This window comes from Taudactylus pleione, unplaced genomic scaffold (assembly GCF_031769625.1).
Source record: "Taudactylus pleione unplaced genomic scaffold, aTauple2 ptg000205l, whole genome shotgun sequence".
Lineage (NCBI taxonomy): Eukaryota > Metazoa > Chordata > Amphibia > Anura > Myobatrachidae > Taudactylus > Taudactylus pleione.
This window is the reverse complement of record NW_028284607.1, coordinates 1,514,765-1,575,712: the sequence shown is the minus strand read 5'-3', so window position 1 is coordinate 1,575,712 and position 60,948 is coordinate 1,514,765. Positions and strand designations below refer to the sequence as shown.

General features: G+C 40.5%; 1 protein-coding gene across 2 annotated transcripts; it reads right to left on the bottom strand.

Moving 5' to 3' along the window:
* Positions 1 to 14,479: 14,479 nt before the first annotated feature.
* On the bottom strand, positions 14,480 to 50,578 carry HIC2 (HIC ZBTB transcriptional repressor 2). 2 transcript variants are annotated; one of them, XM_088477945.1, is made up of 2 exons: positions 50,508 to 50,578; positions 14,480 to 17,489 (listed from the first exon to the last, which is right to left on the bottom strand). In XM_088477945.1, the coding sequence occupies exons 1-2, from the start codon at positions 50,510 to 50,512 to the stop codon at positions 15,833 to 15,835; spliced, it is 1,662 nt and encodes a 553-aa protein (XP_088334071.1). In that variant the 5' UTR covers positions 50,513 to 50,578; the 3' UTR covers positions 14,480 to 15,832. The 2 variants fall into 2 exon arrangements, with proteins under 2 accessions (XP_088334071.1, XP_088334072.1); XM_088477946.1 differs by having other exon boundaries at positions 50,503 to 50,570.
* Between the last annotated feature and the right edge of the window lie 10,370 nt (positions 50,579 to 60,948).

The following is a 60,948-nucleotide window of genomic DNA, read 5'->3' as shown; positions in this document are numbered from 1 at the left end:
GCAGTGTTTGCTAGGGGGGTTGGGTAGAGGGTAGAACTTTGGTGCCTTTTTTTTGTTTTTTTGGTAGGTTGATATTTATCAATCTTTGGCAGTTTTTCTGGTGGTTGATATTTTTTCGATTAATGGCAGACTTCCGATGTTTCTCCACCATTGACGGCCGAGTTCTGATGGAGTAGAGATGTCACACATTCCTGCCCTCCTGTCAGCAGCCCTTATCCCCACTTTCTGCTGATGGTTCAAACAACTGATGGCTTTTCTGTCATCTATGGAAGGTACTAATGGCACTATTTATGGTGAACCATTCAATATCTATTCCTAATGTCTCCACTGATTTCATACTGCACACGTGCAACCATTTAATCTCATGCATGGTTTGGTTGAAAAACAGCGACTGTATTTACTGGGCATGTGAAGTTTTGTGAAAAGAAAATGTCATATTTGCACACTAATGAATTCAGGATTTTGCAGGAGTGTTACGCTGCGGCAGATGTACTTATTGTGCTGCTGTAGCTCTTCCTCCTTCACCTCTTATCAAGGTGAAGCAATAACACAGATGTCAAACTGCCCCCTCTGGTGATCTGTGCATCAGCCTAGTGGTGATGTGGTATGCTTTACCTCCTGGCAAGCTCCACTATGTATGTGTGAGATCTTGCAAACATCATAGCCTGTGACCCACACAGAAGCCATACTCATGGAATGGGTATGAAATACCGACAGCTGTTTAGCCTAACCCTCCTTTAGTGGTGCCTAACCATAAGACTCCCGGGGGGGTTCCCTAAACCTAACCCCACCCTAAACCAAACCCTCCAGTGGGGGGTGCCTAACCCGAACCCCCCTAGCCTAACCCTAAGTCCACTGGGGAGTCCCAAACCTAACCCCCCCCCGCGCGCGCAGCAAAGTACTAAGACGCCGAGACTTACCTCGATCGGTCCGGCAGCCTTCTGTATTCCAGCGTCGGGATTAAGATAGGCGTCGGTATTTCGACGTCTATCTTAAGTCCCCCTCAGGCTTTGTCGGGATATAGACCGGCAGCATGTAATCCGCCGGTCTATTAACTACATCCCATAAATTAAGTATTAAAACAGTTTTTCAAGTTTTCTCACAAAATTATGCAATTTTTATTATATTTAGCGAGTCAGTGGGGCTGATAGTCTACACACCACATGGCTCTGGTCACACAGTACATTCCAGATTCCTGTCACAGGCTCCATTATTGTAGCTGAAAAAGTTTTTGGGTTTTGTTTTTGCTTAGCTTGTTACACTAACATTAAGATATTTTGTTTCTTGGTATTTTTAAACAAATGTATCTCACTGTACAAACGTTAAAGTTCTAACAACACATTGATTTCAGAATCTTAGGTCTGACCCCCACTCCATCAGTGTTACAGGGCTGCAAGGCTCTGGGAGTAATTAAACACGTGGTGGGTTTGTCCTGTTGTATAGTGTTCCTAGAAGGGTTTACAATCCCTATTTCTGTTCATTGTAGATAATACTTAATGAACTTGTTACTGTACCCTTTCCTTTGCTGTACTGAAGAGTTCTAAAATAGTGATACAAATAAAACTATAAAGTTTATTAAGTATATTCTTGATCTATAGATTGTAAGCTTGCCGGCAAGGCCTTCATCTCTTTGGCTGTTATTATGTAGTCTTGTCTTTGTTTCCATCTATAAAGCACAATGGAATATGCTTATTTTAGAGAAATAACTTAATAAATATGTCCACTTAAGAATGTGATCACTCTTCATAGGGCTACCGAGAAGGTGGATTTTTTATCACTATAGAAATCCAAATATTATAGAGCCACATCCATGAGTTCTGCAGATGGAGTGTTTGAAGGCATCTTTGCAGCTGTTTGTAATCAATGTCTACAGCTACCATCAGTACAGCAGATGAGGACAGCATATGTGATAGACAGCTTTCTGTACACACTGTTGTATATCTCAGTTAAAGGGTCGGGAAGGTTACAGATCACAATAAATTCTAAGTCATGCCAGCCTTAGCAGAGGGCAGCTGACGCCTACTTCCCTCCCTTATTGCTGCTTCTGCTCCATGTTGCTTTGGTGACTCAGATCCTCGATATTGCTGACATCATCTTACAGAAGGTCAAGAGTTCAACAAAGACATTGGTAGGGGTGGAGGAGACTGCACAGGGGGCGGTAATGGTGTGCTCACAAATCCTCTCTCCAGTGTTACATTTGTGTTTTAGATTGCATGAAAAAAGAAAAACTGATTACCAGACGTATTACTTAAATACTGATCAATTAAATCAAAGTATACTCATGACAGTGTTGTAGTTCCTTATTTTCAGTTATTCTGCGTGCCTTTAAAAGAAAGCGTTTACTGCAGGGTGTGAATATCACCAGCCCATGACTGGTCGTTCTTAAGGACTCCTTAAAATGGTTAATGGAAACCAGGTGAACAAGTCCAACTAGATAATGAAGGAGGGTGGGAAAATATAAGTACAATGAACTTTTGTTATTACCCTACCCAAAATTCAGATCACCCCAACTCTCTAACTGGGCACACCCTGCAAACCAGATCATTGCAGATTACATTTTAGTCATGTCTTGCACATACTGAGAAAGATTTCAAAAGGTGGAACTGAAGGAATATTTAAAACGTTGAGAATTCAGATACGCCACTGATCCAGATGCCTGTATACTTCTGCCTTTCATACAAGTGCCAGTGCAACACAGAAAACCTGTGCATGCATTTTTTGGCACTGTACTCTGGCCTGCAGTGTATACTGCTGCCTGTATTAACAGCAGATGCACACAGGGACCAGTCTCAATTATTCCATTGCCTGTCATAGCAACAAACATTTAAAAAATATTTTAGAAGGGAAACTAATTCTGAACCAGTGTTTCCAATCATCAAAATCATTATACTGTATTTTATAATGATGTTGCAGATTTCATTTTAAATATATCTAATGCTGGGCATTCACTGTCAGATAAAATGCCCATCAGACCAAGACATTTTATGTGAAAGCCTGTAACCATGCTTGCCGACATTCTGGCTGCCCCTTCCGGGAGGGAGCAGCCAAATTGGCATAGCTGGGGGGCATGGCCAGACATATTAGTGGGCAGAGCAGGGGCATGACCACGCAATCGCATCAATTTGAATGCACCCCGCTACACAATGCCAAGATTACAAACATTGTGAAGGTGGCGGGGTCAAAAAGACGCTAGTCATGCTGAATCTTGTCATCGGCCATCCCCACTGCGGGAGTTCCTCTTGCAACCTCGGAGGGGGTCGTCGGCCGCTGGGAGCGGCGCACGATTTTTGGAAGGCTCTCAGCCGAATCGAGAGGGGAGGCAAGCATGCCTGTAACCCAGCAGTTATCATTGCCATACATGGTGAGATATCAAGCAGTGTATAGCCACACAATATCTGGGTTCCTCCCCTGTGAAGGAACAAGGGAAATGTTAATTGGTCAGCTGCGGCAGTGCATTACCTGATGTGGCCGATTTGCATCTCCAAAAATATCGTATCGGCCGGACATGGTGGACAATATGACCATTCGATATTTTTCAGTTTGGTTGCGCACATACACAGTACACTTATCTGGGAGATCCGCCGATAGCCCAGATAATTGTATAATATATGCCTAGCATAACATGCAGAATAGGTGGAACTTTATTGTGCCGCTGATCAATACTGGGAAATATTTAACCAAGTCTTCATATCATGGGACTGTACCAAGAAATGGTGGCATATGTACTGTAGTACGGAATGGCTGGTTGGTACCCACTGCATTGTGGCTAGAAATATACTGTATGGAGTAAGCGCTTTTGAAGGAATCGGCATGAATGACCGCCGGCCACATGGTTCAAATCCCGACGTCGGAAGACCAGAAGGAGTGAAGATCCCGACTGGTGATTTAGGCAAGTACAACCAACCCTATTCCCCTAACCTCCCCCCCTCTTCACCTAGCCTAACCCCCCCCCCCCCCCTGTAGCATAAGCTGGGTACACACTGGAGCGATGTCAGGTCAATTTGTAACAACAAATCGCCTACATATCACTGTATGTAGCCACGATTGCGCTTCCCCGCTATCGCTAGATTTGATGTGCAGCACATCAAACCTAGCGATATCGCTAACGACCTGTAGTAAGTTAATGAAGGACAGAACAGTGATTGAACAGTCATCTATTAACTCGCTTAAGTATGGACGGGCAATCCCTGTTCAAAGGCATTTGTTCCGACACGGGAACATATGCCCAACACTCCAGTGTGTACCCAGCTTTACTTTTATGGTAACCAACCATTCTATTTGATAATTAAATTAACTGAGTGTAACTGTAGGATGGACTTTAACTGAAATATGGCAATCACTGTGAATTATGGCTGTCAAAGAAAAACACTGCAGTTCAATCTCCTCTTCTACTAAAAGCACTAGCTAGCAGAACACAACCTTGTGATTATGGGGACTCAACTGCTTCTGCTTTGTGTAGGTGACATTTTGTGGATTAAGGGCCTGATTCAGAGTTGGGAATAGAGTGAGATCTCTCTCTCAACTGATCATCTGGGTGAAACCATGCTGCACTGCAGGTGGGGCAGATTTAAAATGTGCAGAGATTTAGATTTGGGAGGAGTGTTTCCAAACTGACATCTAAATTGTAGAGTAATAATAAAGCTGGGCAGTATTTGTGGGCTACATGCAAAAGCAGCCAGTATTTACACTACATGTACATTTTTTTTAATGTATTTACACCCCTTGCATTGCAATATGGTTTGCTCAGGTTCACAGTTGCGAGAGATATCTCACTCTATTCCCAACTCTGAATCAGGCCCATAGTCCACTTCAACTCCCCTTATATCAGATCTGTGCAGCACCCCTTAGAGCAGTGTTGGCTAACCTTGACACTCCAGCTGTTGTGGAACTATATATCCCAGCATGCCCTGCCACAGTTTTAGCATGCCCTAATAGCAAAACTGTAGCAGTGCATGCTGGGTTATGTAGTTCCATAACAGCTGGAGTGTCAAGGTTAGCCAACACTGACTTAGAGCAACAGTAGCTGTTGTAGAACTACTTAAAATCCAGTTAAATTATTTAACCCTGCTACATTATTATGTGTGTGTATAGATAGAGATATATATATATATATATATATATATATATAAATGTTAGCAAAAAAAACACCTCCCCCCTATATATGCTGGATGAGAAGTGCAGTAAGATGTTAAAAGATTGGTTTAGGGCAAATGTGATTCAAAACATCACCTACTTTATGTAGTCTAATGACAGCACTTAGAACTACCGCCCAGGAGGGGAGTTAAATTTTGCTTTACATTGCTTTCCACAATTTAAAATAAATTAAACCTTACAGATTTACTTCTATAGTGTCACCTTCCTCCATGTTTGCCTTTGTGACAGAACTGCTGACCAAATACATTAGTAACATTACATACAAATATATTGGGCCCTACACAGTGAACTGCTATATGCTGTGCACATAACCTTGGAAAGGAGTAGGACAGTTGCTCTTCCTCTTGCAGTCTCCCTTGATTACTTGGGCATTAGAAGGGATATTTGTCACTATGGTTGTCATCCGTGTAGAGGAGCAGCTTCCCACGTCACCTCTGCCCATTACCTGCCAGCTTCAGGTCATCACAATGGGCACAAATCTATTATCAGCTATAGTGTGCTCCCATAATTATCCATGATGTACACTGCCACACATTTTGTTTAACTGAAATGCCCCCAAAGTGTGCCAATATACCCTTCAAGATTTGTTATTGTCACATAGGGACCAATTCCATGACTATTGACACTGGCAATGTGCTGATGGAATGCTCCAAACAGCCGCACATTTTATCTGTAACATTGCTAATTTTAGCTTGCACCCACCAAGGGGGTCCCATAATTATCCATGATGCACATGACATGACCCTACAGCAGTGTTGGCTAACCTTGACACTCCAGCTGTTATGGAACTACATAACCCAGCATGCACTGCTACAGTTTTGCTATTAGGGCATGCTAAAACTGTGGCAGGGCATGCTGGGATATATAGTTCCACAACAGCTGGCGTGTCATGGTTAGCCAACACTGCCCTACAGCATGGATGATTGAATTGCCCTATTAAAGTGATCTAACATCTCCTCCTTGGAGAATAGGTTGTTTCAAATTAGACTAAACATACCAAACCCCAGGCAGGTTTTCCCTCATCCTGCCCTAAAAAATGTACAAAGGATGACAACTGGAGAAATGATAGTTAGGCTGAGCATTTGTTTTGTGGTTTTACTTAGTCACTTGTTTGTACAGTGCAGTTTAGGTTCTCTATTTGAGGAGCCAATACTAAACTGCATCAGAAAAGGAATAGTGTAATGTCACAGCATTTGAAGTAAGAACACAGTCAATTATTTCATACACTGACATCAGAAGGGAAAAAAAAAATAAATGTTCTGTAAAACCATCACCTAGTAAATTTTAAATTCTGAATGGAAGTAGACTACTGCTGCTTTGTCCTAACGTTGTACATACAGATATAATCATCAAGTACCTTCTTGTACAGTTACTATAAATGAGCACTACAAAACAAGTTATGAAAGGGGTAATTTACATGTAATTTAGTAGATTTTAACTAAGATTTTCCTATGTAATATGGTGAATCATATAAAATAATAGATCCAATATTTGTCTATCTATACATACACTGGACAGATCATTAGATTTCTATAAAGGTAAAACTAATCCCCATTGAAGTCAGTCACTAAACAAATCCTTGCTTTTTGTTTTCATTCTCAGGTCTCATTTAAGCTGGGTACACACAGATAGATATTACATATGAATGGGCGATATATCTATAGTGCATTGCCAGGTGTGTACAGCTGATAGGACTGTGAACTACATCGTTCAGACTTATCCGATCTACTGTGCAGCACAGCAGATGGCTGATATATCTGAAAGAGATCGAATAGATGGAGAATAAAAGTACCAACCAATCGGCTCCTGTGACTTTACAGGCTGTTTAAAAATGACAATTAGGAGCTGATTGGTTGGTACTTTAGCTCTCAATCCACAAGCTTTGATGCATCTCCCCCCTATATGGAGTCCTTTTCGACAAAGATCTCTTAACTTATTAGGGGAGGTATAAATTATCTGATATGTATCAGAGTGCATAGGGATCAGTAGAAAGACGCCACCTCACCAACACTGCCAATTTTCCCTCGCACCCCATAGGGCTGTGCAGGAAGAGGAGTGATGTTGGGCTACTGTAATTCTCTGGGATATGCACATCACAGAGAATTAAATTCCCCATTTACTTTACTTGCATTCACCTTATTTTGCTTAGCAATAGGCTGTAAAGGGGAGTCAGGTCACATAATTGTGAGTGTCGTAAACATATATCCCAAATGAGTAATGACTAAGCTTGAATTTTCTCTCTAAACCAAAGTAGTACTTTGAAATTGCACAGAGATAGAAAGATACTAGTTTGGTAGGGTGCTAATATATCCCCCTCTTGTAGGGTTACCATACGATGTAGTTAACCTTAAAAAAAAAAAAAAAAATTAAATCAAACTCATAAGTTATTATAATTTGAAACGGAATTAATTACTAGTCCCCAACATTCACGGTCTAGAAAATGTCTGTAACTGAAACTGGGATCCAACCCCTTAAGACAGACATAAAAGTACATGTTATGGTGTGTACACACGGTACAATTTTAATGAACAATAAAGGGTTAACTTTTATGCAGCAAACGAACGACTAACAATGCACCTTCCCGCACGGACAACAACGATACCCATGGCTGACTGTACATGCAGGCCAACTTGGACGATTTCAACACGATTTGTATGTTAAGCGATGACTTCACTGAAATATCTATCATAGATGGTGTGTACGGAATCAGCATGAAATACCGCCGGCCACATGGTTCGATTTCTGGCAGTGGCAGCCCAACAGCTGAACAGATCCCGGCAGCGGCAGCCAGGCGTCTGTCTCCCAGCGTCGGGAAAATGACAGGCGTCTAGATATAGACGCCTGTCATTTAACCCACGCCGGGATAAAGCAGTCGGGAAGCCGGCCGTCGGGATCATGTCAGCCGGTTTCCCGATTGCATGCCGGTGTGTACACCCAAAATAGTTTGCCCTGCACTACAGAAAGTTGAAGGGAAATCGATCAGCGATATCATTGTTTGTGCAGGTTATACCGTATGTATGCACCATTAAAATACACCTTTGCTTTCCTTCAGATGTGGATTCTTCATTACATGTGGATTCTTCATTACATAATCCCAAAGTAAATATAGAAGCATTAACAATGCCAGATTCAAATATAAATTAACTTCGGTTTTCAATCAAGCTTTTAATGAAAAGATCATAAAATAACAGTTTTTCATCACTGTACATTAAGACTGAAAGTTTCTCGAATGTTCAGATCACCAGAATCTTCTGTATCTTCTGTTTTTTCTATATGACACTAGTGTACGAGCTCCTCGGCAGAGTGCTCTGACCTGAATAGAAAGTCCATGAGGAGAACATTACAGCCCCAGGCGGCAAGAGGTAGAACTGAGGGACAAGAAGGGCAGAGGCCAGATTTGCAACACTTTTTCCGGTTCTGTACAGGACAGAGATTCCCCACCACTTAAGGATAACACCTCCTCTAGGGCTGGAAAGGGCCAGAAATCAGAAGCACATTTTATAGGCGTGCTACAGACAGACAGACCGACCAGAGACTCAGACTCTGTACTGCATTAGAAAAAACACACAGCGAGGAGTGGCTTTAGAATTTAACCTGTTAAACAAGCACCATATGCCCAACCCTGAGACACAAATGTGTGATCATTTTATTTAAGAGCAATTAGATATTTAATTACTCATAACAATTAGCTTATTTTTTTTTTTTTAAATCTGAAACGAGTGATTCACGATGTATAAACAAGGTAAGCTCTTACACAATAAAGGGTGCCTCCCTGGCAAAATTCCTAGAAGTCAGACAGGTGGAACCAGCTTTTCTTTCCAGGAATCACATACACAACACACTAGTGCCCAGACCGTGTTGATACCTTTCCCCTAATCAAATGCAGTCTGTTTAGAGTTACAAATTTAAAAGGACCAGTAATTCTCCTAAGGACAGGAAAGCTACAGCCAACATTCACAACTGCTGTACTGTACATAAATAAATAGATCAGGTGGTGATAAGAAATGAAGAAAGTTAAACTTGCTAGTGTAGGGGGAAGGATTTTTTTCCTATGCAAACCATGGTGCCTTTAAGCCATCTGATGGACAGACCATGGTGTTTCAAGATATAACAGGTAACTTGCACTCAGTAACACAGCAAATGAAGATAGAATGGGAAACATCTCAAGCTGTCACTATAATGAGAATTCACATACATTCGTAAATGTTAAATGACCTCTCATATCAGATCAACATGTACTATGAGTTTTGAGGTCCTTTCACAACTATTACCTACTTTAAATGAATGTTCTAAACTAATCAACTAAAATGTTGGGGCAGAGTAACAAAGCTGCATCTGCTATAAATCGGCAGTAAATTCATATCAAACAGAAAGCGGAGGGCGATGCCAGTAATTTGGCAAATTTACAGACTAGGAAGTAACTGGGCTGGGCAATGTCAGCTGGTATTAACAGAAACAGATCTCCATAAAACAAGCCTGAAGGCAAAAACTGAGATGCAACCAAACCATGGCATAAGTATTTTCTGACCCATTACAATAAAAAGGTGTCACTCTGAAATAACCACTGTCTTACAGGCTGCATGTCGATACTAATGAGAAAAGCCAATGAGACATATTTTACAAAAATAGTCTATTGTTTTGCTAATCTGTATATTTGGCATAATATTTACATCTTCTGTATCAGTAAAACAACAACAACCTAAAGCAACACATAAACAAGCCACTGTCATTATAAACATCTACATGAACAGCCAAAAATGTGATCCGCGCTCAACCAAGCAACAATACTAGTCCAATCCATCAGACTATTATAGTTGGAAGATAAAGAATGTTGTCCAATAGCTTTGTATTTGGATTTTGTGATAAGTCCCTTCTTGGTCTCATCCCACCTCTTGTACCTGAAGGACTGAAGGAATTAGTACATTGTCAAAATAGAACAGGGAAGGAGAGAAAAGGTCTTAAAAGAAAAAAAAAAAATATACACATATATATATATTTATACCAAATGAAGCAAGTGACATTGTAACAATAAGAATAAAGAATTACAGAAGATATCCAGTATGAAACAGAAGAGCTACAGAAAGTCCTGCTTGGTGATTTATGGCTATTTGTTGAGTCTCTGAGGATATTTAGGTTTGTTTGCTTTTTATTTTCTTTTTCTGAAATCCTTTAGTCTTTAAACTATTACCCTGCCACAGGCACCTTACAGTGTTTGCAGGCCTATGGCAGTAAAAAGGATCTTAACCCTACATGGCAGCCTCTCCTTAGCCCTTCCAGAAGGGCTTCTACTGAACTGAAGAGAACATTATTAGCAAGACGGAATGGATGGGGAACCACCCTGCCTCTTTGCTGCTGCCAGTAGGGGATGTGAAATAAATACATTCAGAAATGCACATACATAGTGAAACAAAACGAACACTGCAAAAGTCTGCACCATTTTTGATTAGTTATTGAAGACCAGACAAAATTAATAGTGTATTACCCATAGGCCAAAAAAAAACAAAACACCATCTGATTTTAGCCACTATAGACCAATGAAGTCATTTTAGTTTGATTTGATTTCTTTTTTCATTGTTTTTTAACAAATACCAATTTCCTGGGTTTTAATCCAATAAACTGGAGTCTTAAAAATTCAGTATTCAATTTTAGTGGCAACCAAGGCAAGCCAATATGCCGCTAGGTGGGCAACTTGTTCATAACAAAAAGAACAGACACAAGGCATGCTGTTTCGCTAAGACTTTAAACATCACAAGTCGGTACCATGAATAGCAAAATGCTTTAACACTGCCGATTAAATAAAGAAAATCATGATATGTTTATCCAAGCATTATTCAATACACTGCACTCTTTTGGGCGTTCCAAATTCGCCTTTTTCAGACAGTAAGAATTTGGCAGTCTGTACATTGGTCATTCCAACATTCATTTACACAGCCCATAATCAGGGTATCCCGCACCCTAAAAGGGAATGTAAATCCCACCACCGGCACGGTAATGGTAACATTTTTCACGCTATTAAGAAAATTAAACCCATAGAAGTTTTATTAGTCTACAAATAAGACAGTCATGTAATACTTATAAACCAGGATTCTCAAACATTAAAGCAATTAGGCCACTTAAAACCCATGGAGAATGTGGAATTAATTTTGACTGGTCTATTGCTGAGGTCTGAAACTGTAAAGATTTATGTAAACAATGAGATAAATATAAATAGTCCATTTCTTGTTTGCTTTTTGTTTTTTCTTTTGTGGTTTTTTTTTTTTTCTGAGCCCAGTTGGTTTCTTCAAAATGTGCTTTGGTTTAAAAAATAGTTTATGGATTTGGGTACAAGCTATTTTTTTGTGTTTTCTTTTACCGGTATTATAATACATCCTTGTTTTATGGTTTACACATCTTAAAAATGGTTTCCTGTTACTCCGACAAAAACAAAAAAAATAGTAATAATTCAGGAATTAAACAAGCATTTTCCCATGCCTGACATTTACATTGTGAAATTGCTGCATTTTTTTATTTTACCATTTACAGCACAATTTTAATATGCAGAATATAACTCCCTCTACCTCCCACCCCTCCACCCAGGTCCCAAAACTCTTAAAATTTGCTTTAATATGAAACTAGTGTTTTGCTTTTATCATAAAATACAGAAAAATGTTTGATACAATACTATGTCATAGAAATGTGGCTGATAGTTTGGTGCCCGGAGGTAGCCAATCCCTGAAGTTTCAGAAATATTGTTATTAATGTTGTCACAGTTTGGAAATGCATTTTCCTTTTAAACTCATTCTTTAGAACACAAACTTACACAGCTAGCTTAAAAAAAAAATAAAAATAATAATTTGTACAATGCTCAACTATACACAGACTTTGTGTCGATAAGTGCTGAGAAAAAAAAAATATACATAAAGAAAATTGCTTGTATAAAGATAAATATTCTGAGCAAGATCTTTCAGATACACAAATGAAGGTGCAGTCTGAAATGTCGTTTGCTTTGCTTTAAGGGGTTGAAATGAGCAAATTGATCATTATGAATTTACTGCAAGCAATAATTGCAGTACCAATTTTTGGTATGGATAGACCATAAAAAGTATAAACAATCACCCAAACATTGCTAGTACAGTTCTATATTTAACACTACTGTTTCCAAAAAGCTGAAAGACTTGTGCAGCTGTCCTAGGAGCTAACTGTTAGTTGTTAAATCATGAGGTCATTGCAGGAAGTTACAGGAGGGAGATCAATTATGGGTATTAAGGAAGGATTTTTTTTTTTTTCTTGTTCGTCAGAGGTTACTTGGAGGATATGGACTTAAAATCCATTTAAACCCATAATTAGGTAATGACCCCTTTCCGGGGAAACAAACACTAATATAATTTCAGTAAATTGTGACCCGCCCCCCCAAAAAAACTACATTCATTATAAAAGAAAAAACAAGGACCATCATATGCTCTTTTTCAATAAGGCAGTAAATGCATTAAGTCTTCTACAGCGCCATATCTCCCCATAACTCTATACTAGAATGTGTGCGTCATGGTCTATAGAAAACAAACACTTTAAAAAGTTCAGTCCCATCATCAATGGCCAATGATTGTTCTACTACAGGTCAATGGGCTTCCTTTTTATTCTGCTCATTAGTTATTGCTCTTTCAACAAATTTCACAGCTGCCCCCGCACACAATACATATTATGTATATGGCACATGCAGTCATTCTGTTATGCAGAACAGGCCAGCATTGCCTACAGGCTTCGCCCGCATCTTCTGTGTGTGTCCAATAAACTACGAACATCTCAAAGACTGCACCAGACCTGTATATAAGATCATTTGCTGGTTGCTCATCTCACACAGTACTATGTGGCTAGGAACATGGATTAAAAGATATAAGGGATATTCAGAGAGATGCTGTAAATAAAATGATTGGATATAGAAAAGTTATTCTGCCTCAGGCCTTAAAAAGTTCTGTAATACAGAAAGCTTCGGGAAGGCTTCCAACTGAATGGAAGCAAGCCAAACTACTAATCTTGTGGAATGAAAGTGTCATAGGCATGCGATACATCCCTGATTACTAGTTTGTCATTTGCCAAAAGGGTGAGACAAACTACCCCATGATTGTATACAAAGCCTCTGCTACAGATCTAGGAATCACCTAATGCAAATCAGAAAACAAAAAGGAAGATAGGAGTAAAAGTACATTTTACCTTTTTGGCAGATGTGGGGGGCAGTTCTTTTTATTTAATTAAAATCCTCTTATTACATCATTAGATGTTTGGATTTGGTTAAGCCACAAGACTGAACACAAAGAAAAAAACATATATATCTCCCACCAAATTAATATTGGACAGAAGATATATGTTTGCAGCTGAAATCAGATTCATTTCTGTAGTTCTAGATTTTTGGTCTTAAGAGACAAATGTAAACTTGGTAGGTTCTGCAATTACTGTGAGGTTAAGGGTACGTTTGTTTGGGAAGTCCTAGATTCTGATTTGCCTCAGACAGCAGCTGGGAAAGATGACTTGCACGGATACTGGGAGATTATGTAACACTTTGGTTAATTAAATAATTCATTTGGTTAATTAAATGATTACATTTTTTCCCTCCAAGAATTTTTCACATGGATTGGAAAAGTTCCATCCTGATAGGAACAGTGTGACTTGGCTAGAAGCTCATACTAATGATGGTCTATACTGCACCAGATCCAGCTGCAGTGCACATTAAAAGAACAGTTGGGAAAACTGGGCTTTCTAACTAGTAGCCCCTAATAATGCAGAAGACAAAATACCTCTGCATGACCCTGTTATAAAGGGAAAACTGAACCAGAGATTCAGAGGGGAATATAGCAACAATAGCAACTATTCATTGACATATTACAGACTACTTGTCAATAAACACATTATCGACCATGTGCCATTTGCAACTCCCTCACTAGAGTAGATGTCCTGCAATCCATATAAGTAGTCCCAGCAGTAGAACGATAGGCGCTGGTTTTGTGTTGAAGAAAGGGGTTGGTAATTATTTTGGTTTCATTCAGAATGGATTTCTTTGGGTTGTTATTTTTTTTTGGGATCACAATTTGTAACCATAACGTAGAGGAGAGGGTGGCAAATCCCTGACAGTCTTATGTTTTTAATGTTTCTCATTTAATTTAAATGTTCTAACTTTATACATTTACTTACATCAAAAAAAAAAAAAAAAAAAAAAAAAAACTATGCAAAAGCTTCTTACTTATCAAGAGTTCAAGAGGTAGCAAAAGTGACCAGTTCATCACATCCTTCCATCTTACGTTACTACATACGCAGCCAAAACAGGCTGACAGACACACAAGCACACGCACGCACGCACAGGAGTACCGAGTCGGTGACAAGTCACCATGAACAGCAATATGGTTAGAACCCTCTTTTCTTACAGATAGGCTAGAGCTAGGAGCCAGTCTGTCATCAAAGTAGATTTTCTTATCCTATTTTTTGGAGGTGTGTGGGTTGAAGATATTGATAACCTCCTACCATTCCTAACACTTTTTGAGTCATGTAAGCAGGACATTGTGCACTGTAACAAAGAACTGGGAGCCCTCTGAAGAAGAGAATGAGTTACCATGTTTTAGGTCCTGAGCTCATCTTTACACAGAAAGCTCAATAATGTAAAATTGAGTAGTGAAAGCAAGAATCCTAACCCACCACCCCAAATATTAATCTTAAACTTCCAGTTCAAAAATTCACAGATTCAAAATGTAATTCAAACAAGTCTCCCACAGCCCAGTACTGAGACACGTACCTATTATGGACAGGAACAACAAACAAAAAAAGATAAAAAGAAAAGAGGGAGGCAAAAAAAAAATAAAAAAAATACATGAGAGAGGAGCTCCCTCCCACTGGCTCACTTGGGTGCAACTGTTGGGCAAAAGTTAGTTTCCAGTCTGTGGAGAAAAGAGCCTTCAGAAGGAAGTAAGATACCAAGAAGGAACATGCAAAGAATTCACAGCCATGGGTTACCAAGTGCCCCAGAAAAGTGCCAGCGCGCCTTCAGCCATCTATACATTGGTGTAAGAAAGGGGCAACTTGGCATGATGCTATTCAGATGCCCACAGTGGTAACCAGGAGAGGGAGTTGTGAGGTTTCCTTGGTTTTCATTCATGGATACAACTAGGAGGCCAGCACCTCTTAAGGCTGGACAGATGTAGACAGGTTCAGGATGTAGAAAGGTGTGGACGCAGCAGGGTACTTAATATCATACTTTTAGCAACCCTACACCAAAAAGCCCCCTACCCAACACACTTTCAAACCCAAATGTAAGCATGGCTGTATGTACCAGGGTGCCTCCTCGAACAAAACATAGTAATTTCCAAAAGCTTCATGCCAGAACATTACAGCCAATTCTAAGCAAGAGGGCCCTTGAAGTCTTTGTGTTGGTCCTGAGGGCAAAGAGGTGAAGAATGATGGAGATCTAATTTTCTCTTCATTCATTGGAGGTGACACGTAATAGGCTTCCACTGTACCATAACTTGAAATGTTGTTGCAGTTCGTTACTCGTTAAAGCTCAGGGGAGAGTTTATGTCCCCTTTCTACCATCTTTGATGCAACATAACTGGAAAACAGGTACCCTTAAAGCAGCAAGCCTTCAGGAAGGTAAATTGGTTTGTGTGTGTTTGTGTGCACAAGAGAAGCACATTCTTAGGGTGTCACGAGAGTCTTTGGTTTAGGATGGGGAGGTGTGCATACGCAGGTGACTTATCAGATTGCGCTGCTGAGTAAATTTCCCCCCGCAGAGCTGACATTCATAGGGCTTTTCCCCTGAGTGGACACGCATGTGCTCGGTCAGTCGATATTGCCTGGTAAAGCGCATCCCACATTCTTCACAAGCAAAGGGTTTGAGGCCCAAGTGGCTCCTCATATGGCGGGTCATGGTTCCTCGTTGTGTGAACATCTTGCCACAGATATTACATGGGAAGGGACGGGTCAGCCAGTGCGTTTTCTCGTGCTGTCGAAGGGTGGCTGGGTCTTTGTAGCTCCTCTCACACACTGAGCACTTGAATGGCCGAGATTCATTAGGAAAGGTTGTGTTGGGAGTGGACAGATCCTCTGCTTCTTCCTTACAGTAGGAATCCTCCTCTTTGATATATAGCTCCTCTTCAGTGTGCGTTTCCACATGGGCATTCAGTTGCTCAGAATTAGGAAACCCCTTTCCACAGGGGATACAGACATACAGGTTGTCGCCAAATGGCACAGTCTCAAATCCATCTTGTCTGTAAACATAGTTGGCACTAGGATGCTCACTCTCATTCTCACTATGTCCACTCTCCTCACTGTTGTCTTTGCCATTTTCCACCTCTTCCTTACACTGGAAACTCTGCTCAGAAGTGTAGCCTCCAATAGAATTTCTCTCCTTTGACATAGGCCCAACAATAACTCCATTGGGCATAGGTTCTCCTTCATTTGGAGACGTTTCCCCCTCTTTCCTATCCCACTCTTTTTTACGGGAGTTGTGGCGGAGATTTTTCTTTGGCCCGGATTCAGAGTGGTTCTCCTCTACTTCCATTGGTTCGCTGTCTCTTTTTTGGAGGGCAGAATCTTCGTATGAGGCACTATTGGCTAGAGATGCCGAGGCAGATTTTGGACTGCCTGTATGACCGTCTGCTTGTACATTCTCTTCTTGTGCAGGTAGGGACGGGCTTTTCTTAGAAAGGTCAAGACCTAGCTCATGATCACTCCCATTAATGCTGTTATTGAGGCTGCTATTGCTCCCTGTACCTCGACTTAAAGGGTGGCTATTTTCCTGCTTGGGGTTGCTAATAAACACATCTTCTTCTTGCCCTGCAGCTTTGGACAACTCATTTGAGTTGGAGCCTTTGTTGCCATCCAAGGACCCAGAAAATCGCATGTGAGCAAGAGGGGGATTGGAGAGCCTGTGACTTCTCCCAACACGGCCTATGCTGGGAATTCCAAGCTTTCCAACAAATGGCTTCCCAGCTCTCTTCAACTTCTTCCGGCAAAGAGTCGCCAAGTCATGGAGCTGGAGGTAGCTTGCTGCAGTGAGAAGAGCGCTAAAGTTCTGCTCTCCTGGCTGGTCGGATGTCAAAAGTTTACCTGTGTAGATAAAGTCCAAAATCTGGCGGAAAACAGCTGGATTAACCATATCTGTATCGAGATTGATTAAATTGTCATGAAGAACAAGAGACTTAAAGTACATGCTGCTGGCGGCAAGGATGTTCTTGTGAGCTCGGAACAGGGCATTTTCCACCACAATGATGACATCACATAAGAAACCTTTGGCTCGTTGCTGATTCAGCTGAAGCAGCAGTTGTTTGGCATGGTTTGGCAGATCCATTTCCCCCTTTTCATTCAATGTGCTCTGCCTGTGGAAAATAAACATAAATTAGCAAAGTTACACTCATCAACTGCAAAGTTATCAAATTCCATTAAAAGGGAATGATTAATAATGAGCAAAAAGTATTGAATAGGTTTGTAAATAATAGATTTGAACTTGACTATATTTCAGTTAATGGGTCATATCCAATTAGAAGCGATAAGCCGCGTTTGTGTGAAAAGTTTTCACAGATGCCAACTTCTCTTAGAAAATGCGTATTGTGCAATCCTATTGTCACGGTTTTTGCACGTGCGAATTCTCCATAGACAAAAAGCAGCTAAAACTTTTCACCATCTCAGCAGGTGAAAAGTTGTGCAAAACCCCTATTTTTGGCTAAAAATGCTGGGCTTTGGTTCAGAATCCCTTGGACACTCCCCTAATTACAAAGTAGGCAAAAATTATTTTTCAATCAGCTTTATTTGGCCAATAATGACATGTCATTGTTTGGGTGAAAAAGTAAAAAAAAAAAAAGTGTCGGAAAATGTTTTTTTTAGTAGTGGATAGGTATTTTGGGGGGCTGTAAGTATGAGACGTGTTGTAAACATTGCAGGTAGCAGTGTATTTCTAACATTTTTAAAAATTGCCCTAAAATTACACGACAATATACTTACACCCATTTTAATGTACCCCCAATTCAAATACAGCATTTATTTTGGCCAAAAAAAAACAACTTGCTGTCATCTTTCCACTGTTATAGCAAAATGCATATAGCAGCCATTTGACTCAAAATACTTGTATTAGGAAAACAATATAGAAGTATATTAGTGGCCCTATGTCAGTTTGCCCTTTTATAGGCTACTGACAGATTTCCCCATTTTCTGCTGTACTTTTCGGCAGTTACAACACGGACAGTTTTCGGGGCGAATGCCGCATTGAGTCTTTTGGATAGTGCGAAAAATGGGAGTGCGCATAGGCAAAGGACGTGAAATTATCACACCGAAAACCCCGAAGTCTGCGAAAACTTCACACGTTAAAGTTCTCACATTATCGCAGCTAATTGGATATGGACCAATCACTCTCAAGTACGTTTGATATTACCCTGCCTGAAATATAAATTTCTGATTTAACAATACATTACAGGGTAATCAAACATTTTTAACTTTCTCAGAAATGCAATTTTTATTTTTAACGCAAGTCCATGATAATATTTAATACCTAAAGCTAGTGGCTGTACTATGCAAATTAAGAGTAATACTGTATTCTAGTAGTGTCCAAAGAATCCCAGTGTGTTTTAACGAAAGGTGTCAGAAAAAAAAAAAAAAGTTTTATCATGGTGACTAAAATCCCATGCAAGACATAAAAATATGCCCACACTGTTTAAGAAAATATATTAAAAACAGAAGAATAACCAACTAGTGAATAATTCAACTTCAAGCAATAGAGTATTTCACGCCAACCAGCAGATACAGCCCTGGTATTAAAATTAAAAAAAAACTACACCAACAACAAAATTACAGTTTATAAAAAAATATATCATCTTCATAACAAAAAAGCAAAAACGTCAGGCACCAGGACAATAGTGATCCAGCTGCAGTGGCATCCCCGGGCTCCTCAGTAACATGCCCACACAGGCGACTAGAGGTACATGCAGCACAAACCTGGAAAGCGCTGTGAAGGACAATGAAACTACATATGGATCAGGTGGTTTATTAGACAATTTCATAGAGGGTGAGAAAAGAACAGTGGGGATCATTGTTCCCCACTAGCAGCGTGTTCAGGTTACCCTGGATAGGCTTATATTCAAACTAGTTTTCAAAAAAAGGTAAATTTTAATGGTTACTACATTGTCTAATATACTGCTTGATCAATGTGCGATTTCCTTGTCATTTACAGCACCTTCCAGATTTATAATGAGAATTACATTTGTTCGTTTCCATTCCCACTATCACTTTGAATGTGACCTACATGATTCCAACTTGATTTAAGTCAAAGATCTGCTGCCACAGCAAATTAACCCTTTTGCTGCAAATCATTAGCAGCAGAGACCATTACCTATGTGAATGATAATTAAGGATGACAAACGGCTAGAGACCTGCCATGGACCTAGGGCACACATGTTCTGCAAACACCTTCATACAAATGCAGGAGATAAAAACGTAATCAATGGTGCATTTATCTGTGGAAGTAATTTACTAAAAAGCCACCCCCTTTCTTCCATGATTCCACAATGTGTTCCAGTGTGTGCTGCATAGTTCTAACACAATCCTGGCTGGATACACTGCCTCACACTACAATGTGTTCTGCATTATCACAAGCAATGCAAAGAACAAGGAGGAGGAAACTGTGCTTTTATACTGCAAGCCACATAAGTCAGAAATGCACAAACACGGCCCAAGCTACAGCAAAAACTACTTAGAGTCAAGCAAAGTTCAGCTGACAAGGTTCGCAGTCAATTTAAACCATATGCAAAGGCTTGCCTGCGGGGCCCAGAGAGAGAGGGAGCAAGCAAGAGACAGAACTGAGGAGAGTGGAGACGGAGAAAGTATAGGACAGAAATAGTATACAGAGAAATAGATCAACTGAATCTCAAAAGCAGTTTCTGGAAATGTAGAACACATGGGGAAGACAACAGACTAAAAAGGTGGAAATGAAAGCTAGAGAGAAAAGCCAAACAGATCACAGGCAGGCAGAGAGAATGAAGCAGTGGTTATAACCTGACGATGTCTTTAGCAGAAACAAACTATGTGGATCTACAGGGAGAGAACTACTGCTCACTGAACAGTCTCATTACAAAAGCCAACAAGTCAGCTGTTTACATGTTACAATCCCTGAGAGACTTTATGCTGCAAAAAAAAAAAAAAAATGATTTGAAACAAAATCACTGTTTAAAACTATCTACTAAGGAAAAAATAAAATAAAAGATAAAATAGGGCCCAGGTTTTTTTTTTTTTTTTGGGGGGGGGGGGGGGGGGGATCTACAGCTCCCAAATCACCTAGGTCACAAAACAAGCTTCTAGGTCACATAAATAACTGCAGCATTGAAAGCAGTGTATCATATTACTGCACAGCACAGACGGTGTAATGGTTCGCAGTACTGCCTCACAGCACTGAGGTCGTGGGTTGGATTCCTGCTACGGCACTGTGTGGAGTTTGTATATTCTCCCTGTGCTTACTCCCTAGTGTGTAAGTGTGTGCGTGTACAAGTGGTAGGGAATATAGATTGTAAGCTCCACTGGACTGATGTGAATGGACAAATATTCTCTGTAAAGCGCTGCGGAATGCGTGTGCGCTATATAAATAACTGGTAATAAACAGCGAGAGAGAGAGAACATTGATGTATCTCAGATCATTTGCATTCATGGTGAGGGTATTAGGTGTTATAAACTGTGTCGGGAGGACATGTCCATGGAAATAAGAGGCAGCAGTTGGACAGTCTTAACGTGATCATGGATGCAATGAATAAAATGAAAGTAGCCACAAGGTGCATGCAGCAGGTTAGTAAAAGGGACTCACACAGGAAAGGTACATAAAGCAAGAGGACATCTCCCTTATACAGTAACCAGCACATAGACTAATCCATGCAGTGAAATCATTTAAGTATCAGATCAACTGAATATCATGCTGCACCTTACACTGTTCAGCTAATAAAGCCCAATATGCAGCCTTCTGCCATATGCTCCATTGTCCATTCAAGTGCTGCTTCCCATTTTGTTTGTATGAGGTGGAGGGACACATCTCCTCCCTCCTCTCCAGATTTATCTAGGTTTTCTTTTTTTGGTGGTGGTGGTCAGGAGGGGAGTGGGGGGAGGTGGAGGAAAGGCTGGAGTGGGGTACATTCAGGTTTGTCTGTGGGTTTGGGAGGGTGGCATATATTTGAAAGGAAGGAGCTCAAATGAAAACATACAAAATAAAATACACAACCAATTTGCTGGTTTATGGTTCTTTTTTCTTTTTTTGAAAGTGTGGAAGAGTGAAAAGGACACGCAGAAGAGAGAAGTGGAAAATAAACCACCACCTTTTCTTTTCCCCTTCCTCAGAAAGGCAGCTGGCACAGGCGGGCACTGCGTAGCAAGGAGACTGGACAAAAGAGACCACACAGACTCTGGAAAATGTGTGCTGCGCACAGAAGTGCAGGCTGCCAGGCTCAGCAGGAAGCAGAGGACTGATCCTATAGCAGGACAGGAGGGGGGACTTTGAGGTAACACAGCCAAGCAATATGTTACACTAGCATTTCTTAATAATTGACCAGTTCCTAACTGTAGGAACCAAGCCGCTGTTCAAATAAAAAAAAAATAGCTCTCAAAAATATACGTATATATATTTGAATACCCAAATTACCATCCTATTTGACAGTTCAGATTAATGGTATTATACCGGAGTCTTACATTTCTCATTCTGTTATATTCATGTATTAGTACAGATCTGGATGACTGAAGTAACAAAACCACTGTACAAGAACAACCACATTAAGGTGCCTACACACTAGATGACTCACAAACGATGCAATGTCCTCGGCACTCCCGGACATACGATAGAGTATAAAACAGCGAAATGTGACATACGACCTAACAATATATCTTGCGCCATTAACCATTTCCAAATGGTTAGGTCGTGCACAATATATCGTTTGCAGTCCAAAATCCCTGACGGTCTTAAGAGATCTGCCCAAATTTAAATAACGGGCTGTACTATCTAGACACAGCCACAGATGCATGCACAGAGAGCAGTGTTTAAAAATGTATTAAAGTGTAAAAAATAAATAAAAAAGATCTGACTGCATGTAGGGAAATTCTGAGGATATGACAAACGACCCGGGGGACCGTGCATAGTTATCGTTGCGTCGGAATCGGCCAAATCGTGCAAAATATAGTCTAGTGTGTAGGCACCTTTTTACCGGCCAGATCAGCAAATATCAGAGATCGGCCCGATAATTACATATGTGTGTACCTAGCTTTACAGGACTTAAATGATCTGCTGCTAATGTCTAGGTGCCAGATAGCACAGGACACTTCCAGTATTGTAGAGATCATGCCTCGATGGGGACCTACACAATATTAAGCAGGTGGTTTTTATGTAATGGCTGATCAGTGTGTGTGCGTACACATTTATATACATAGACACACACAAACATACAAGTCACGCAGATGCCTGTACTTACATCGCAATTATATGCACAATATGAGGTGCAACAGGTGGCCAAGCTACTTCTTGCTGTGCAACCTTACTGGGCATTACAAGGCCACATAAACCAGAATATAACTAATTGCGGGTCACTTCCACGTCTGAAAACAGGAAGTGCTTGCCAGTGATGTCACTTCCGATGGCAGGCCATGCGGTTTTTTACTGATTGCCTGATGGGCACCGGTATAAGAGGAGGGTAAGTGCCTAAGGGGAGGTTTAACTGATTCCTGTTTGGTGTGGACAGTGTCCCGAAGAAGGCCAGACTTTGGCCGAAACATTGACTGCACTGTGATGTAACACTTGTGGGTAATAAATTCTGTTTGGGGAGAGGGAGAGAAGGATCAAGCACCTGTATTATCTTTTTTTTTATAAGTTTGAAAATAAAAATAATAAAATATGTATTATTATTATTATTGTGTCAATAAATGACAGTTGTCAGATATTGTGTGTTTGTGTGGTAGCCTAACTATATCAAAATATAAAGTACTCAAAATGAGGTGTACCATACTGTATCAAATCGCAGATTTGTAAAAGTTAGCTTATAATAATGTTAACCGTAAGTGAACTAGGTGCGCTGTGACACCCCAGCAAGATTTAAACTCCTTTAAAACTTTTTAAAAAATATAGTGCGCAAATTCCTGTTTCATTTAGCTGGAGTTGCGATGTTGCCAGTTTGCATAGGGATGGCGGTATAGTGCAGCGAGTACACGTGCGTAAAGTGCATGTGGGCATCTCATACCCCACCTGGTTCTGCATAAAATATTTTGTTTTTTATTACTTGTGATACATATTTTAATATTTTTACTGTTTTATGCTTGGTTTTAGGAACAGATTTTGAAAAGGTATTCTCAACTTCGGGATAAAGACATATGCAGCACTTTTTCTAAAAAGTTGTTATTAGAAGACTTATAGGGCCAGGGTACACCCTATTCTATGGTTGATAAGAATGAATAGTACAGTACACTGTACAATAGTACACATGATCAGTACCAGTGTATTGTGGATACTTAAGCTGGGTAAACATAATGCCGATCACTCAGCAGATCAGATAAAAGCTCCGATCCTCAGAGCAAATATTCGATCAGTGTGTACCCCGCACACACTGATCTATTTCTAGCTCCCGCTGTACGTTCTTCAATGGATCAGGAGGTCAGGCATCTTAAATATTTAAGCTGGGCACACACCTATACAATCATCAGGCTGATCACCCGATAACTGTATAGGTGTGTATGCAGGAGCATTAGCCAATAACCAGCTTAAATCGCTCTTGCAAACAGGAGAACAAATCTTATGTGCTGTTTAATATTTAAGATGCCCAACCTCCCAGATCCATTGAAGAACATGCACATTGAGCTAGAAATAGCTCGATGTGTATGAGAGATCGGAGTGTTTATCTGATCTGCCAAGTGATCGGCATTATCTGTACCCGGCTTAAACTGCACATAAGTTGTGACTTCCTGATCTGACCATTTGCAGGAGCATTTTAAGCAGTTTAATCGGCTAGCCTTCCTGGATACACACCTATACAATTAAAATCGGGCCGATCAGACTATATCAGGCGATTGGCCCGATGATTGTATAGGTGTGTATCCAGGAAGGCTAGCCGATTAAACTGCTTAAAACGCTCCTATTTAATGATATAAAAGGAGATCATTGAACATCTGTGCTATGTTGTCAGAAAAGTCTGTACTTTTCTCTGAGTGCCTCAGTAGTGAACAGGGAATGAGGGTTCTATTACTGATGGCAGAGATAAAGCCTCTTCGCCTGTGAAGAAAATGGCAAACAGAGTACATCCTGTTGTAAGAATGCAATCAGGGTACAGTTTAGCCTGGCTGCGGTATTAGTGTTCTCCATGTCTGGTGTTCAAGGTTGTCAGCCCTGATGCCAAATACCTATGATCCTATTGATTATGTTACTTTGGGATCTCCCCCCAACCCAGTGACATAACTGGAATATGGAAGCAGCTAATTGCCATTGCGCAGTACAGTTGCATAATGACAGAGCAGCGAAAGACCCATTAGTTCAAGGAAATTACAAGAGGCAACTAATCTCATCAAGATCATTGATAGTGGTGGTTGTTGATCAAGGTAATAGTCTGTCAATGCAAGCAATTTTTCCCGTAGACCATGGAGGGGGTACAGTAAAATTATTCTATTAATAAAAAAAAGATTTTAACCATGAGGGTTTCAAGAATAAAAAGAGAAGTGCCAGGTGCATATGCAAACAGATGCCCTCGTACCTATTAGCAGCAGCTGAAGAATAGGACATAACTGTAAAGCTGGGAACACACTAGGTCGACGACCCATCATCCTATCTGATGAGTGGTAAGTGTAAAAACACTTGTAATCGTGCACCCAGCTCAACTGTCTGGCCACAGAACTGCCATGACTTGACCATTGTAGCTGTAGCAGTTGAAGGATAGTAAGGGGGAGGAGGGGGTAATTAAATGTGGAAGAGAAGTAGGTCTTTTCTCAAACCAGAGATAACAGGGGGTGGAGCACACCATCCAACCTTCCACAGCTTGTGGTCCCAGTTGTAGTGTAGCAAAATTAGGGTATGGGTTCCTGGAGAGGCAGGCCATAGGTTTAAGGCCTCTTAAAAGCAGCATACAAACTTACCAGACTGGCCATCCCACCGACTCAGCTATACACACACTTACCAATCGGCCACTCATTTGTCTGGCCAGACATCACAACTGGGCGGGCAGTGATGCAGTTATATCGGCAGTGATGCAGGGCCAACCTGATATGTCTGTGAATGACATCGTTCACAGACCTATCGTATGTATGCACTTCGCGAGAGGTCACTTATCGGCTGTACGAGCAACATATTGCATAGTGTGTACAAAGCATTCGACTTCTCCAGGACTATACACGGTTGACCTTCCAGCTTAGTTTGTCATGTGTCAGACAATTCAATGCATCTTTATTTTCTTGTAACATATTAAACAGATTTAAAACTTAGATTTATTTTTAGGATTACAAATGTATCTACAATATGTAAATATAACGCACATTAGAGATTATATTTTGGAATACTGGGTAAGTAGTAAAGCCGAACACTACATTTCCCTCTACGCTCTTCATTTACTGTGGAGTTGCCTACTTAAAGCATTATTTGTAATTGCAGATGAAGCAATGGTTATTCAATAAAAAGTAATGTTCTTTGTAACATATTGGGGGGAAAAAATATATTTTTTTCAGGTATAAAACAAATACAAATGGATAAAGCTTATTTTCTCATTGCTTTCCACCCTATATCAGTTGCAACACAAGTACGTGTATCAGCATTTAAACTTTACCTTCACTGTACCTTCCAGACCTAAATCAGAATTTATTATATTGGACAATAGACAACAGTGCGCTTGGATAATATCAGCATTACCCAATTGTACATAACCAGCAACAGGTATTGGTTTTGATCATGAAGGCAGATCACAGCTTCGATTTCTTGATAAAAGCATGTATGCAGAAAAGGTGCCTTTTTCTAGTCACATTTTACCTGCTCATTTTAGTGAAAATAAAAAAAACAAAAAAAACGTCACGTTTACAGGAGCACGGTGGTTCTGCTTTATTTGTTAGAAAGAGATAGAAACAAGTATTCTGGCAATAAAGTAGTTAATCTCCATTCCAGGCACACCCTGGCAGGCAGTTCACAGAACGGAGGAGGTGGGGGTAGTATTGCCCTCGGGCACAAGGTGCGCCTCTAATCTATCAATATGGGCTCAGAATGCAGGTGAGAGGGATGAGTATTAACGGATAATATCTAAATAATTCTCTAATTCCCCATATATCTTAGTCAGACATGGAATAAAAAAATCTGGGGGTCCAGGAAGAATTTTAGGTGATTTATAGAGCGCAGAAAAAGTAAGGACTGCCATGTACTGGTCTAAACAGCACCTGTTAACTCTCCTGACCACTATCTCATGCAGAGGATATACTCATCTGGTCCTAGTAAAAATGATCTTTGTACAGTTGAGCATGTGTAACCACACACAGAAACTTACACCCAATTAAACAAGCTAGTGTATGTTACATGGTACAAAAGGCTAGGTGTTTGATCTTCGTAAAAGCCTGTTAACAACAACAACTTTTAAAATGTTTCAGTGCATTATTAATAGTTATAAAAAGGAACATAAGGGGAAAAATTAAACATAAGTATTCGATTCACTCGAATAGCAGTTCAATAACCACATTACAAAAAAAAAAAAAGCAGATTGCCCTGAAGAGCTTACAGTTTTCTCTTGCTTTAGCGTAGTCTGAAGCAAAGAGAAAAAAAACCACCACATGTCAAATAACGACTGTACTAGGAAGTCACTATTAGAATTTCAAGTGTTGGGTTTCAGTCTATCTGGAGTTAAATCTATGCCACAGAGGCAATTACACAGAGGCTTTACACAAAGGTGTCCAGGTGGGTATCTAGGAGCATTGCTTTGTATCTGTAAAACGTATCCCCTCCCCCTAACCACCACCTCTCACCCTCTAACTTGCCCAGCAGGCGTCTCAGGCTCTGTGGAATGCAGACCAGCCCCAGGCACCATCTCAGGACCTTCCCAGTAAACTGTTTGCCAACTCTATATGACTTTTAAACAGAGGCACAGTGAATACCAAGAACTGGGGGGGAGGGGAAGCTGCAAGGGCAAAGCAGATAAAATTAAAGTGCCTCTCCTTGTTTATAAGATTAAAAGGTTTTCTACAAAATAGATTAGTATTTGTGTCGACATGAAATTGAATAAGTGTATATTAATATAATAATACCAGTGTTGATGGGCAACCTCTTGAACAATGTTATGCCATTATCATCATCATCATTTATATGGCGCCACAAGTATGCCTTACAAAAGCACATAAATAGGTTGACCAGTGACTATTGGTGTCTACACACAGTCAGATCTGTCAGATGAACAATTGAATGATTTTACCAACGATTTCAGACAGTATTAAAATGAATGAAATGGTCGAAATCTGACTGCAAACACATCGGATGTCAGATATCGTTATCCGACATGTGGGAATGCGCAAGGTTCAGCGCTGCAGGCCCACATGTCAGATTTTCTTTCAGATATGAACGATTTTTAAAATCATTATCGTTCATATATGACAACAAATCTGACAGTGTGTATGCACCATTACAGTACAGTACAATACAGGACTAGGATAATATACATTGCTACATAACACTCAGATAAGAAACAGAGCAAAGCAACCAAGTGTTAGTGCCCTAGTGGGGAGTAAGAAGTAGATGAAAGTACAGTAAGGAGAAGCAGAAGAGAGTAGGGGGCCCTGCTCGTAAAAACTTGCATTCAAAAAGGACATTATAGAATATATACAGTAAATTTTTATGGGAAGAGCTTTTAAAATAGACAAAATGAACAGTTACCAGCATAATTTACTTTTAAGGTGGGTACACACATTGGAGCCATATCCATCAACTCAGACCGAGCGGCAGATTGGGAATCCAATACATTTACCAATCTGCCGTTCAATGTGTCTGTGCCCAGTTCCTGCAGCAAGTGTATGGGCAGTCAGCAATGTGCCTGTACACAGTCAGATGTGCAGATATGTCACAGCATCGGCTGTGCTGCAAAACAGACTGAGCAACATCGTTCAGATATATATCGTCTGCACACACTCGCTGATGCACTATGCGATATGTTGTTTGTCAGCTAATTGAACATCATATCACATAGTGTATACCGACCTAAGCCAAATATGACAAGGCCTATTTTCAATTCAAATGCTTTGAAGCTAAAAGATCACATCTTTACTAGAACAATGGGATTTCTACCTACACCACTACACCTTGTTAGCAAGAGCAGAAAGTTTGGCTAGATTAGGCACGCACACATTTATTAACAGTTTCTTATATCGTGCAGCAAATTCCATTGCGCTTTACAATTTGAATCAACATTAACATTTTACTGGGTTGTAAAAGACATACATACATACATACATACAAGTAAGAGGGCCCTGCTCGCAAGCTTACAATCTATAATTTCATTCAAAAGGTAGATTTTTGGTATCACCTTGGTAAACCTCACTCTATTCTCTGCTCAAAACCAGGAAAGCCACCATTAAAATACATAGGGCCGTATTCAATTAGGTGCGAAAAGTGTGTTTCTGCGAAAAAGTATCGTGACGTAATTTTGCCTTGCGAAAAGTTTCCTCCATATTAAATTCCAAAGACTTTTCGCCAGTGCGGAAACTCAATGCAATGGGTCCTACGATAAAGCTTCGCCTATGAATAGGTGTCAAAAAAAAAAAAAAGAAAAAAGTGAAGAATTGGGGTTTTGGGGTGCAAAGCTGCGGGACCCCCCCTGCACCCTTGGGCCAGTACCCCAAAAAGGTGAACTGCGTTTAAAAAAAATAAATAAATAAAAAAAAAAGTGAGGAGTCAAAAATTCTTCACCCCAAAAAAGTACTTTCATTTTGCAGGCCAAAATTTTAAAAAATAGCTAAATAGACTCCAGGGGGGTCCCAAGTATGCCCCAGGTGTTTTTAAGATTGCAGGTTCTTGTGGCAGGTGGATTTTTTACGATTTTTAAAACTTCACTTTTGCAATTTAAAAATATGCTAGCACCCATTTTCAGGTACCCCAAATTTGCAGGAACTACTTATTTTCACAAAAAACACCCTGCAAAATGCTATTCTCCAACACTTTTGCAAAGACGCTAAATAGCTATTGAGAGCATTTAAGTACCCCAAATACCTTCAGCAGGGCTATTTTTGGGGGTCGCTAGAGTGATCCCCAATGTTAGTGCATCTTTTGGGGGGTGTCAAGCTGATTTCCCCAAATCTGACAGTACTTTTCGCATGTTAGAGATTTGCCAGGTCCGGTTTTCGCCGATTTTTAATTGAATATGGGGATAAGCGGGCACACGTGCGATACTTTTTCGCATCGAAACCAGCGATGTAAGCGAAAAGACCGGCATGCGAAAAGTATGGGACTTTTCGCCTGGAACTGAATATGCCCCTTCATTATCTACAGCCATGGCCAAAAGTTTTGAGAATGACACAAGTATTGGTTTACACAAAGTTTGCTGCTTCGGTGTTTTTAGACCTTTTTGTCAGATGTTACTATGGTATACTGAAGTAAAAGTACAAGCATTTCATAAGTGTCAAAGGCTTTTATTGTCAATTATATCAAGTTTATGCAAATAGTCAATATTTGCAGTGTTGACCCTTCTTTTTCAAGACCTAAGCAAATTCGCCCTGGCATGCTGTCAACTTCTGGGCCACATACTGACTGATGGCCGCCTAGTCTTGCCTAATCAATGCTTGGGGTTTGTCAGAATTTGTGGGGTTTTGTTTGTCCACCCGCCTCTTGAGGATTGACCACAGGTTCTCAATGGGATTAAGGTCTGGGGAGTTTCCTGGCCATGGACCCAAAATTTCAATGATTTGTTCCCCGAGCCACTTAGTTATCACTTTTGCCTTATTGCAAGGTGCTTCATTATGCTGGAAAAGGCATTGTGCTTCAACAAACTGTTCTTGGATGGTTGGGAGAAGTTGCTCATGGAGGATGTTTTGGTACCATTCTTTATTCATGGCTGTGTAACTTAGGCAAAATTGTGAGTGAGCCCACTCCCTTGACTGAGAAGCAACCCCACCCACACATGAATGGTCTCAGGATGCTTTACTGCTGGCATGACACAGGACTGATGGTAGTGCTAATCTTTCCTTCTCTGGACAAGCTGTAGACCAGTGGCTTAACTGGTGTCTTTGGAGCCCAGGGCAGTGCCGCCCCCCCCATATAGTACAATATATTTTGCACACCTGGCAAAAAATGGATATGGTCACATACTGGAATGGGCGTGGCTACTGAAAGTGTGACGTGTTAACATGACACGCCACCCATTTCTCGTCACACTGCGAACATTCCTTTCCATTCCATATGCACTTTAACTATATGGTGGTTCTCACAATGTGGAACCTCTGAAGAAATGTATCCTTCCTGGGACGACGGCGTCTTCAGTCGCTGTTCAATATTCATGTAGGTCACATCATCCGGAAGATGTCAGACTCATGCCCCGTGTGTAACTTCCTTCCCCCTGCGCATCTCAGCCACACCATCATCTCACTGCATCGTCTCTTAACCACACCATCATCTCCCCACCACATCGTCTCTCAGCACACTATAACCTCCCCTCTGTGTCGTCTCTCAGCACACCATCACCTCCCCCCCGCGTCGTATCTCAGCACATCATCACCTCCCCCGCGTTGTCTCAGCACACCATCACCTCCCCCCCCAACCGCGTCGTATCTCAGCACATCATCACCTCCTGCCCTGTGTCGTCTCTCAGTCATGCGATCAGCTCCCCCCGCGTTGTCTCTCAGCACACACACACACAAACAAACCTGCAGCTAGCAAATCCCCGCCACCACACAAACACCCCTGCGGTGAGCCCTCCCCCGAGCGGCAGCTTAGCCGTCACCCCCCATACACACCTACAGTGAGCGGAGACAGAATCATTTCACCTGGCGCAGGCGGTAGCTCTTAGGTCAGGCGGAGAGAGAATGGGAAGAAGTCTGCCTGGGAGAGGCTGCGTGCTTCCGCTGCAGCTCCTCCTTCAGGCAGCAGAGCCAGCACCAGGCACACTTGCCTGCTCGTTAAAATAAGTTATGATGCAATGGTGCCGGGGGAGGGTTAGGTCGGTCGTATGGGCACAATGTCTTTGCCGGCGGCGCCCCCCTCTGCTGTGATTACCACGGTGCCCACGGCACGAGGTCTGCTCGACCCCTTTAGTTACACCACTAGACATATGAAAATTACAATCTAAGCAGAATGCAGATTACTAGAAGTTTTAAGCAAAGTAAATGCTTTTTCTCATGCAGAGGCTCATGTATAAGTGTCTATTTTGCATAAAATACACATTTCTGTAGTGTTCATGCATCCAGTACAGAAACTTCTGCACCTGTTTATATGCAGATGGAGAAAATCTTACTCGGAATCCCTAAGCTTGAGAGGCAGAAAGGGGAGGGAAGGCGTGGGCAAACATAAGTCAAGTACAGAAAGGGCGTGTCTACATAAATGCAAATGAGGTAACCTGGACAAATAGGTGCCTGTGAGGAGGAGTTTCTCTTGTATCTGATCTACCACTGATGCAAAATACACACTAATGAGCATAAAGCAGTTTTGGATTGGCTGATTACATCTGGACCCGTCCCACTGATGGTATAAATATAATTTGTGTGGAAGCTATATTATAATGAAATTGTGGCCATCTTGCTCTTGTCAGCTTTAATGGCCATCTAATTGTATTTCTTAATTGATATTTGCAGTCGCACCGTGGGAAGTGTTAGATGGATGTTTGTATTTATATTTAAGGGGGGGGGGGGGGGTCAATTAGCCACAATAATTTTTTAGCATGCTAAGTGTTCATACTCTTTGCGTGCAAATTTCACTTATAGAGAGTCTGCGTGCACCCGTTTTAGGCACAATTCCAAAAGTCGCGATGTGTCATTTGCATAGTTCTTAAAATGTGGCAAATTACTGTTTTATGTATATTTCTCAAATAATAAAATTCTAGAAATAAAGAGTTTTTGTTTTTTTTTCAAAATAAATGTTTTAAATTGTGGGTGCATAACCTTCCCCAAATGATCTGAAAAGATTGCCACAAACCTTACAACCCCCCCCCCCCCCCTCATTTGCAAAAACAATTCTTAAATACCTCTACATGCTGCAAATTGTCCTCACACGCCACTTAGACCTCCCAATTGCCTCATCAATGGATCTGGAGGCTGCATAGGAGGGGTGCAGACCTTAAAATGAAGACTGCAATCCTTTTGCATGTGCTGCATGGAGGTGCCTACATTTGTAAGGGAGGTTATGGGCTTTATAATAAAAAGCAGAAAATATATCACTGCACGGCCTGCTAGTACAGGCTTGTCGGACCTCCTTTTGCCCACCTAAAATTTAAATCAAACATTTTAATTGAAAATAAACATAACCTAAAAAGGTATTTTGAAATTACTGTTTTGTAAGAAACCATCGTCTAGTATTATAATAAAAAAGGGAAGTAGATTAACCTTTTAAATGGCTTTGAAAAATATAAATACTTGGGCACAAACCCAGAAAGTATGTTCTTATCTTTATATTCCGCCAGACCTGGCAGTCAGCTGAAGCAAAGAAGAGCTCTTCTGAATACACGTGTAAATGTGCGGTTTGGAACAGGTACAGCCATGATTAGTATTACGAATTACTAAACTGCAGTGGCTGATCCCGTTTCATGCAGCTGTATTTTGTGATGGATTCATAAAATCCATCAATTTAAATAGCTTTTGTGTTTACGCATATGTGTTTCCACGTGAAGGCTACTACACCCCACCTCCTTCGCCCCCACCCGGGTAGGTGCCAGCTGTGAGTTTAGAGGCCTAAAGGCAGAACCATGCCCAGCAACTGCGGTTAGGGAGTGTTCCTAGAAAGGAGAGGTAAACAATTAGCTCTATTACTTGCCAGAGGGAACTGTAATACATAGGTAAACATTGCACAGTATACACAAATAACTACAGAACTTCCACGATAATACAATATTTATTTGCTTTAGTAGTAATGAGACAGGCATTTAAAAGGAAACCAAATGCTCTTCAGAGTCGCCTGTATATGCGCTTATATAAATGACGTTTAGAGTACATTCAGCTACTGGACATTCTGAAAATGGCTGCTACCGCACCCTTTTGTCTACAATTAGGATCTAATGCTTATTTTCAGCAGAAATAATGTACTTTCCCTAGCTCCGCTGCATCCATCACTCACCGAGCACAGACTGAAAGGCAAACAAGAGAAAGACCTTGGTTAGAAATTGGTTCAAAATAAACCTAGTGGCCCTACCAAGCTTTGTGTTCCCAGTAATACACATCTGGGGGTAAATTAGGATTCGAGATGGTCCCGATTTGCAAAGTGATTTATCTTGCTGGTACTCGCCAAAACTCAGGTGATTTAATCCTTTTTTTTATTCCAAAATTTACCAACAGGCGATTTGAGGCTAAACGAGTTTGCCGATGGTGAAGCAGAACGAGATATCTCTCTCCCGAGTAACTCGTTTTGCAGGAGATTACAAATCTCTCCCGAGCTAGCAGACAGCACATGTCAGTGAGATATGTGCTTGCTGCTTGTGTGTTAAGACTTGTAAAAAATTGATACATTTTTTTTTTTTTAAATTACGCGAGTTCCCCCCCAAAAACACTAACCAGTCCCGGACATGCCAGTTAGTCCTGTAGAATATACAAGGAATTTTCAATAGAGCGCTTCACACTGCTGCCACATCTAGCACTAGCACCCGACAGCTGGATGTAAATAATAACTAATATACAAATGGTGTATGAACACCGTGTTAGACTATGCAGCGCTGTGTTTAAATGTTCAAATCCAATAGGATATCAATATACCAGATCGTAATGTTCATGAACAACATCAAGAAAGAAAAAAGGAATTATATATCCATCAAATCAGTCACTCAAAAAAATATAAACAATAAAGGATCTGATTGTATGGGTCTCAGCTGCTCCGGCATCCAGCAAACATCTGCCACCTGTCCGCTGAGTTCTCCTTATCTCGCGCAACTCCGATGACTAATATTGTCAGAATCTCCGTCTCCAAGTCAGCTACCAACGCGTTTCTACCCTATATGGGTCTTTTTCAAGGCTGAGACCCATACAATCAGATAGATGGTCATACACAGCGCATGAGCCGCGAGTAAAAGCTCAGGAGCACGTCGGATAGTGTGGGGAGAGCCGAGCCCTTAGTATCATCTACTGCCCAGAGGATTTACCAACCTGGTATTATCAGGTGACATAGGATTTCTTCTGTGGATATACCCTTACCATCACAGACGGAGCTAATTACGCTGCTACTTGTTGGGTCCCTGCAGGTCCGGTAAGCTACTCCAATTTTGTCGTACACGGAGTTAACATCACTGAATGACATAAGTGTGATTTGAAGGAGATTTACCCTTTTCTAAAGAAGATCTGTCTGGAATCTTGTTTTGTTTTTATTGTGATTGTTTTTGAATTTTTAATTAAAAGTATTTTTTTGGGGAGATTATCGAGACTTTAATATTCATTCCTTGGTGAACTACTATAATCTAATACGCCCTTCAGGATCTACATTGGAAAATTGGTTTGAGGAATATAGTCCTTTTTTTGTGATTTTAAATCGCCCAGGACGGCTATGAAGTAATATACGGGAGCTGTATTATATTCAAGCATTACCAATATAGCATTATACGCTATATTGGTAATGCTTGAATTATAGACGTTATATGGTGTTGTTACTACAAGAAACATCCTTTATTGTTTATATTTTTTTGAGTGACTGATTTGATGGATATATAATTCCTTTTTTCTTTCCTGATGTTGTTCATGAACATTACGATCTGATATATTGATATCATATTGGATTTGAACATTTAAACACAGCGCTGCATAGTCTAACACGGTGTTCATATACCATTTGTATGCCAGTTAGTCCTGGTTCTTAACATTACAGGGGAAAAAAAAATATGTGTAGGGTTCCACTGTAATTTAAGAACCAGCACCAGTCAGCAGGGACAGAGCTGGTTTTAAATATACGGAGAAATAAAAATTGACGTGAGGTACCACGTATACTTAAAACCGGCCCTGGACCCTTTCTAACGGGGGACTGATGCCACAGCCAGGGGTGCCCTTTCACCGGGCCCCCCAGCCACAGCATCAGCCCTGACCGTTAGTCAGCCCAGGGGACACCCCCCCCCCCATTATCATGCATACACACTGGACGATATTTAACGCTATGAACGATAACGTCAAATTTATCGTCTAGTGTGTATGAGCAGATTACCTGTCCAATTTGACTGGTTGACATGAAAATCTGGTAGTAAATGACAATCAACCTTTCTTCCCAAACACTGGAAAACAGACAAAAATTGTCAAACAAATTGGTTAAATCTATTTGATTTAACCAATTTTGTCAAAACAACCGTTTGTCAGTTTTCCGGCATTTCAAAACAAATGGTCAATTGTTATTTTCTCCCATACATTACCACATTTCCATTCTAACCAGCCAGATTGGACGGACAATCTTATAGTGTGTACCTAGCTATAGGCTTTGTTATAAAAGGTTGGCAACAGTATCACTTGAAGAAACCCATCAACGCAGAAATTATTTTACTAGCAAAAGCCACAAAGACTTTCATTAGAAGCAACAAAACACTGCACAATTGCAATATGTGAGAATGTGGAAAACACAAAATATCCCGCTTAAGCTCTGGTGACGGACCTAATTTATCTACTTACCGATATATGTATATTTAAGCAATGGACATAGAAGGAAATTGTAACATTTGGCTATTTGCTACTGAATGCACTGATCAGATGCAAAGACAACTGCATTCACTTGTGTTTTACATTAAGATGAGGTCTTCCTGAGGAGCAGATGATATGCCATTAAATGTGACAAGAGCAAGATGGAGAGAGACACCAAGCCTCTGGCCTCTTGCAGATGGGATGTAATTAAGGCCTGAAAGAGGTAATCCTAAGAAAGGGACATTCACAGGAGGAGGCAGGGTAAAGTGATACAATCATTTAAATAGTATCTCTTCAGACTGAAGGCAGACCACACTCTGCCCCACAATGCCTTTTTCTTGGTCATGTGGAAGTCAAATTTAGAATACACAAGTGTGATCAAAGCTGCACAAGCAATGGTCTGCTGTGTCACACAGAGATGCATCTTCACTGTACCTGGAGAACACATAGCAGAAACATACTCAATAACCCTCTGCAAACAGCCCTAAGCAGGGTAACAAAATACGGTTATATAATGAATTCAAAATCCAATATATAAAAAGGTATTGAGAGGGGTGTATATTAGCAGGCAACATGTTGATTACATGATTACTAGAATGCCAACTCTGTCAGAGAGAGGTCTAGCAGGAAATCGGTTAATGACAGCATAAGAGTAATACTGAAATCTTGTTTCCCTAACATGTCTTGTGACCACACGACCATATCCTAGCAATAAGTATGCATTATTAAAAAGGTTGCCATACCCGGGTTGGCCCTTAACCTCCTCATGCTGAACTGGATCTGTCAGTAAATGGCATACGCTTCTCATTCTAAAAAAGAAACATTTCATACAAGACACTTTTCTTTGCCATTAATCTGTCCCTTTACAAAAAGGTTTAAATAAAATGTCAGGGTACATCGGGGTATAACTTTTTTGTAAATCATGCACTAGAGACAATATGATCATGATGTAGAAGGTGTTTAAAAGTAAGCAATCCAAACAGACTGAACAATACAATGATTCCTTCTACATTCAGACTGTTGCCCAGAAATATTTGCCTGCTCAATCTGTCTCCTCTTTCTCATTTCAGTGCAAGAACTAGTGACAAAAGATGGGGGGGGGGGACAAAAGCAGAGAATAGTCGTAGTTTGCGATGTATTGTTGAATGGAGAAAATAAAGACCCACAAATGATTTAGATTTGCCCATTACTTTGGATGGGAATTTTAGGTAGTAGGGTGAATCAGCCAGTGAATGATCACTACAGTATAACAATAAGCGGTCATTTTCTCAGGTAATCATTACAAGTGTCTAATTTTATGCTTTGAAGCATTCTGGTGTTAAGCTGGGTACACACTGGAGCAATATGGCGTTAGACACATCAGAACGATGTAATGAAGGACAGAACGATTCGTTGGTCAGTCCTTCATTACCTTGCATAGTGCCACATGCGATATCGTCCCAACCAGACAATCTCGCTAACGGCAGTAGGAGTGCGCCGATTGGCCGAACACACACTGAATGATCCGGCCAATATGTCTTTAGCTTTAGATGGATTCTAGTTGGATCCTAAAGTCTGACTAGGCTGTAAATGGATTTCTGTTTCTTGTTTCTGGGGAGTCTGAGCTGCTTTGCTCTCAAAAGACAAAGCTAATGTACGGCTTAATTTGTACTGAACACTTTATAAAATCACAATGTACAGTGTTTATACATCAATGCATATGGGTAAAGGCTATTAAAGGGTTAAGGTGCATACACCCGTAACGATTTATGTATGCCACAATTTTTATTAACGATTTCCCTTGAAAAAAAAATTAAAAAATGTAACGATTTTGTATAAATGAAATGAACGATATTATCAATGATTAACAATTTTGTTAGCATGCATACAGTGAATGGCCATCGGTCATCGTTGGTTCTGTAAAGTATGAACGATTTCACTAACAAAATAGTCATGTAGGACAGTCAGAAAGGATGATGAACGGCAACTGCAAACGGGAGCGCGCATTGGTAGTTGTCATTTATCGTTTTGGGCCAGAAACTGAACAATTTTTTGAAAGACTTAACGATAACGACGTTGTTAACAAAAAAAAAAAAAATCGTTGTGTGTACCCACCTTTTGAATTTGATACTCTGAGGTGAAAAACTATGTGCATAGCTTTGGATAAGGGGGTATTCATTTACCGGATGCCATGATCAGTTTTTTGTTGTTTTTTTTTTTTCTTTCAGTAAATGAACAAATTGTTAGATTATTGTTGTTTATTCTAGTCTATAAAATGAAGGTTAATTTAAATTACATTATACCAAATGAAAAAAAACTTAACGAATGCCCCGGGGCTTTTGAGCGCCAATCGTAGCTATTCAATTGTTTCTGCCGACGAGCGCATGCATGATATCTGCTTATGCCTACTTAAGGTGGCAAGCAGAAATCGGAGAAAAGTTCCTGGTTTGGACTCATTAAGCAGGACTTTAGATTGGTTTAGCAGATTTACGTGGCTAAATCTGGTCTATTTGGGCGCAACATGTGCAAAAAACTGAAACAATTTAGATGGGCAATTAGGTGCACAAAAACAACTGAATTTCCCCCTTGATAATTCAGGCGAAAACTTCAATGAAGAGAATGTAGATGGAGGCCAACAGTTGGTCAAAAATGTATATATGTTATTGTAGAATATGAGGGAGAGTTTTATCCAGGTATAGTAAAAGATAAAATCCATAACCAAGTTGAAGTATGAAGATGTAGCCACCATCCTGGATGCCGGTGCTCGGAATATCGGCATAGGGGAGGGTTAGGCTGCAGGACCGGTGGATTAGGGGTAAAGACCTGCAGGCATCGGAATTCTGACTGTAAGCACCGTGACCATATCCGGTCTGACTTCTTGGAAACGGCCTGAGAAAGGAGGACCAAATATGGTACGCCAGTAACATTGTGAAGGAAAAATAGAACTGGTTCAAAATTATATGGGGCAGGATGTACTAAGCATCACACACACAAAGAGGTACATTCAGTCTCTTATCTAGAAATTTGATTAAAATTGTGAAGGACAGCTGTCCCGATAAGATCAGATTGGATTCCCCTCGGTGGGGGGGGGAAGGGCGAGAAGAAGCCCATAGGTACATTCCGGGTCCAGGATCTGGAATGTTTCGCATTCCGGAGCTTGGTACATATGGAGAAGCGGTAAAAACTCCAAAAACTGGAGTTTTCAAAGTTTTGACCACATTTCAGCCTTTAGTACCTCCCACCCCTGGAGTATACAGTGTTACAGATATACTTAACTATAGGCAAAAAAGATGCTTAATAGTATTTAAACATCAAATTATCTTTTTCTTCAATTAATTATTAATCTACTTGTAGTATCTTGTATTTCGATTTAACATACCATCTAAGTAGGTTGACCTGTTGCCTTTTTATTAAAGTAATGGTGCATACACACGGTCTGATCATCCTGCATTTGCTGGATGATGGATATCAATCATCCAGCACACCACCAACCCCCCCAAACGACTAGAACGACCCACGATCAACGATCACGGGTGCCTATGGTAACCTGGTCGATATCGGCCAGGTTGGACTGCATGCACGGGCGATGGTCGTTATCAACCATCCGTTCTCGCACATCGTCCGTTGTTTGGGGTTTGGAAGGGGCCAGAAAATGGACGATATGATCGATATTATCGTTCACATCTTCCTGCAAAGTCGTACCGTATGTACGCACCTTAAGTTACATTGTTCATTCACTGGTCTTGCATGTTCATTTGCTGGCTTTGTGTATTCTATCACTGGTCATTTCTGCACCTCTCCTGTTTTTTTGGTTGTAAAATTCTAACTATTACTACAAACTTTAAACCACAATTTCTTCAAAAAGTAGATACAGTAATGATGATTGGATATGTCACAAAACTGACTATGTTGCATCTGCTACAAACATCATCCTCTTAAACAAGAGAATTTTCTTAATTGTTCATTCACTGGATGATTCACTGTAACCTTAAGCATAAGAAGGAATCAAATCCTTCTAAAAATTTCGACCTTCAGATCAGTTAGAAGAATAAAGACAGTATGAAATAGGCTGAGGGCAGGGGATTACCCCAGAATAGTTACAGAATACAGCCAGGTATAAGGGAAAATATACAGATCCAGTGAGATGAATGGGTTAAGATTATAATAAAAAAAAAAAAAAAGGGACGCTGGAAGCTAATAAATAAATACACCCATCAGGAACGCTGCCAGTTTGCCAACACAAGCCTGTTTTGCTTTCAGCGTGCAGATGACCTGGAGCGGAGGAAATGCTTTTCCAGGAATTTCTGACACTCGTTACCATTCACGCTATGTAAGCTGGCATCTGCCCATGAAACCCAAGAGCTCAGGCAGAGAACACAAACAATAGATCTCGTGCCGAATAAGCAGCTGTTTGCCCAGTGTCTAGGGACCCCCTGGGCAGACTAGGACCTCTCTTAAAAGATGGGCTAATCAATCATTCAATTAATAATTTTATGATAGATACTTCATCTCAAATACAAGGTTACTCCATACACACTCCCATAAATCCTGTTTGGCTTTGTCATGATTATTGTCCACAAAAAAAAAAAAAAAAAAATTGAGTTTCCAGATCCTATCACAGCCATTCACCTTCAGAGAAGGCCTGAAATGGAAAAGAAAAACTAACAGGGGTATTCAATATGGGAGCGAAAATATCATTTTTGTGTTAATATCGCACCTATGACGTCATTATTGCAGGTTTTACTTTACACCGTATTCAATTTCAAAGACTTCGCAGGTTTGAAAAGTCTTTGATAAAAAACGGGGATAACTTTTCCCCATTGAATAGGTGTCGAAAAAAGGTGCAGCATTGGGGTTTAGGGGTGCAGGCTTAAAAAAAAATAAAAAAAATAGCCTGCACCCCTGGGAATGACATTTAAAAAAGAACGGTCAAAAAAAGTTTGAAAAAAAAAAAAAAATAGGGACACCCCAAAAAAAAAAAAAATTTAAAATTGGGGTGGAAAAAAAAAAAAAAGGGAAAAAAATTGTTTAAAAATAGGGAAATAGGTTCAGGGCTATTCTGCAAGTATGCGGCAGATGTTTTCTAGAATAGAATTATAGCGGCAGGTGCACAATTGCAGAATTTTTAAAAAATTTAGGGACTTAAAAATATGCTAGCACCCATTTTCATGTACCCCAAATTTGATGGGACCACTTAAAAAAAAACAAAAAAAATAACCTAAGTGCTCTTCTGCAACACTTCTTCAATGTCGGGAAAAAACACCTGCTGCGGCTATTTAAATCCCCGACTTTCATTTAAAGGCTAAAACGGGGGTACTCATAGTGATCCCCCATGTTTTTACAACTTTAGGGGGGGTCCTACAATTTTTTTAAGGAAAAATTCGTAACTTTACGCAAATCCAACTTTGCAGGCTTCCGTTTTCGTTAATTTCATATTGAATACGGGGATAAACGGGCGCGCGCCCGATACTTTAACGCAGGTAAAATCTCCGATATGAAACGTAAACTTCGACAGCGCAGTTTACGTTTCATATTGAATTCCCCTCTAAGTCTGTTAAAAAAAACAATAAACAATCTTGTTTGCCCAAGATCAACTAAATGCTGTGCTTGCACCTAAAGGGTACGCAATCATTACAGGAAATAAACATGGCAATTATTTATGTTGCTTGTTTTGGAGTTAGTCATAAAGAGGTTTTAAATTAAAAAATTTTTTTTTAAAATAGTAGGCCTAGTTACATCACTGGACTCAACACCAGCACCTAATGCTTCAATTAATTATGAAATGAGTAAGTCAGGCAGTTTATTTTTTTTTCTGTACCTTATAAAATAGTTCTATGCAGTCATTCCAATGACTGGTTCAGTGACAGACCTGGCTCACAGCATTACAGGGATGCTTTAGGGAGCACAAAGTGGCTTCTTCCTTTGATTCCCCAAAGTCTGGACTGCAGCCAGCTCCACTAGTAAAAGGCCCTGCAGTTTGGAATGCTTTCAATGCATTTCCTCCACACAGGCTGATTCATGCTTTACAAGCCTGACCTACATGTAATAGTCACACAGATATGCAGCGCAGGAGAGCCATCTCCTTCCAGATAGTGGTGCACAGACAGCCAGTCACCACATGAAGCATAGGAGTCTGCAGCAAACGTACAAAAGTTTCTCATCACAAAACACATTAAGCTTTTATTCCAGCAGTAAAGAAGGTCTGTGACAGCAGTTATGTCACACAATGTAAATGACAAGTATGCCAGTCACACAATGCATTTTCATAAGTAGATATTTTGAGGTCTTAAGTACATGCAACAACAGGACTGATCAGGGAGTGAAAAAGGATGGGAGGGTTCGCCTTCAAAATAGATAGATCAAAAGAATATTATATATATATATAGCCTTTTGATGTCACAAAAAGCAGAGTATAAAGCAGGATCATCCCAGAGAATTACTTCTGCAAGATGGACATTAAGCTATATTATTGTACATTAAAGCATGTTGACAAGTTTTGGACAGTACCAATTAACATGACTAAGGAATATTCTGATCCTGCTTCTCAACACCGGAACCCATCCATAAACCAGGCCCCGTGGGTACCTTAAGGGGAGAGCTCTAAAGGATGCTGGACACACTTATCACAGAGAGTGTTTCCGTTGGTTGATGCATTATTGGAATACAGAAAAAAAAGCCCCCGAGTAATGGAGAAGCTTTCAGGGAGATGGAGAATGGCTCTTGATGTGTAATGCAGGCGGGGTGAGAGGCCAGGGAGAAATGAGCTTATGTATTATTCACAGTGCACCCGGAGAATAACCAGGACAGCAGCCAGTAACATGGCAAAGGAAGCAGATGCACATTTAGAGATGTGCAATTCAGATGTAGCTTCTGCAACATGTTTATATAAAACACTCTACCCAGACATCCAGTCTAAGGTATGCAATTTACAGTAAATGTAACTCCACAGCATTGGTCAATCTAAAAGGTGCCTATTCTCACAGGAGTATGTAGATTGAGACAGCACAAGTCTCTTTCCATCAATGAATTCTGACATTTTATCTTTACATGATAATTATCTTACACATAGTCTGTGAATGTATTTGTCAGTCATGAGGTTACAAACCCATTAATGACCATAAACTGAATGTGGTGTTCATACATAGCAGGTTCTGCCAGTGTTTCTACCTATTCACCCTCTCCTGCATGTTGGGTGTAGGGCAGATCATACATGTTATTACAAAGGTATTATAATTTACAGTGCAGGTCTTACACCATATTTGTACATCTTCAATGGGTGATTTCTTGAAGGTGGTAAGGAGTACACAAATCAGGAACATATGGGACACATGCAGATATGTTTATCTCTGTATATGAAATCGAAATGCTTATGATATATATATATATATGTCTCACTTAAATGGCTGACATCAGCATGACAAGCATTAATCTCAGTTTCTTCATAAAACTCACTAGGTGGGCACTGGATGATATGTAGGGGTACTGGCTATAGTGTACTGCGAGACACAGGCTGATGTAGTCACTGGTGCTTGCATATTAAGAGTTCTGGTATACTGTATTGTGGAACACTGGCAGTTACCTGGAGGTGCTATGGATGCAATGTGTGGCAATGCTGGTACTTGTATGGTTTGCACATTTGGTTGTGTAATGTATTTATATGAATAGCCCTAATAATTAAGGTGGTGTGACCAATCGATGATTGCACTGAAATAATGGCTGTGGTTATTAGCAAACCCTGATAAAGGTTTTACTGGTATGCTTGGTCATTTTCACCAAGCACATTAACCAATACCTATAATCAAGTTGGTCAAAAACAAACAAAAAGAAAACCATCAAACCTAGTCACCTCTGGAATAAGTTACAAGGCATCTACAAGCAAGCCATTTCTATGGAGGTCAGTGGATTCACATCTTCCCTGGCTTCACAAAATCGGATATATGGGTTCTTGAATTGTACATTATTTTGTTCAGTTAAACAAAAGCAGATGAATATTTTCACTATAAATAAATGCTATTTGATGACAAACACACACTAATATATATATACACACACATTAATTTTTTTACACAAAAGAAAAAAATAAAAATTATGATGAATGATAATGAATATACAAAGACCCTGTCTTTTTTTAGTTTGTATTACACGTGCAGAGCCAGTGGTTGGACTGAACACCTGGGCATCCTGTGTATTTAAATATAAGTGCGTGTGTATAAATATATATATATATTTTATTTACATAGTGAGTGTCTCAACAGAAAGCAGCACACATGTACAAATGTAAATATATCCCAAACACGAGTATATAAAATTGCAAGGACAAATGAAGTAGCTCACTTTGCCCTAGCTATTCGATAGAAGTCTTGTGGCAGTCAGGTAGAGCTGTCATTGACCACTTCCTGCTTTAGAACAGGTACACACCGGAGTCAAACACAGAAGAGTGAGTGAGAATATTACCCAGGCTGGTGGTTTGCTGGGACCGGTTCCAGCAGCAGTCACACCTCACTCTTACTGAAGAACAGGTAGGGCAGCCCATGAGGCCTTTTATCTGTGCGGTGTCTGCATTTATCTTGGCGAAGGATCAAACCCTCGCTACATTGTGCACTGAGTTATTACTAAGCACAGACTTTTCAGGAATCGTTTGTGGTAACCATTAACCCATTATGAAGGCAGCAGTGAGGGAACAGAAGATAAATAATAGCATAAGTGTACACTGGAGATTAAATAAAACCTGAAAACACGGCAGAGGGGTTAAAAGTACGGATGCAGAGAAGTACAGTTGGGAAAATAAGGCTGGTTACAAAATGTTAAAAAGGAGAAATCTGTATTTTCAGCCAAGATTATACTAAACATCAGTGTAAAGGCGAGTACACACGGGTCGATTTGTTTGGACGACTGAACAACAATGTCGTCGTTATGGTTCAAAAAAATCGTCCAGTTTCAGCCCCAAAACGATGAACGATAACTACCAATGCGCGCTCCCATTGGTAGTCGCCGGTCATCGCCCGAACCTCCTCCCGTGTGTACGCACCATAAGAAGTCTCTAATAAAGATTACGATACAGAAAGTTAAGTTACAATAATCACTTTCAAAATAATATCTATGCCCACTACACTGTATGCCAATGCTAACTTCTACCTAGATAGGAGTAATTTACATGTACTAATTGAAAGAAAAAGAAAAAAAGAACTCAAGGTGCATTTGAACCATGCCATGGAAAACGTCTTCCCCCGTTTTCCATGAGAAGCAGAATATGTAACATGGTAATCATTTTCATTGATGCCCTTCCTTACTTTGCTTAAGAAGAAAGGAATGCATTACAGAAAGACTAAATGGAGCATTGATCAGTGTTGGTTGGGTGCAAAATAAGCTTTCTCTGTTCCAAAGCAATACTTTAACCGCAGAATTAATTTTTTCACTAAAACATGTAAAAAAAATATAGAAGAATGAATGAGATTCCATTTAAATTAGGTTTACCATTTATAATCTGTGGTTCAATTTCCAGGAAATTAGGAATGAAAAAAATGCTGCCAACAGTCTCTGCTTCAGAACCAGCACCAATGTACTCTGGGAAAACTCCCTGTGGTTGCATGGAAGGCAGGCAAGCAAGCATGGCGGACAACTACCCTACTGAGCGGGCACAAAACAAGCAACATTCTTGTGAAAAATTCCAAGATCGGACAATAAGAATCAGAACCAATTTGTAAACCACTGAATCCAATTCCTAAATATCAACAATTCAAATAAACAAAAACACATTGCTCGGTACCAGATCAGTTTATCAGCCACCTTTCCCATACATGACAAACTCATTTGGTTCTAAATATGTAAATAGTGGTCTCCTAAACATAAATAACGTCCAATAGTCACCTGGTAAATCAGTCACAAAAAGGGGATGGTCATGTGACTGCATGTGAGATGCAGCAAGGGACTTCCCTCAGAATAATAAAAAGGGCAATATGTGCTGACCCATTCGGGTTAAACTGATTTAAATAATTAAACCTGGACTGTAAGCCCCCCGCCCCCTTGTAAATAATAGCCCTGAAGACATCAGGATCAGATTGCTAGTGAAAAGCTGGCCACTTGCAGGGTTGCAATTTATCTCCCTTTTCTCTTCTCCTTTGTGCTGAGAGGCATCAGGAAATGTACCATCCAAGAGGTCTCCCCCAACCACTCTGCAGAGCAACACTTTGCATAACAAGATAAACGATGCCGGGTGACTCAGGGAAAAATAAAAACAAACAGCCAACTGTTCAGTATTTTAGATTACAGTGATCCAAACATTGTAACGTACCTGTACATAGTTATTCAACTATTGCCAATCCTTGTAAGTGGCACTTTATCATTTAAAAACTAAACAAAGAGAGGAGGGGGTCCAATAATTACACAGATGGTAAGAGTAGCCGTTCCTGAGCTTAACCCTATGGTAAAAGAATACGTGGCTTAAACAAAGACAACGGGTGTCCCTGCAACAACTATCTTTCTGCACTCAGTACTGCATATCAGACGACATTAGACTGAGGGAACAACAGTACTTGGCTATATGTATTTACTCCAACACAAATAGGAGCTGCCATGTTATGTCCTCTGCTAAAATAAAATGAATCGCCATTCAGATGTCACGGAGAAAGTGCCCATATTAACATACAAATCACTTCATTGACTGTAAAGACAATCTCATTAAAACGGATCAAATTGTACAGTGCTTTATTAAAAATGGTATGGTGAAATATTCTTTTCAGGATTTTTCGGACAATTGAATGGTATTCACTTCTATGTATCCCCTCACTGCTCTCATTAGAAAATGAAAATTCTTAGGGGTCAATTCAATTGATTGCGAAGAGTGCGAGTTGCTGTTACCACAGCAGTAAGACACCAGCACAGCATCTCGCACCCCTCGTGGCCAGCTCCGAGCCCAAATTCGCATCATTTTGCTCAGAGCCTATGGGGCTGCCAGCACTTTTATGCGAATTGTCGTCAGTTGTGGCCATTGTCGCGATGACTCGCACTCACGAGTGTCTAATTGGATCGAGTACTTGTTCTATAAATAACTTGCTTAATGTTTACAAACAAAATTAATTGAATTCACATTTTTTTGTATCTGGTGCAGAGCACCTATTGGTTTTTCTTTCTTGGTTTTAGAATTTCCTTACACCCAGATAAAAGAAAAACTGGGTTTCTTCAGCCACCACAAGGACCCTGATGCATCCATAAACACATATCTTTGTAGTATTATCAAAAGTTTTGATTAATTCAGATCGTAATTTCAAAGAATAATGCATGGGCCTATATCTCGAGCCAGGGATACACAAAATAATACAGAATTAAGGAGCCACTTAGTCAAGTCAGCAGGATCTTATAATGAGCGAGTGAAGACCCATCGATAGAAAAGAAGCTCATAAATTAGGCTCCAGCAGTACTTATTTATTTATAATAAACATAAATGGGATTCCAGGGATATGACCAACTCTACATTGAGTACCATTTTTCATACCTATAAGAGCTCAATTAAGAATTAAAAATGCAACTTTTGTCCATATGCAAAGTACACATCTGTACAATTACATTTTTACTGCTGTTTACTGAATTGCACGTATCATTAAAATTGTAATCTAGCATTTAGATGCGGCTGCTATAATCAACTCTGAAACTTGTACCATGTCTATGGGATGTGCAAAGATATGCTTCCCAAAAATCAACTGCAAAGGGGTGTGAATGCCCTGCGTCTCTAGGTCTATACTACACTGAACTTACATGTAAACGCCCCAGACCCAGCTTTCCAAGGCTAAGTGGACGCAAGAGCAAGTGTGGGTACACATTAGACGATATTTCACCGGATCCAACGGATTTGGCCAACATATCGGCAAAATTGTGTAGTGTGTACCCACTATGTTGGCCGTTACACGCTCCTTCTGGGTCATCAGCCGCATCGTCAAGTCGGCCCTACATGAAGCTCAATCTGACAGTGTGACTGACGACACCACGCAGTGGGATGCAGCAGGGGGCAACATATCGGGCGTTCAAGCACCGGATCGTCTAATGTGTACCAGCCGCCTCAAATGTCAGCCCGTCGGTGGGGGTGAATCGATTCCTGTCGCATCGCTGGGTACATATGTGTACCCAGCATAAGATATGCTAAATGTATAATACAAAAGTTGCTCACGTGCACAGGTGGCGCAGATGGACTTATGTTTTATAGGGTCTACCACATGTCTAAATGTTAAACTTGCTTGACACGCATAGGAGAACAGGTAAAGAATACATTTATAAAATGAAGTAAACTGCCACCTATGTTACAAGGCTGCAATGTCAAGCAGGTTTCTGCCTAGAAGGAGACCTAGGAGCACGAGGTGGGAAGAGTGACAAATCTGTGCTTGTTACACATCAGGTATGCTCTTTTCAGATCTACATCCATACTGTTATTACTCCCAGGTTCTCTCACCTAAAATCTGAAGCCTTCCATACCAAACAGGGGAAATACCAACAAATCTGCCAAAGGCACTACATGAATGTGTTCCATTTGAAAAAGGGCTTGAAAGTTGGAGAAAAAGTGAAAAACTCCCTAAACCAAAAATTATTGAACAGTCTCATAAGGATCTGTCTAAGCACATAAAAATTTAAAAACTAAGACGGAGAAAAAAAAAAAAAAAAAGTCATGATCAACTTCTAAACTGCATCCAATTGGAACCAGGTGACTATATATTTACAGTGAACAGCATTTATTTGGGTCATTGTTACTTTATCTACCTGACTTCTTCATCCGTAGACAGCCACTCCTTAACAGAACGCTCACGTTTTTTCCACTGAGTCATTTTGGTATACTTCAAGAAGTGTCCAGTCACAATTTTTTGTTAATTGAATAGCTCATATGATACAAAAATCCACAGCGCCTGTGCCACGAAATCTAAAATGCGATTATTGCATTCAATCATATAATGGAACTTACATCACTTCTGTGTTGTTAGAACAATATACCAATACATTTGCGGTCGTCACATAACAGTCTCCCACTACCTTTCAGATGGGTTTAGAGTGAGAATTCTGTAACACATCAGCATAATTGATCAAACATCACAGGAAGTACTAAATCACTACACGTAAAGCATGGGCAATCAACCATAAGGACATTATATATGATTGACCTCTTTAGACGTAAAATTAATTTGTATTTTTTTTACGGAGCCAAACTTACAGAAAAACAGGCTACACATTCCATGTAAGATATGTAGCATCTGTATTTCACTTTTTCAGTGGAAATCTTGGAGCACCCAGTGCCCACACCCCTCCTTAACTACTAAGTATATGATGAAGCCAATATCCAGCTTGTATTTACCTTAATACCATAGAAGAGCAGGTTCCCATCCCTACAACACACACATGCGTGAGAAGCATAAAGATCGCATACGTAGCAAGTCAACGCTCTGAAATTAACCCTCTCAAGGCTTCACAGAGGCATGGAATTCATGCCAGATCAGCAAGTACAGGCATACATTTCAGTCTGCAAAAATCAATTGAAAGCAAATAGACTATTGTATAATTAAGCTGTCACATACAATCTTCAGGTAGAAAGTGACCTTATTACATAAAAGACTGAATTGAGTGAGCAATAGACTTGTCATAGCAAACCAGCAGGAAAAGAGTTAATATTAACCGCAATCTCCTGCCAGTTGCCCTATAGCAATGAAGGGGTTTATACGTGTACATACTGAGAATCCACAAGGGTTAGACTAAATGTTTTTGCTAGGTCCAACAAACAAACAGGACAGAGCAGACTGAGTACAAACGTAAAACTAAAGCTAATAACAATAACCTATGTGGTGTTAGAAAGAGTTATGGAATACATTTACCATGGAAAATAATGAACACCAACCTTATAAACTATAGAGTAGGGTTAAATGTGAAAGGGATACACAAACTACTTATGGGACAAATACAGTCTCATAGGAATAAATGCTCCCCCCCCCAAAAAAATAAAATAATAAAAAAAACACACAGACACACTTTGTGCCAGTGATGCAGGCTGGTTGGGGCCAGCTGGCAGCAGAAAACTGATTAAGATAAGATTAGCTCCACGCCCACCCTACACACCTACTATCCCTACAACATACCAGCCACCATCCCCCCATTGTGAAGCCAGTGTTGCACCCAAAACACCCACCCGTACGGTGTACTTACTCTCTATATTTACACAGCCCCCAGTACAGAGACACCCCCAACCCCCACATCCAGGCACGTTTACACTTAATGCAGCCACAACATGCACGAAGCTAAACAGCATATAAGCACCATACAGTCACGCCCGCGGTGCCCGGGTAAGGCCGAACCCTTAAACCATGGCACCCCCAAAAGCCAACAGCATCAGTCTCCACTGCCGAGTAGTCACACACAACGCAGGGCTGCATGTGTCAGGGATCTTTTACAATTGCCCACCCGTAACCCAGGCATCGCGTCGTGCCCTGCATCACCATGCCACTAGCAATCTGTGCACCCCCTATGCCATGCACTGGGACCACCCCGACCCCAAAAGGAACAAGGACTAGAAAAGCGCTCTTACCCACACATCCCCGAAGCATCCCCTTTCACGTGACCCGCCACTATGCCCACGCGTGACCTCCCACCGGTTACCTTACTGCATGTGTGCGGCTCTGTCAGTGCAGCCCCGAGCTCCTCATCTCACAGCCACCCGGCCGCCATCTTCCAGCGTGACGTGGGGGACTCACCCCTGACCTGCAATATGAACGGGAGCCAGAGAGAGAGAGAGAGGGAGGGAGGGAGGGCACGGGGGAGAGGTGGCGACAGAGCCGGGGAGGGGGAGGAGGGAGAGGAGGGCACAGGAGAGAATAGAGAGCGAGGGCGGCACAAGCGGGAGGGGAGAATGGCACAAGAAAGGAGGAGAAATGGAGTGAGGGAACTGAGCAGAGGGCACGGGGGCTTAAAACAACAACAGAAAGAAGCATATAGTAGAGGAGTGTGCTGGTCACTGTGGAACATGGGTGGTACAGAATGGGGTATTACTGTAGCTCTAATACCCTACTGTTACATGACATCATGTTCTTCTAAGTGCTATCAAATGATCATAGGACTGGCTGGTGACGTCACTGCCAATGGTGTAGTCTTACAGCCAAATGTGATTTGCATTTTTTTTTCATAAATACGTTATTTGCATTGTTTCTATAAATGTAAATGGTTAATTATGACTATGACATCATTTATTTATATTTATTTTATATTGTAAGTGCAGGGTTCTCTCACCCTTTGTGTCATTTTAATGCTTTGTTGTTATCATTGTCTGCATATCTTTATTTTTTTTACCTAGTGTACAACTCTTTAGAATATGTTGGAGCTTTATAAAAAGAAAAAAATAATTTCTGTAAATTAATATTTTGTTGGATCTTTTTATTGTGGTAGATAATCACACTTGGATATATGTAGTTCCAACAATAAAAGTAGATTTGCATATTGACGTTAACATTTTCATATAGCATTAGTATACTGTGCAGCACATTACATGATATATTTTTATTATTATTGTATAAGAGGTATGCTTGGTTATACCATATACTTTAGGAAGCACAGGGAGTCATTTGGGTCTTCTAGCTGTAATGCATAATGCTTTATCACTTAATTTTCTATTCAGACATATAGTTAAATTTTGCATGAAGCAGCTGAGCCCCTATCTACTGCTATTTACATATGGTATACATACATTTTGTGACATAGTGTTAGGGTGGGGGCTGTGCGTCCTTGTAAGCGGGGATGGTCTGGCATTGGTGCATAATAAGTACAGGAATGATGGGCCACTAGAAACAACTGCCCACACCCATTATGGGCAAGCCTGAGCATCTCCTGCATTGCATATCAGATGTCAACCATTTACCAAGCCCTAAGGTACACACACTGCTTTCCCTTGTGTAATTCTAATAACTTCAGTTTTATAAGCAGATACTAATATTACATAGTACTCTGTACACACCAAAAAGACAAAAATAAAAATAGTATGGATAAAAATCACTACAGTTAATGCATGTATAAAATATATACACATATAATACTGTAGGTTCAAACAAGGCAAAAGTGGTCATTCTGATCCTGTATCGACTCAACAAAGAGTTGGCAGGACCCATACTTGTATTTAAATGTAATGATTTAAATCTGTAGCTCAAGCTAAACACACCCATTCAAGCACGTGTATCTTTTACTTATTAACCCTTCATCATTAAAGTTGATGTTATGAAAAATTATTATTTAAACAGCACCAACATATACCCAAGCAATGTGTAGCGTATGAGGCAGAATGTAATACATTAAAGCAATATTAGACACTTGTGTTTAAACAATATAGCTTACAGGTTAAACATCGATTAATTTTAGCCTGATCTATTCTGACATTAGCCAGACACTCAGTTCTTCACCCCTTCCCCCTGTAATATCTTTCTCTCTCTCTCTCTTACATAATACCTTAGTGCCTTGCTGAGGTCAACCTCATTCAGTTCCTGACATAACCCACGATGGGCCATTTATTTATGATATATATATATATATATATATAATAAGCTGGCCATTTCTATTTTGGAAACATGCAGTGGTGCTTGTGGCAAGAATGTTTTTGTATCATTTTCCTTAAATATCACCCCCTCTCCCCTCAGATTTGTATACTTAGTAAATAAGACATAATCAAATTTGGTTAGGATCTTCTAAAGGTATGAATATAATATCCAAAACCCATAAGTCAACAGTCCATTTAATTTGATGAGCAATATTATTTTCTTTTTCCATATGTAAGCGCAAAGAAACAGGAACACCTCTATAGAAAATGATAGTGAAAGCTAGGATCCTGCAAATGTAGCAGTAACATGCACATACAAGTTCTGTATACACTGGCAGGGCACTTCCAAACAATTCATTTTCCACCTATAAAAATCCTTGCCAAGTACAAAATGCATTAACGCTTTCAGGGTCAGCAATGTGTTATACCACATTCATTTAGCAGAAATGTAAAATTCAGAGCTGAGTATGGGCTATTGTCTACAGATATTCTCCCCTAGAGAATAGTGGCGGTACTCTGCGTCCCCTAAAACTGTAGGACTTCAGGCCCAGATGTTGATTCTCCAACAAACTGAATTGCCATCTGTTCTACAAAAATTTGGATGTGTGGAGGGCTGAAGGTTTCCTGGGGAAGGTACTGCACAAAATTATGCTGCCAGAGTCAAACCTAAGGGATCCTGCAAGTCCATAAGCTCTACGGGCAAGGAAAATGTTAATTTCTCCAAGTACATCATGATCAGTATCATTAGCGATTTCAGCATGTTCAGCCAAGGAAGAAACAGAGGTAATCATTATAATTAAGCAAGCCAACGTGGTAACTTTCAAAAGGGAAATAAAGTAATGATAAAATTAATAGCTTCCTTAAGCATGTGTTGTGGCTTTAATTCTTCGAAGGCCTTTGGCAGAAGACTTAAAGGTGCAGCATTTCTTGAAGAACTGATCTAGATGACTTAATGTAATAATACCTTGTAGTAATGTGAAGTCACCAGGGAAGGGTTGAATGTTTTCTGGTTTGTTTGTGTCTATATTTCAGAAATGCACTTAGTCATCAATACAGTGATATAACATGCACATGGATAAAGTAAAAGGGAGCTATCAAACTTTACATTTGTCTAAGAGTCCTGAATTTCATGTCCCCTACTCCTTATAGAAGGATCATTTGCCTTGTAAATGACCTTAGCCTTTTCTTAAAAACACAGTGGCACATTTTCTGCCAGGATGCTTTCTAAAAGGCAAGGCCCCCTCCTAAACCACCACGCACACTTTTGTCCAATTATCAATGGAAAAACAATACCCTCTCTTTATCTCTACATGGATCCTTCATTAGTAGGATTACAATAATCCTGATTACCATATATTTAGAATTATAAATTGCAATAGTTAAACTCCCCCAATCAAGGGTTACCAGATCAGCCGTGCAAATATAGACATATGAAATACACATGTAGGGTTGCCAGGTCAGGCTTTAAAAACCAGGCAGCTATAGAATACACATGATGCATGGTAGCATTGTAATTAGTTCAAATGAATACTACGCCATGTCTGCCGTTAATATTATGCAGCAAGCATCTGAACTAATTATAGTAGAACCATGTAGTATGCGTTCAGTTTTAATTGGTTGACCACACAGCCCTACACACATGCTGCATGGCTTCATTGCAATTATTGCACAGACTGCACAATGAAAACCGTAGCAGTATTAAACATTAGCAAAGTTTGTTAAACTTTCAGAGAAACCGAGTTTCATGGTGGTAAAGGGCATTTTGCAAAGGGGCAAAGTTCTGGTGATACAATTTGTGAATTCCGCAGGATGCAGGGGTGTATTTATAATGGGTGCAGGGTGTGCGGTGCACACAGGCCCTCTCCGCACACCCTACACCCATATTTTTTAATACTTACCCCTCCTAAGTCCCGTAGCACTGCAGAAAACACGCCCATTTTCCCGGCGTTTTGTGCATGCGCAGTAGGGAAATCACTGGGAAAATGACAGCAGCACCATTTTTCCCAGTGACCTGGGCATGCACAGTAGACTGGGCACAGACTAGTGCCCAGAGTCTACTGCTAAAGTGATGTAGCCGGCCACCGGGGAGAGAGGAGGGGACCCCGGATGGGGTATGCACTCTTAATACGCCTCTGGCAGGATGGCATCACAACACAGGGCTGATGCAGAGTTGAACATACACCCATATGCGGAGCATATTTTGCAGGAGATTCGCACTGTACATACTCAGAAATGGGCACAAGCATGTATGGGCGATGAAGAGACATACACATTTCAACAGTCAGTTCAGTCTTGTCTCCCATCTGGGGTAGGACAGAATTTTAAGACAGAACAAAGATATAGCGAGAGAATTGTGCAAAATTCTGCAACCAAAAATGGAATGAGGGCATTAGTCTGTGGCACGGATTCAGAATATTGATCATCTCTACATAGATTGTATCCAAGGTAATTGTAATGTAGCATGTGTATTCCAGATTTACATGGTAGATCCAATAGTACTAAACCAATATACTGTAATTAAAGTGCACACAGGACTATTTTGCCATTATCTGTTAAAATGAGGACTCTATGCTGTGGGTCATTATGGAGTTGAGGCACAGTCACATATGCAACTTCTGTGACCACAGCGTTTCCACCACTGTACCTGTGTGCTAATGGTCTACGGTCATAATTTTTTAAGTATTAATACTTATTTGCCGCTGCTCACAATGCCGGCGGTCAAAACCCCAGTGCCGGAATCCCGACAGCAGTCAGAATCCTGAAGGCTGCTATCCCAACAGTGAGTATTGAGGTTAGGTAGAGGGTTAGGGTTAGGCACTAGGAGGAGGGTTATGGTTAGGCTGCGGGAGGGGAGGGTTATGATTAGGCCGTTGAAGGGGAAGGTTAGGGTTAGGCTGCAGCAGGGGAAGGGTTACAATACTGTATGCGTCGGGATTTCCACCGTCGGGATTCTGCTGCCAAGATTCTAACCATCGGCATTATCAACGCCGGGATCGCCTACCCAACCAATTTTTTACCTTTTTCCATTGAAACTATTAACTGGTGTGCATGACACATTTCTTCCACCTTCCCTCATTTAAAAAAAAATGTCTAGTGAATTCTATTGATTTTCATACTGTTTACAACATTCACAAATGTTATTTTCCTAGCTCTACTGTATATGGCAGTTTGTGATAAACCTCAGTGCAGTTTTAGTACTTCTACCAACACACTAAAACTAGAGACTCTTGAAATTCAGGGACCAAAGTGGTTCTCAAACTGGGTTCCACGTGGCACTTGCAGGGGTGCCATGGGTTGGCAGTCTAGGACCAAACCATATTATGTATGGTCCATGTGATAGGCAAAATCAGAGCTGGTAGCTGCTGTTCATAAAATATGTGGACAAACATTAACACAACCCTGTCCACCACCATATAACTGACCCTAAGGATGACATTTAAGCACAATTTACTTGATTTAATAATTTTTGCATAATTTCTCAATAAGAAACTTGACCTAGTGGTGCCATGAAAAAAAAAATTCTGAAACTCTAGGGGGCTGTAATTCAAAAACATTTGGGAACCAGTGTGTTAGTGTATACCAAGTATTGGATTGTGGTTGTCACAGTGCTAAATACTTTTAAATAAATTTAAGTGAATATAAGATGGAGGGGGTGGGGGAGTGGTAGTTTATTGTATACACAGGAGTAAGTAATAGAATGGTGGTTAAGAACAATGTAAATATATATATATATATATATATATATATATTTATATATATATATATACAGTATATAACAAAAGTAAAAAAACAAAACAAAAGAGGGGCTACTGGTGGGGATGGTAATGTAGTTGTTAAACTGTAGTTATGGTGTGTACACACGGTAATACCGCGGGACGATCAGATAACGATAGTATGCGGGGTTTGATGTAAAGACGCTAGTTAACTTGGAGCAGATGCGTGCGCATAAAGCTAATGAACAGCGTTTTCATATAGGATCTTATGCATTCGCTAATATGCGAATAGTTACCAGCACAATTGTGCGTATTAATGTGTGTATGAGAAATGGTGCACTTAGATCTCACTTAAACTAAGTGAACATCTAGCAGTGTGGAATGCTGAGCCTTATAGTTCCACACGCCCCCCTCTCTCAGCAGCCCCCACCCTTCCCAGGCTCAAAAGTAAAGTCCTTTGTTCTCCCAGACTCTTGTGTAGATGCTAATTAGCCCAGCTACAAGACCCAAACCTAAGATAACACTCTTGGCTTTGAAGGTATTTTATTGCAGGAGGCCTGCTAATGTAAGGTGTGTATTCGAGCAGGGCCACCTGGAGTGAGAGCAGACGTTATATTCAGGAAGCTTGTCTACACAGGCTAGTTGTCACGTGGCCATTTGCTCTGTTTAGCTAATGCAATATATCCTTTAGGGGAATTATAATAATATACACGTTATCCAGAGCACCCAAACTACGTAAAGTCATGAAATGGGCTTTTGGTGAATCACCATAACTTATGGCGATGGTCACAGATGCAATCGCATGATGCTAATAGTATTATCGCCACATGTACTAAAGTGTGAGTTTATCTAAAATGGCGCTTAGGCGGCCATTCGCAAAATGGCGTCTTGTGGCCAGTCACAAGATGGTGTCGCTGCGATTCAATTTTAAACTGATCTTGTCTCAGCCAATAATCCAGCTTCGACAGTCCACCCTTTGATAGCGAACAAGATGCTATCACAATCTGCTATTAGAATTTAATTTAGGCTTACATTTACATATTATTTAGTGTTATTATGGGATGGCACAAGGTGGTTCTTAATCCATCAATAATGTGTCTCTGAGTGGGGACATAAAACTATTATACGCAAACCGCGGATCTTGGAAGATCATGTGAAAGGTGTGGGGATGCACCAGTCTTATGAAAGCAGTCTTGAAGGGGAATTTAGACTTTACATTATCTGAGGTGTTTTAAAAATAACATTTCAATAATACATTTTATGCATGTCTAAATATAATACATTAAATGATGGTATTTCCTAGTTCAGGGTTGTAATGCAGTTCTGTATTTACCTCGGTATTCATACTGGCCACCATCATAATTTCGTTCTTTCGTTTTACTCTATTTTTACATTTTCCACACTTCAACACAATAGGAACACACTGGACACATATGCCAATTATTATGATGACAATCAGTATAAGGATCAAGAATTTGCCTGTGCTGGTGATCACTTCCTGGACCCATTCCCCTAGACCTGAGAACCATTTCACTGGGTCCAGCCATGAAACCCATCCTTCTATCTTCTCCCCTACTTCAGCCACTGAAGCATTATGGTTCTTTTGAAACTCCCATTTTAGCTGCAGAATTTCATCCATCTTTCGGTCTATCACCTCCTTGGGGTCGCTGGTATCATTGGTGACATAGGTGCAACATTTTACTCCAAATTGGGTGGCTAACGTTGCACAATACCCTCCAGTAACAGCAGTTAAATAATTCAACACTAGCCTGTGTTGCACCAGTTCTTTCTTATATGCTTGCAATTCTCTCCCTGTATACCTGAATGTGTCATCGTACAGCTCGGTAATATTATCTATCAATTTAGCAAGTTCCTGAATATATCTAAAATTTAGTGTTCCCCGAGCGATCCTGGTGGGATCCAGTGCTACTAAAACTTGAAAGCCAGTTGTCTCACTAATAAACTGAGTGGCTTTATGCATGCCACCAGGTATCATATTTGTTTTGCCTCTGTGTTCATATTGCGTGTGAAGATATGGTGATGGTGTGTTTTTATGTATACCAAGCATTTCACCATGTGTAAGGGTCATAACTTCTGGGACTACTCTTCCCAGGTAACACAAACCTTCAGAACTCAGGGAGAGCCACTTATACGCTTTTCTTCCACATATAAAATATACATTATCAGGGAGAACATAAGGGATGGTATGCATCATTATCATTAAGCACATTTCTCTTGCAAACAATCCTATTTCTGGGTCTTCCATCTGGTTCATGCAAGTCTCTGGCTGTATTATTTTAGCACAATAACCATCTGGCACCTTACCAATAATTTCTTTGGTGGAACTCAATGTATACCGATACCTAAAATGTTTCCCACTAGATTTAATTGAGCGTAAAAGATCATGGTTTATGGACTCATTATCAGCTCTTTGTGAGAAGGTCATCGTCTGATTATTCCCCGTCACTTCCCAACTCCCGGGATTATTGGGGTTGGTTATGTTTAAATACAAAAGTGATCTATCTACTTGGAATTGATAGAGTTTGAAATGAGGTGGTTTGGATGAGAGGAATTTTCCATCCAATGTTTTCCCTTTTTGTAATTCTAAATATTCAGTGGAATTGTCACCAACCCTATGTTATGCTGTCCCTGTGGCACATGTGAACACACCCAGCAATCAGTTTGATTTAACACTTTGCCTACCATGCTATGATAATCCTCTAATGGATACCCACCCCAGTACGGGTTATATTTAGGTTGGATCCGTTGGATACACTTCTCATCAACTAGGGATCCACAAAGCTCACAAATACAGGAGTCTTCAGACGATAAACCTCCACACCGTCCCAGAGTATCCGGAATGACAGCTCTCTTAACAATAACAGTACTAAGATTGGTCAGACACTCCCCTGATTGGCATTGCACTCCTCCTGACTCCACTCCATCAGCACTGCCATCAGCTCCCATCTCCTCAATCGGTCCCCCATCACAGAAACTGGATATCCCTGAACCGACCAGGATGGTGAAAAGAGAATATGAAAATGAACACAGCAGGCCCGTCCATTGTCACAACAAGACCTGCAAATTTCTCTCAGTTCAGGTATCTCACTATGACCTTTTAAATCCTCCCGGAACAAGCTTGCAAGCGACAGGTCCACGCTATCAGCCTTGTCTCCGACTTGTTTCTCCACCGGTTGATTGACCTTTTTGCAGTGAGTGGAATGGACCCAGGTATCTCTCTCGGCCACCTTCAAAGATGTAGTACTTGTCAGCAGCACCTGGTATGGACCTTCCCACCGATCAGTCAAACAACCTGAACGCAAGAAATTTCTGATCATAACATATTCTCCTGGTTCAACATCATGACAGTTCGTTTCAGGCATATCATTAGACAACAATTTCAGTTTCTGCTGCTGTTGCTTTAACTGCTTACTCATTGATATAAGATACTTTACAGTTACCTCGTTGTTACCCTTCAAGTCTTCCTGTGGACTTATAATCAAATGAGGTTGTCTACCAAATAGTATTTCAAATGGGGACAGATTTAGAGGGGGTCTAGGAGTGGTCCTTATGCTATGTAGGACCAAAGGTAATGCTTCTGGCCATCCTAGTCCAGTCTCTGCCATAATTTTATTTAACTTATTTTTAATAGTCCCATTCATCCTCTCTACCTTGGCACTGGCGGTCGGTAGGGAATATGAAGTCGGCTATTAATACCCATCAGCTTATACATAGTTTGAAAAACATCACCTGTGAAATGAGTACCCCTGTCACTCTCGATGATTTTAGGGTTACCGTACCTGCATACAAATTCCTGAACTATTTTCTTGGCAGTAAATGCAGCAGTATTAGTGGCTGCTGGGTTGGCCTCAACCCAATTAGAAAATACGTCAGTGCACACTAATACATACTTAAGATTCCTGCAGGGTGGTAATTGAATGAAATCAATTTGTATCACCTGGAAAGGTCCATCAGTCGGTGGAATGTGGGACGGTTCAGTAGGGATCACTTTCCCTATGTTCTTCCTCAAGCAGGTCAGACAGGACATATTTCTATCTTTTCTGCTTGTGAAGAAAAACCTGGTGCGCACCAGAATGCTCTCACCAACTTGCACATACCTTGCTTTCCCAGATGAGTCAGACCATGTGCTGCCTCAGCCAGGCTGGGGTAATATGCCTTGGGGGCTACTGGTTTACCTTGTCCGTCCCTCCAGAGCCCGAAGGACTCTTGCCCACATCCCTTGGACTTCCAAATGGATTTTTCCTGAATTGAACACAAATTTTGCATCTCAATTAATTTCAGCATATCAATTGTTCGGAAAGACATAATTTTTTCAGTTGGAGAAAACATTTTTAACCCTGCTGCCCATTTTGCAGCTTCATCGGCTCTGTTGTTGCCCAGTGACACCGGATCATCCTCACATGTATGGGCTTTACATTTAATTACTGCCACCGCTTTGGGCAGTTGGATTGCTTCTAAAAGATGTTTTATGTGTCTGGAATGTGCAACTGGTGTGCCTGCTGCTGTCGTAAAATTTCTCAGACGCCATAGAGCCCCAAAATCGTGCACCACCCCGAACGCGTACCTCGAGTCAGTGTAAATGTTAGCAGATTTGCCTGCTGCCAGTTCACACACTCTAGTTAGTGCTACTAACTCTGTCACTTGGGCTGAGTGAGGAGGACCAAGAGGTTTTGCTTCTATGATGTCTGTGTCATTTACAACAGCATAACCTGTACATAACTCACCTGTGTCTGTTTGTCTATGACAACTCCCATCCGTGTAAAAAGTCACATCTACATTCTCTAAAGGTGT